Here is a 70,025-nt window from a genome sequence, read left to right as displayed (position 1 = left end):
TGTCCCCGGATGGAGTCCATGGATCTTGGAGGCTGCACCCAGGCTCCTGAGCTCAGTGTCCCCGGGTGTGGCTGAGCCAGGGGCTCTGTGCTCAGACGCTCTGCTCAGAGCCCGGCCCCGACACTGGCCGCCTCAAGGGGGCTTGTTGGGAGCAGGGCCTCACCCTGAGCCTGCAGGTCAGCAGGATCTGAGGGACCCCAGGGCCTGTGCAGGAGGCGGGCCCCGGAGGAGGGGCATAGTCCTGAAGGATTCCCAGGCTGGCTGGGGGCACGGCGAGGCCGAGGACCTCAGACTGGGCCTCTAGAACTTTCTGGAAGGCAGCGTGGAGGGCTAGGTTGGGCTCAATTCACTCCTTGGGTTTCCGTAGGTGGATGTTAGGTCAGTTGGGTGGCTGCGGGAGCCCGGGTTAGGGAACAGGATCAGACCCGTGTCTGTGGGGTGAGCTGGGAAGGGTGGGCCCATGTCCGCAGTGGACAGGGGACTCAGGCGATCCCTCCCGGAGGGGAATGGCAGGAGAAGCGCTGACCTGGGGACGGGCTTGAAGCACAGCTAGGACGCGCACGGGCAGCCTGAGGTGAGGAGGTTATCATTGGTGTAATTGAGTGGAATCAAGTCTAACACTGCTTCAGTGACTTGCATTGGGGTAAAGTCCTAATTCCTGAGCCATCTGTTCTCAGTGAACAGGACCCTGATGCAGGGGAGGCAGGAGGGGGGACAGATCCCCAGCAGTGACGGGGAGCAGGGGAGGCAGGAGGGGGGACAGATCCCCAGCAGTGACGGGGAGCAGGGGAGGGCTGCACCCTTTGCCATCCTCCCTGAGCCGCTGAGAACTGCTGTCAGGGCTCAGACAGGGCAGGGAGACAGGAGGCCAGAGCTGAGGCCAGCAGACCCTATAGTCCAGCTCTGGCCCTGGGCCAGCCAGGTCCTCTGCTCTCTATTGCTGGAAGCTGTTGGCTTAAGCCCACAGGCCACCCAACAGGGGCGTCCCTGCCTGCTGCGGCGCTGTGGGAGCACGCAGGGAGTTCTCTGCTCTGCCATTATGTAATTGCTGGCAGCCAGGAGTGTTTTAGGTGGTTTTGTTTTCAAAAGTAGTCAAAACAAACCGAGATTTCCTTATGCTTGAGCCCAGCCTGGCTTTCCAATTTAGAGAGCGGCAGGTGGGTGGCCCCACAAATGTAAATGAGTTGACTGATAAATAAGTGTGCAACATGTGTTCTCCTGGGAAAACCAGAGAGAAGAGGGGGAAGGAGATGGCCGTGTGGGGCTGCGAGGAGGGGCCAGGGCAGTGGGAAGGAGAGATGGGGCTGGGTCCAGAAGCATGGTGGTGAGGGGGAGAGGATCTTTGCTTTAGGCTCCTTTTCAGCATTTTCTTCTTTGTCCTCCTTCCTCTAATTCGGAGTCTAGTCTTAATCGGAGCAAACACAGGGCCCATTGGCTCCTGCAGTCCCGTGTCCCTGGCCCTGTAGGCCACCACTGTGAGCTGTGAGGGGCGGGGCGCAGGTGTGGCGGACCTGAGCCATCTGCTTCCTTGTCCTTCTGAAGATCCTCTCAGCCACCGCTCCCCAGCAGCTTGCTGTCCCCTTCCTTCCTTCACGGAAAAGTCTGAATGACCTGCATCACAAACAAGGCTTTAAAAGAAAATTCCAAGTACAGCAATAAAAATTTGTTATTAGCAATAAACAACTGGAAGAGTCACCAAGAGTAAGTTAACCTCAATCGCGTGAGAGACCCCGGAAAGACGACGACAGAACCTTCTGGCTACCAGGTCAGAGCAGAGGGACTGGCCAAAGGCCAAACAAGAGCCGGACATCTCTCACGGTGCCACGAGGATCAAAGTCTCCAAATGGCGTTCAGAGACAAGGACAAGTAGATGACAAAATTCCCCGTGAAGGCAAAGTGTGAAAATACTAGCTGGAAGGAGGAGGGGAAGGAAGAATGGGACGAGAGTGGGGGGAGGGGGGGAGGGGGAAGAGCATGATGGTCTCCAGGTTTTAATGCAGAGTAGATAATAGCACTTACATGGGATGGAATTGGCCCGGGCAGAGCACAACCTCCACAGAACAGAATGGAAGATCCAGGAGCAGCCGGTGGCAAACGTGAACTCAACAAACCATGAAGGTACGACTTCAAATCTGTAGGATGCGTGATCACAATTCCTGCAGAAGAAAAATGCAAAACGCAGCCTCAACCTCACACCACACCCCAAAGTACTTTCACTAAATACAAGATCAAACCTGCGGATTAAGATGTCCAAAAGCACAACCTCGTGATACCTAAAGCTTTAACCGAAGGCCAAAAATGCCGCGGGGCGAAATACAGAATATACAAGCTCAGCCAGGCATGGCGGCACACACCTGTAAACCCAGTGAAGCCCACTCAGCCTGGGCTAGGAGAGAGACTTCTGCTAATAAATCAACAAATGGCAGCAGGACTAATTAACTATACGGAAGCACACGGGGCTGGAGAGAACATTTGCACAAGAGCTAGGCGTTCCGTACAGGATGCAGGGTGGGGGACACATTGACACTCCCTCCGCCTGAGCGTCTGCACACCGTGTGGGAACGCTCCCATGTGGGAACGCTCCTGGGCAGAAACAACCAAACTCTTGTTGCACGTGTGTGCCCGCCACTCCTGCTGAGAGCAGCCTGTCTCCGAGGCCTGCTGGCCACGTGTACCCGCTCTCCTCGGGAAGGACAACTGTGGTGACGCTGGCGATGACACTGGTGGGGACTCGTGATGAGGAGGACGGTCGTGACGCTTGTGCTGCCGCTGTCACTCACGACGTGGGGGACAACGCGGTGGCCGTTACCAGGTGATCATGAAAGTGATGCAGTGGGGGTGGTGGAGTGGTAAGAGGGACAGTGATGGCCCTGAGAGCACGGATGACCACTGAGGTCTACAGCGCTGCTGGAGATGATGCTGGTAACGGGGATAACGGTGGTGATGAGGGTGGGGGTGGAGGAGACGACCCTGCATCCCAGGAAGAGGAGACCTGATGGCATTCCGGCAAGGCTCAAACCTAGCCCCGCCCAACCTCAATGCCACATCATATGTACCTGCTGTTGTCACTGCTCTCGTCTCCCCTTCCTGAAAACACCTGTCACCCCTCCTCTAGCAGCTGTGTCCCTTGTCCTGAGCGTCGCCCCTCAGCCCTGCTCCCCTCCTCCTGGAGGGCTCCCTGCCTGATGCAAGGAGCCATAAGAGGCTGAGTTGGGGACTGGTAGAGCTGGGGAGAGCCAAGAGACATCGACAGTGGGCCTACAATCCTGCACCAACCCTACCCTACTCCGCTACATTTCCACTAGTCAAGGACATGCGTTGCCAAGATGGGAGACACACCCTGGAGAGAGGTACCTCCCCACCACAGAACTTCCCCTCGCCACCGTCCCCCCACGGCCACAGGCACCCAGCCTGGAGGGGGGACAGCTGCCCCCCCACCATACAGCCACGGGCACACAGCCTGGAGGGGGGACAGCTCCCCCACCATACAGCCACGGGCACACAGCCTAGAGGGGGGACAGCTCCCCCACCATACAGCCACGGGCATCCAGCCTGGGGGGGGACAGCTCCCCCACCATACAGCCATGGGCACACAGCCTAGAGGGGGGACAGCTCCCCCACCATACGGCCACGGGCACACAGCCTGGGGGGGGACAGCTCCCCCACCATACAGCCATGGGCACACAGCCTAGAGGGGGGACAGCTCCCCCACCATACAGCCACGGGCATCCAGCCTGGAGGGGGGACAGCTCCCCCACCATACAGCCATGGGCACACAGCCTGGAGGGGGGACAGCTCCCCCACCATACAGCCATGGGCACACAGCCTGGAGGGGGGACAGCTGCCCCCCCACCATAGAGCCACAGGCACATAGCCTGGAGGGGGGGACAGCTGCCCCCCACCATACAGCCACAGGCACCCAGCCTGGAGGGGGAGAAAGCTCCCCCACCATACAGCCACGGGCACACAGCCTAGAGGGGGGACAGCTCCCCCACCATACGGCCACGGGCACACAGCCTGGGGGGGGACAGCTCCCCCACCATACAGCCATGGGCACACAGCCTAGAGGGGGGACAGCTCCCCCACCATACAGCCACGGGCATCCAGCCTGGAGGGGGGACAGCTCCCCCACCATACAGCCATGGGCACACAGCCTGGAGGGGGGACAGCTGCCCCCCACCATAGAGCCACAGGCACATAGCCTGGAGGGGGGGGACAGCTGCCCCCCACCATACAGCCACAGGCACCCAGCCTGGAGGGGGAGAAAGCTCCCCCACCATACAGCCACGGGCACACAGCCTAGAGGGGGGACAGCTCCCCCACCATACAGCCATGGGCACACAGCCTAGAGGGGGGACAGCTCCCCCACCATACAGCCACGGGCATCCAGCCTGGAGGGGGGACAGCTCCCCCACCATACAGCCATGGGCACACAGCCTGGAGGGGGAGAAAGCTCCCCCACCATACAGCCACGGGCACACAGCCTGGGGGGGGACAGCTCCCCCACCATACGGCCACAGGCACACAGCCTTGGGGGGGATAGCTCCCCCACCATACAGCCACGGGCACACAGCCTGGAGGGGGGACAGCTCCCCCACCATACAGCCACGGGCATCCAGCCTGGAGGGGGGACAGCTCCCCCACCATACAGCCACGGGCACACAGCCTGGAGGGAGGGACAGCTGCCCCACCATACAGCCACGGGCACACAGCCTGGGGGGGGGACAGCTCCCCCACCATACAGCCACGGGCACACAGCCTGGGGGGGGACAGCTCCCCCACCATACAGCCACGGGCACACAGCCTGGGGGGGGACAGCTCCCCCACCATACAGCCACGGGCACACAGCCTGGAGGGGGGACAGCTTCCCTGTTCCCTGCTGCACAGCTGAAGGAAGGCCTCTGGTGATCAGAACCTCTTGGAGCTGAGAGGAAAACAGCTCCTCTCATCAGCTCAGCCGATAAGAACCTCGGGGTGCCATCAGAAGGTTGACATTCCTGCGGAAACACTGCTCCTCACACTGCCTGAAGTACCAGCTGGGCTCTGCACTCAGAGGAGGGCCAGACAGGGACTGTTTTCAGAGTCAGCAAGTCTTGCCACCTTGCTAAGACCAAGCTCTGGGAAAATGCTTGGCTGGGGCCTGGTGCAAAGGAGACTACAAAGGCCCCGGGTAATGTGAGGTCCTGAACTCACTTCCCAGTTTCCTTGTCCTGCCTCTAGCCAGACACCCGGCTCAACCCACCTTGAGACCCCTTGGCTCCCCATTCTCCATGTGGGAAGGCCCTTCCGGTGTCCACATGACTGTGCCTCACCCCATCCAGGCGTCTTTGAAGATGTCACATCACGTCCCTTCCACAGAAGCTAGAGGTCACTTTGCAGAGGAGCCTGGGGGTGGAGGTGAGCAGCAGATTCCGCACTGGCCGTCAAGCCTGTGGAGCCAGGCTGGGGGCAGATGCCATGGCAACCCCATGCTGACACAGGGGGATTTCTGAGCTCAGGCTAACGCAGCCTCACACCCTGGAGAGCTGAGCTCTAGGCTACTTTTGCTGGGTTCCGCTCTGCCCAGACCTGGCTCTGAGAGAACAGTCCCAGATTGCTGCAAAAGGGACAGGGCCTGCAAGAGAGAGGGATGCCCCGCCCCACACCCCACGGTGTCTGCGATCACAGTCACCTGCATGGCCACACACTCAGGGAGGACAGGGACAGGGGTGGGGGCTGAAGGCCAGAGCACCCTCAGGGGTGATTCTCTGAGCGATTGACCAGTTTAGGCCCAGCTGGTTTAGAGCTCAAGTTGAGGGACAGGTACCCATGATGGTGAGGTGGTTGGCAGGGGCTAGAGGAGGAGAAAGAGACCTGGGGAGCATGGTTGACCCAGAGCAGCGGGAGGCAGAGGAGGGGCTGGGAACCATCAAGAGGAAGGAAAACCAAGGGGGATGCTGGGATTTGCTGGTGGACAAAGGTAAGGCCTGCGGGGACGGAGGAAGCACATGGCATCCCTTGAGCGGTGGGAACGCAGTGCTCTTCTCCCCAGCCTCCCCACTCCCTGCAGCCTGAACCCACGTGTCCAGCTACCTCCAGGCGGGAGGAGACAGAGGACAGGCGAAGGATTCCCAGGTGACTTCAGCTGGAGCAGCAGCAGCTTGGAGGTCAACATTAACAACAGCGGTAACTTCCCACCATGCATCGAGTGCAAGGGTGTCACATCACCCCCGCGAGGCAGCCAGGACGCTGTGACCACCATCTCTACTTCAGGTGGGAAAACTGCAACCCAGCTGCCTGGCTCAGGCCCGTGCGCCTGCAAGCCCTGTCTTCCCTTCACCGCCTTGGGGGCAGATGCTCTCCTACTCTCTCCTAGCCACTCCAGCATGCAGAGGCCTGGCCCCACACACCCCGATCCACACGTCCCCCAGACACAGGCCCTGGCCCAGGACAGCAGCTGTGGTGTGCACGTCTGCCCCTTCCTCCTCCCTCACCTCCCACTAAATCACAGAAGGAAAGCAGCATGGCATCAATCCTGAGCAGCCAACACTCTGCGGGAGAAATACACAACGGTCATGTCTGAGAAGCCGGGGACTCCGGGCCTGAGCGATGGGGACTCATCCTGAGTGATGGGCCAGGCTGGGAGCTTTATCAGGAAGGCTGCCACTGCTCGAGTCGTTGCTCCATGACTGGCGTCCCCACAACCACAGGCTCCAATCCATCACTCAGATGGCAACAGCCCAGGGTGCCCAACCTCTTGCGCTGCGCCTGCCTGACAGATGGTGCACAGGCGGCAGCAGGCGGCATCTCTGGATCCCTGACAATCCAGGGCCTGAAAAGGGAAAAGAACAGACAGGAAGGCTCTGCCCTCTACCCATGCTGTGACCAGATCACATCAGTGAGGCCATGTCACACCCTGCACTCCAACAAGGGCCTGTGATTGTGTACGTATGAACACACGCACGTGTACACACACGTGCGCGCGTACACACACACACACACACACACACACACACACACAATTATGGTCTGTGTTCTTTCCTACACTTTCATTTATATATTACATGATTCTTCCACGTGGGTACATTCACAGTATCCTCATTATTTTTAATGGCTTCAGTGTCCCTTTGAATTGATGCCCTATAATTTACCTAAGTAATTTCCATCAGCAGATATTTATTTCAGCCTTTTATTACAAACAGCACCATGATGAATATCTTTGTTCAGATGTGTCCAGATGTCCTTGGGCGCATTACCACATTGTTCTTAATGCCTGCTTGGTATGCTGCAAGGATGAAGTACGATAATTCATAAAATGCACCCCCTACTTTCCACATTCAGGTTGTCTCCAGAAATTTTCTTTATAAAATAATGCTGTTAAGATATAAATCCTTGGACCTCTGATGCTTTTTGAGGATGGTGTTAAAAACATGCTAACTTTGTTTTCAGTACTACAGATTGAACTCAAATCACTTGAGCCACTTAACCCATGCCGAGTCTTGTAGTTTGTTTTGTCCATTACCCTGGGCCTATGTCACCAAGCAGCGTTTTCCTGAGACTGAATAAGAAACCTGAGCCTGCCCATAAACTAAGAAACTAGAATGCTGCCAGCCTGCACAGATAAAAAGATGCTACCAGCCTGCATGTAAGCTAGTGACAGAATCAGCAATTCTGCATTTATGTTCCAGCAGCACTGGCAGCCAGCAGTGACATTTCCCCCTCCAGTGCCAGTCAGTGGTGACATTTCCCCCTCCAGTGCCAGTCAGTGGTGACATTTCCCCCTGGCACTGCAGTGGTGCTTTGGATCTTACATTTGTATCTCAGGCATTATTCCCTTTCTTCCTTTATGCTGCCTGGCCATCAAGATACATTCCTGATGTGGTTAATAAACTCTTCTGCCTGTCTAATAATCAGGAAACTTTTGTATATCTGCTCTATCACTCTGCGTTGTTCTTGGTGTGACTAGGGCTTGAACCCAGGGCCTTGCATTTACTAGGTGGGCACTCTACACCTGAATCACATGCCCAGCCAGAGGCCCATTCCTGCCGTGTTTATTTAACATGCAGGACACACACACCTTGCAGACCTCCTTTTCCAAACTCAGGCGACCTTCTTACTCCCTTGGTAAAAACTTGTGATTTCCTTGGGCCCTCAGATAACTCAGGACCATCTCCACAGCTCAAAGCCCTCAGGGTGACCAGCTCAAAGCCCCCTTTACCACACAAGGTTAGACTTGAGGTAGTCCCGTGCAGGGGACCCACCAGGGTCTAGCAAGGAGGGGTCCAGAAAGGCGGAGACAGAAGACAGTCCATGGTCCAAACTCCCAAGAGTGCCTTATGTCAGGTCCAGCCACTTGCCCAATATGCCAACAGACACAGGGGAAGGGCAGAGAGTCACCGAAAGACAGCACTTCAGTCGGTGGCTGTCTTGGTTATGTAGAATTGGGGGCCGTGGGTGAGGTGTGCATGATGGAAACAGTTGTGTCCGGGCGGCAGAGTCATTGCAGTAAGTCCCTGGTGCCTGGGGGAGTGGAGGGGAAGGTGTAACTCTTCCTGATGCTCAGGTGGCATCCAGGCGACTGAAGCACCTGAAGAAGAGCCATGCAGCAGGGCTGGGGCTCCCGCCCCGGGTGTCTTCCTGCTACTCGGGAGCTGAGCTGTGGGGATCCTAGCCTGGAGGTCCATGAGGTTCTTCTCTCCAGCTCACCTCCAGGAGCACAGGCAGGCAGCAGACTCCAGGAGCCCGGGGCCTCGAGGGTGGGTGGGGACTCCGGGGCACAGGGCCTGGAAGGCGGGTGGGGACTCCGGGGCACAGGGCCTGGAAGGCGGGCGGGGACTCCGGGGCACAGGGCCTCGAGGGCGGCGGGGACTCCGGGGCACAGGGCCTGGAAGGCGGGCGGGGACTCCAGGGCACAGGGCCTCGAGGGCGGCGGGGACTCCAGGGCACAGGGCCTCGAGGGCGGCGGGGACTCCAGGGCACAGGGCCTCGAGGGCGGCGGGGACTCCAGGGCACAGGGCCTCGAGGACTCCAGGGCACAGGGCCTCGAGGGCGGCGGGGACTCCGGGGCACAGGGCCTCGAGGGCGGGCCGGGACCCGCGCCCAGCCGGGTCTTCCGTCCCCTGCCCTCGGCCCGCGCACAATGGCTGACCTTTAGGAGAACAGCCAGTGTCAGCCCCGGAGCTGGAAGCACTTGGAGGGCGGGCGGGGCCGCGGCGCACGCGTGGGGTCCGGCCCGGGGCCGCGCCCCGCCACTCGCCGCAACGGCCCCGCCCGCCGCCGCGGCCGCCGCGGGCTCGGCGCGCGCCCCGCCCGCACTTTCGCCACGTCCTCGACGGCCACCGAAAAAAGGGAAGAGGCCGGGCCCGCGCCCCGCGCCCCGGCCCCCGCCGCGGCGCGCCCCGCGGACGCGGGCCCGCGGCCCGGGGATTTCCGCAGCGGCTCGAACGGCCCCGCCGCGCGGCGAATCTGCCGCGCGGCGACTCTGCCGGCGCCGCCGCCGGAAGTGGGGCCGGCCTGGCGGAAGTCGCGCCTTCCCCATTTTGTGGCCCGCCATGGCGGCCGCGTCGAGGTGGCGGCCGGGATGCGGCGCCTTTGACTGAGGGGTCAGGCCGGGAGAGGCTTCGGCGGCGTCGCGCGGCGCAGCGGAGGGCCGGCCCGGGCGCCGGGGACGCTGTCATGTACGGCGCGGGCGCCGGTCGCGCCAAGCCCGAGAGGAAGGGCGGCGCGAAGGAGGAGGCCGGGCCCGGCGGCGCCGGCGGGGCGGGCGGCCGGGTGGAGCTGCTGGTGTTCGGCTATGCCTGCAAGCTGTTCCGGGACGACGAGCGGGCGCTGGCCCAGGAGCAGGGACAGCACCTCATCCCCTGGATGGGGGACCCCAAGATCCTCATCGACAGGTCGGTGCCCCCCCCGCCCCGCGCCCGCCCTGCCCTCCCGCGCCCGCTCCCCCCCTGCGCCGCACGTTGACGCGCTGCCGGGCCGGAAGGCGCTCGGGGATCCGGGGCGCCCCGGCGTCCGGGGGGAGGGTCGGGCTGCCCGCGGGGGCGCCGGCTCGAGGCCGCGTGGCGGCCGGGGGCGCCGGGCGGACCCGACCTCGCTCCCGGGAGTGGCGTCGGGAGGGCTGCGTCGCCGTCTCCCGACGCCTGCCGGCTGTGGCCTCTTTCCGAATCCCCCCGGGCGCTTGCGGACGGCGGCCTGGAGCCGGGTCTCTAGAGGTGCTGGTTTGAAAGGGTGACACCACTCCGCGATGTAGGTTGTTTGCTCCCCACCCTCACTTTTTCAGTCCCCCTCTTCTCCTCTCCTCCCTGGGTTTCGGAATTATTTTCGTTGCTGTTGTTGTTTTGTTTCTGGCCTTTGAGCAACACTGCTTCTGGGGCCCGGACTGCCGAGCTAACCGTGACCTACCTACTATTAAGCTGTGGAATAGGCTCTCCAAAGTGAAGGAAGCCCACCGTGTGAGAGGCGTTAAGACTGGATCTACACAGCCTTGGAACATGACTGTAGGGATGACCTCTGAGCTGGGCCCAGATGGACACACTCATGACTAGCAGGCCTTTTGCCACCCCCGACAGTCCCTTTGGAGGTATAGATCTAGGAAACAAGGACTTTGTGAAGGGAATGTTGCAGATGGGGTTCGCTCTGGATCTGAGGATTCCCTTCTCTGCTCAGACGTGCTAGGCCTTTGAACCACTGTTTAGCCCGGATGTTGCCTGAGCTACCAGGCTTGCTTTCCAAGGTGTTATTCCTGGCATGTATTATTCAAGTTTGGGGAGCACTGCGGTCTAGCCCCCCCCCCCCCTGGCTTTCTGTATCATCCTGTACATGACTTGAGTGAGGCCTCCCAAAGCTGGTGGGGAGCAAACGCTACACATGTACAACCTGTAAGACTTTTAAAAATATAATCTACATTTGTAAGTTAAGGAGGTTTACATTAAAGTAAAACAAAGTTTAAAATTTAATAAATGTGATGCCTTGAGTTCCCTGGAACTTTTGGACTTTTTCCCCCATTAATTCGGTGTCTGTTGCAAAATTCAGCATTAGTAAGTGAGGCAGACTTTTGTTTTTCACCACACTGCTTTTGCAGCCTCAGATCTGAGTGTTTTGTCTAAAGTCTACTAACTCGTTTATTAGCAGATGGTTGTACTTTGACAGCATCTCATTGGATCTTTGTGTTAAAAGCATGGCAGCAAGCGCTCTTCTAATTCTTCCAATAGTAACTGTTGATCCATGCAAGATATGTCTCCATTTATGCTATTTTCTGGGACAGGAAGTTTAGAAGGAAATGCTGGTACTGCCTCCTCTACTGGTTTTGCTCCGTTTCCAGTGAACCTCCTTAAACTGCATGTATTTGTCACTGTTCCTATGTATGTGTGTCTCTCTACCGCATAACCCAGCACTTATTTCCTCAGCCAAGTGGCTAGGGGCCAGCCTAGCCAAGATTTTATCTCCAATGGACGCAAGTTTCTTTGATGAAGATCTCTCCTGAGAGTTCGGGACTAGCAGAAAGAAGCGAGGAAATTTCGACCGTTTGGTTCTTACGGATAGGTATTTATGTATTCGGTTTGTGTGAATGTAAGCTATGATAGTTAACTTTTCAGAAAAAAGAAATTTTTTTTTTTTTTTTGCAAGTGGCATTGAATGGTTGACCAAATCATACACGGTAAGAACTGCTAGTGAGGTGGATGTCAGTTATGTTTTAAAGGAGTATCTGCCTTTAGTTAAATTTTATTGTGCTGTAGAAAGGAGGGTAGACTTTAAGTTAATTTGAGTTTAAAAGTAGGTGAGCTGTGATTAGCCATGTTAAATATAAATCTGAAAAGCCTTACATTTGCTTTCATGCTTTTGTTTCTATGACTTTATTGGTAAGTATGTGCATCAAGTGTCACACACAGCCCACCGGGGCAGTGACTTCTGTCCGCTGACCCGCACACTCACATTACAGGTACGATGGGCGCGGTCATCTGCATGACCTCTCCGCGTACGACGCTGAGTATGCCACCTGGAACCGAGACTACCAACTCTCTGAAGAGGAGGCACGGGTAGAGGCGCTGTGTGATGAAGAGAGGTATTTAGCCTTGCATACGGACTTGCTTGAGGAGGAGGCGAGGCAAGGTACTGCTCAAGAAAGACTTACTTCTGCCACAACTTTTAAAATTTTAAGTATTTAAAAATTTGCTCCCATTCATTTTACTCACTCTTTCTGATATTATCTTGACAGTACCCAGTGGATTGGAAAAACGAGTCTTTGCGTTCTGAGAGGACCTCAGGATAGTTTATATGTAGAGCCACAAAGAATTTTTCCAGCTTTTGAGGGCAGACTGGGATTTGAGGAAAAAAAAAAAAAGCCAAAAACAAAAGCAAAACAAAAACACACACACACACACACAAACAAACAAAAAAACAATCTCTTTAAGTGTTCTTCTTTAACAGTATTGTATGAATTTGATTAATGTTCTTGTCTTTGCTTTAGCAATTGATTTTTAATATAGTTCTTAATCCCAAAGTTTTCTCGGCAGGAAGAAATTTTCCTTAAGAGACATATATTCTCCTATCTGTGGTAAATGTGTATTGGCAGAAATACATTTTGATAGCTATAAAATAGGCATTTTCAGAAACATTTTCACCTTGAAAAGAGGTTGAAAAAAGTGTAATATTCTTTTGTTGATAGCTACAACTTTAGAAATGGTAAACTTCTAGTGTTATTAATAAAGGTCTCGTTTTTATTCAAAGAGGAAGAATACAAGCGATTGAGTGAAGCGCTAGCCGAGGATGGGAATTACAGTGCTGTGGGGTTTACTTACGGCAGTGACTACTATGACCCATCTGAGCCGACAGAGGAGGAAGAGCCTTCTAAACACAGAGGTGAGCTGGCCCTTGACATCACCAGGATTTTAGTAGTATACCTTCCTTTGGTGAAATAAAGCTAGAAACTAAGAAGTAAATTGTTCATAGGGGTGAAAAATAGACTCATAGCTTTTTTTTGTTGTTTCTCTTATTCTTGTTATTGATTTGACATTTGTGCTTTCCTGTACTAACTCTCATGTAATACTAAAAGAACCCCAGTGTTTTGATCAGTTGACAGTAACTGATGTGAGCCTGGGAAATTTAAGAGGGGTCACTCATATGCATATGCTCAGTTTGACAAAGAGAACTTTAACTTGGAGATACAATTCAGTTATTTGGAATTGCAAGCTGGTTCACATCCTACAGACACTTCATATCAACACTGACTTGATCTGTTACCTGGAGACTGGACAAGGGTCCATTCAGCCCGAGGCCACATTCTCCCAGCCCCCCAGCAGTTTTTTTCTTTCTTTTTTCTTTTCTTTTTTTTTGGTGGGTCTTGGGGCTTGAACTCTGGGCCTGGACGCTGTCCCTGAGCTCAGCAGCTCAAGGCTGCCACCCTTCCCCTGGAGCCACAACCCCACTTCTCTCCTTTTCTAGTGATTAATTGGAGATAAGAGTGTCAAAGTCTTTAGTGCCTGGGCTGGCTTTGATCCTCAGATCTCAGTCTCCTGAGTAATTAGGATTACAGACGTGAGCCACTGGCCCCGTCCCCTAATAGTTTTTTTTTGTTTTTTTTTTTTGTTTTTTTTTTTTTTTAGCCAGTCCTGGGCTTGGGTTCAGGGCCTGGGCACTGTCCTTGGACTTTCTCAAGGCTAGAGCTCTACCACTTGAGCCTCAGTACCACTTCCGGCTTTTTTCTATGTATGTGGTACCAAGGAATCGAACCCGGGTCTTCGTGCATGCTAGAAAAGCACTTTAACCACTAGGCCAAACTCCTGGCCCCCCAACAGTTTTGATAGCATCAAAACAGCATGGTGGGCAAGCAAAAGAATCACAGGCACTCTGCTTTGTGAGCTTGTAGATTCTCCTGATAGACTTTTGGAGGTTCATTAAGGTACATAACACTTTCTGAATGGATTTTTTTTTTTTTTAATGCTGCTTCTTGTGCTTGAACTCAGGGCTTAAATTCAGATTCTGAGCATTTTCCTGAACTTTTTTTGCTTAAGGCACTTGAACCACACCTCTACTTGTTTGTTGGTTAATTATTGGTAAGAATTTCATGGGGGCTGGGAAGGTGACTTAGTGGTATAATGCTTGCCTCACATGCATGAAGCCCTGGGTTCTATTCCTCAGTATCACATAAAAAGAAAAGGCCAGAAATGGTGCTCTGGCTCAAGTGGTAGAGTCCTAGCCTTGAGCTATTGAAGCTGAGGGACATCGACCAGGTCAAGCCCTAGGATTGGCATGCATGCATGTGCGTGTGCAGTGCGCACACACACACACACACACACGCACACACGCACGCATACACAGAGACTTTCTTGCCTACTCTGCCTGTGGTTCTCAGATCACTTTTCTGAAGAACTTAAGATTAGAGGCATGAACCACCAGTGAATGCCTTGATGTTGCACTTGCTAGGGAAGCACCTTGCCACTGAGCTACATCCCAGCCATCTTGACTTTTGAACCTAACTGTCCCTCACAGGTTATGGTATCCTGGAAAATCTTGCAGATGTAAGACAGAAACACACATTTATTTTTCCAGAATAAATTACCCGTTCTTAATCAGGGTTACATGAGCAGCCCTTAACCACAGGTGCCGTTTTGTAGATAGTTTCACTGGTGAATGAATGTGCTGCTTTATGCTGTCTGCTGTAGGTTTATGCTTTGGCACAGGGTTGAATGGCTGGAACATGCTGTGTCCCAGGCCTGACAGCGTCCTCTGTCTAGTCTTTCAATTTTGTCTGCTGTGTTCCAGATGTTCAATTGCTGTCTAGGTATAATTATCAGCTAAATGATGATGAATAGTTACAATTCTGAACTTCAAGACTTAGTGTAACTTAGTTTCTCTTCAAAGTATACTTTCTCTTTACAGAGTTCTCTTTAGCGTATTTGTTTACTTTCTTTTTAAAATTCACATTCTCAAAACTCTCCTCGTATGTTTTTCTTGTGTGTGTATGATTGTGATCATTGGGACTCCAACTCAGGGCCTGAGTGCTGCCCCTTAGCTTTTTCCTGGCCCTGCTATAACTTTATTTTTTTTGTTTTTTTCTATATATGTGGTACTGAGGAATCGAAACCCGGGTCCTCGTGCATGCTAGGCAAGCACTCTACCACTAGGCCAAACTCACGGCCCTGTAACTTTGTTTTTAACTTGCACTAGTGGCTGCCTGACCCAGTATCATATCTGTATTCCTTTATCCTCACAGTTACAATAATTTTGGCATTTCTTAATTAAATTTGTCATTCTAACCAGCAAGGCCTCAGTGGGCCTGTCAGAGCCCCTCAGTGCCTGACTCCCCTCTCCCTTGTGGTAACATACCGTGTCCTTTACGTTCCATAACTTTCCATTATCATGTATACTTTGTTCAACAAGGAAGGGTTGTTTGAGAGGCCAGGAGTTTTGCCTAAGGTAGAATGCTTGCCTAACATGCACAAAGCCCTAGGTTCAATTCCTTGGTTATCATATATGCAGAAAATGCCAGCAGTGGTGCTGTGGCTCAAGTGGGAGAGTGCTAGCTTGAGAAAGCTCAAGAACAGATACCAGGCCCTGAGTTCAAGCCCCATGACTGACAAAAAAAGATAGAATAGATAGACAGACAGACAGACAGAAAGAGAAAAGAAAGAGCAGGCTATTGGAGTTGAGTTGACTGAAGTGTGTATTGCAGTAGCAGGTTTTTTTTAATAACAATAGATAGAAGTTGGGTGCTGGTAGCTCAAGCCTGTAATCCTAGCTACTCAGGAGGCCGAGCTCTGAGACTCACAGGATCACTGTTGTGAGTAGTGAGGCAGTGAGCGTGCATGTGTAGGCGTTACATCCCTGGTTCATGATGTTCAGGGTAGATGCCGTGAGTGATATGTCTGGGTCCTAGGGAAGATCTGTGTTTGTTTTTATTGAGGAACCTAGAGACTGCTGCCCAGAGTGGTTGAAATAGTTTCCATTCCCACCAGCAGTACAGTAGGGTTCCTTCCCCACATCCTTGCCAGCATTTGTTATTTATTTATTTATTTATTTATTTTATTTTATTTTTGTCGGTAGTGGAACTTGAACTCTGGGCCTGGGTGCTGTCCCTGAGCTCTTCATCTCAAGGCTACCACCCTACCCCAGGAGCCACAGCACCACTTCTGGTTTTCTGGTAGTTAACTGGTGATAAGAAGCTTATGGACTTTAGTGCCTAGGCTGGCTTTGAACCACCATCCTCAGATCTCAGCCTCTTGAGTAGCTAGAGGTGTAAGCCACTGCACCCTGCTGTCATTCCCTTTATGACAGGGTGATCCCTCATGTGTTTGCCTCCTCTAAGAAGTCTTCTCTTGACTTCTGAGTTAATTGGTTTATTACATTTGGGAGGGGTTAGTTTCTTGAACTCCTTGTGTATATTAGCTCTTAGGCTAAGGTACATTTTCATACATGGTACTAGCATTGTGTAGCACCTAATGTAGCAGATAGACAGATATTCAGTGACTAGAATGAATGACTAGAAATGGAAAAAGACATCTGATTATTTGTGAAAGAAAAAAAAAACAATAAGATGTTTGTGAGCTGTGTTGACATTTTTAGTGCCCAAATGTTTTATAATTTGATTATTAAAATTGATTGTCATCAGAATCACATTTGTAATCCTGGCTCCTCAGGAGACTGAGATCTTGGGATTGCTGTTTGAAGCCAATCCAGGCAGCGCAGTCCATGATACGTTCATATCCAGTTATCATCAAAAGGCCAGAACTGGAGCTGTAGCCTTGAGCAAAAAAGTTCAGAGAGAAGCCCCAGGAGACACGCACACACGCACACAGTGATGCCTGCTGCTATCGGGAATCCACAAAACAAATTGGAAGGAGGTCTTGGCAAAGCCAGTTAGTTAGAGAAGTAAAAGTAGCAGAGAGCAGAGCAAAATATCCATCAAGTCCTTGCTGAGTAGCAAGCGTTCTGCTCTGATGGAGATGTCATGTGGACTGGCTCGCTGGCTGGCTTGCTCACTTTCACCTCACTGGCGTGCAATGCAGAGCTCGCCCTGCATTGAAGGAGATAGAAACTGCTCAGACCTGGGAAGTGACAGGGCTGGAGCTCAGACTTCAGCCAGCCCTGGAAACATTCCTCCTGTCATGCCGCCCTTGTCTCTAGGAGGGTGAAATGGGTGTTAGACACAGTGAGGTAGAGCAGAAAGTTGTATTAGTGAACATTGTTCAGAAGTTTTGCTTGCTTTAACAGAAAAATCTGAAGCCGAAAATTTGGAAGAAAATGAAGAACCTTTTATTGCCCCTTTAGGATTGAATGTCCCATCTGACGTGGAACTGGTATGTGTATTTATTTTTCTCACTTCTGTGTCATTGCTTCTATTTCTTGCTGTCCGGTGCGGCATTTGAGAGAGAGCAGTATGCATTCAGCTGCTGGCTAGGCTCTTCATGCTGTAGAGATCATTGGGGGAATCATCATATTCCAATTACTTTCTTTCTGTAAGGAAGATGGAAAAAAATAAGCCAGGCGCCGGGGCTCAGGCCTGTAACCCTAGCTACTCAGGAGGCTGAGATCTGAGGATCGTGGTTCAAAGCCAGCCCGGGCAGAAAAGTCTGTGAGATTCATCTCCAATAAACTACTCAGAAAAGGCCAGAAGTAGCTCTGTGGCTCAAGTGGTTGAGGGCTAGCCCCTGGATACAAAGAGGCTCAGGGAGAGCACCCAGACCCTGAGTTCAGTTCCTAAGAGCAGCAACAACAAAAGGGGTGAGATGGGGGTAAGGGCAGAAACATAGCAAAATAACTAGACTAGCACACAGGCCCTTTTTGGTACGTGACTTTTCCAGCATGGATCACCATGTCAGAGTCAGGTGTGTGTGTTGTCGCCCCCGTGGAGGACATGAGCATGGCCGTGCTTGCTCTGTCTGTGGCAATGTGCCTCGATTCTCTTTCTGCTGTGATTTGAGTGGGGGAGACGCTACATCTTTGCCTTATATTCTTTGGGCAGTTTCATTTGTCATGAGTCCATGTCTGCTCTACTCTTCTGCCAGTGAGGACAGCCAGTGTGGAACTTCTTTGTCAGCCTTGAACTTGAGTTCATCTTGAGTTCATATTACTGATTTACAGTAGGCATTAAAGCCGGTGCTGAGATTTTTTTTTTTCTTTTTCAGAGAATGTGTTGGAATTGTGTACTCCAGGCTGTGGGCTATGCTGCCTTGTATGTGGTTTGTGTGCACAGTGCGGGGTGGGTGGGGGGATCTCAGGTGTTCATGCTCAGCAGCAGGGCTTTGCTTTGACTTGGTTGTACCTGGATTACAAGTGAGTTCATGTTGATGTCCATTACACAAGTCACTGGGTAGGCAGTGGATGCCAAGAAAGAAGCATTTCATACACCCAGCGTCTGATACTTCCTCTCCCTGCCTGCTGCCACCCTAGCTTCCATGTGGAAAGATACCAAAGTAGCCCTTTCAGTCCCTTCTCACTTTACTCCTCAGATACTCTCTTCCCCTTTCTCACTCCTACTGGGACTGAACTCAGGGCCTTGTATGTGCAAGGCAGGCACTGTACCAATTCAGCTGGACCTCCAGCCCCCAGCTGTCTTCAGGTTAGGGTCTCACTTTACATGCGCCGGCCCATGCTGCAGCCCTCCTGCATTGCTGGGGGTAGCAGGTATGTGCCGTTACTCCACACGTAACTCTGTGGGGTTTTGTAATTATTACTTACATTTGATTCTTTGCTTCCAACTTTGATTCGTTTTCTGTATTTAAACTCCTAATATCTGGAAATTTTGTGTGCTAAGCCTTTTATTGATGCTGCTCCACGTATTGGTATATATTGTCTTCTTATATGTTCAGAAATAGACTGTTTTATATGAGTGGTCCATTGAAATAAAGCCCTAACAATCATATCTGCTTCATTATGTGTCATGCTAAAATTTTATAGCATTTTAAAATTTCTATACAAATACAGTGCAAAGGTACAGTGGGATTTTGTTGGTTTTATTCCTATTACAGTATTTAATGACTATTCCTAGCCAAACTAAAAAATGTTTAATAAAGGATAGGTCTGAAGTACAAATACTTGCTGTTCCGTGGAGGACAGAGGCTGTCTTTGGAGGCAACCTTGAGTGAAGAGGCAAATACGGAAGGAAGCCTGCTTACGAACTGGGCAAGTCTGGCTGGCCTCTTCCATTTCCTCTCTAGCAGTGTCAGAAGTGCATCCTCTCCACCATCTCCTGTTGTCCAAGTGTAGTCACCAGTGTTGAGTATTTTCAGGGGACATGAGGATGGCTGAACTGGTCACACAGGCAGGCACTGCCACAGTGGAGAGGGCTTGCCTCCGTGGCTGGTTAAGGCAGGCACTTGAAAGAGCCCTTGGTTTAATCCAACTTGGACCCAATGAAATTATAGCACCTTGGGAGGCTCTGCCCCCGTCCTGTTCAGTGCTCTCCTCCCCTTTGCACCCCCACACAGCTCTTCCAGTGGTCCAGTGACCTTCTAGACTCAAGCTCTGTCAGGTGATCTGACACCTCTGCTACCGATTTATGGTCTCCTTGAGCATGTGATTCTGTTCCATAGGAAGTCGAGACCGTTTTTCCTCTACGCATGTCATGTGGTGTAGAGAGATTGGAAGCCACCCACAGCAGGCCTGAGGTGCCAGCCAATGACTGACTGTGGAGCTCTGAACCCCCAAAGTTCAGTTTTGTGGAACGTTGTTCAAGTTTGTTTTCTCCGTGGCTTTCAGGCTGTGTTGCCCTGTATGGGATGGAAGAGAAGAGAAGCTGATGTGCCCCTGCCTCATGTCTGATGGGAGAGTCTTTGCTCTTGTGGATCCTTTGTCCTGTTACTGTCCTTAGGGCTGCAGGGTTTTAAGGACAACTTGGAAGACCTTTCCTATTCCCAAAAGATGGGAAAGAGAAATTCTAGTATTTCTTGCTACTATTTCTATAATTTTGTTTGTATATTTGAGTTGTGACACAATCTGACACTTATTTGGCCCTTTGAGGAAAAAGCAAATATTTCCTTTCTCCTCTTTTGGAGGACCAGAGGCCTGTGAACCACCATGGAAGTTTTTATTCATATCCTCTCCTGTCACTCCTTGTTCACCCTGCTAGATGTGAGTCCAGAGGTTTCCAGAATGCTTCTTTTTTCAAATGTTCTTCCTTGAGGTTAAAGCCATGGTGATAGAGTTTGCAAGAGCAGGGAGATAGCAGCACTTAGTTCAGGGGCTTCTACACAGGATTGGACTAGAAAGGCATTACCAGACAGCCTTGGTCATAGCACAAGCATGCTCCCCTATGGACTTAGTTTGGTTTGGTTTGGTTTGAATGCTGGCGGTCAAACAGGGTCTTGTGTGTATGTGTGTACATGAATTCTCTCATTGAGCTGCATCCCACGCTTTCTAGCCCAAGGTCCTGTGTGTGCATGCATGCATTTTGTCACTGAGCTGTGCCCCCTACTTCTTAACTGTGTCTTAAAATATCACTGTAGAATAAGAGTCATGTCATCAAATGCAAGAGAAATTATCTAAGGTCTGCTTAACAAAAAAGTCAAAGTATGGTGTTTTTCAAGTCAGATTTTTTTTTTTTTTCCTCTCCTGGTACTAGAAATCAAACTCCAGGTCTTGAAGTTTCATGCTGCTTTGTTGTTGTCATTGCTGCTATTGATCAGAGCTGGTGTTTTACCAGCTAAGTCAGAGCCAGATATTTTAATTTCATGTTTCCTGGTAGCAGATCTTGGAATATATTCATAGATACTTTGCTTTTGTGCAGTCATTGTTTCTTTGTAAAATCACCTACATGTAGCACACTAAGGACTGCAGTCCTATTAGATCATTACTAGGCCTGCTCTCAAGACCTGTGAGACCAACAAGTTGATTGGCTCACAGAGAGCATGCACTGGGTGGGATCATGTTTTCCCTAGAGTGTAACTATTCTGAATTGATTGTTAATCATTGTGTGTGTTTATGGAATGTACTGCTTAGAAATGAACCTTCCTGCTTAGCCAAAGCCAATGAAATTCTACAGCATGGTCCATATTTCTATACTCAGTGAGCCTTTAACACGGAACTTAATTTGTTTGGGAGTCTAAATAACTTTTATTGTAGACATTTACCCATTTCCAGCGTGTAGGACATTATTTATTCAGAAATTAAGTCAGAGAATTAAGTCATTTGTAATTTCAGGATGAGACCCTGAAATTACAATAAGAATCTTCAATGCTTAACTGCCCATTTTTAATGAGAGTAATTTCTAGTTTCATTCTCACATAATTCCCTAGTGTTGTTCTCTTTGTTGGTACTAAAAGTATTTTTAGATGTGTGGCTTCTAGCTTTTGACCTAACAAGTTCTGTTTGTGACCAGGAGGTAGTCAGCACTTGAGGTGGTGGAAGTAGCTCACAAGCCAAAGCAGAAGCAAGAGGTAGGAGTTGAGTGCAGTCAGAGGCCTCCCTGCCCGCAGTTCCCCCTCCTACCTGCTCTGCCCAGGCCACCCCGTGGACTGCCTGCCGTTTAGGAGATGCTTTCAACTAGGGATGGCACTGAAATGGAGCTTTACCTGTATTCTTTTACACGAAGTAGACACGGTGAAGGTGGTGAGTGCTGAAGAGTAAGAGGCTTGTGGTAGGCTTCTGGATTGGTTTGGATGTTCAACGGGCTGTTGAGCTTCTCAGAGAAGTGTTGAAATATACTGTACCAGTAGAAAACTATATGTATACATAAAATCCAGGAACCCACTGAAGTCCATTCTTGTGTCTGAGTGAGGGAAGAAAATGTAGACTCTGTGCCCAGGAAGTCAGCTCCTCTGCACACTGTTTAAGGTGCAGGGGCCTACCATTGATGTAAGGCCTGGGAGTACCAGGAACGGGTGATACATTACAGGGACAGCACTAGACCTGGAACAGGTGATATATTACAGGATAGCACTAGACCTGGAACGGGTGATACATTACAGGGACAGCACTAGACCTGGAACGGGTGATATATTACAGGACAGCACTAGACCTGGAACGGGTGATATATTACAGGACAGCACTAGACCTGGAATAGGAGATATATTACAAGACAGCACTAGACCTGGAACGGGTGATACATTAAGGGGCAGCACTAGACCTGGAACGGGTGATATATTACAGGATAGCACTAGACCTGGAACAGGAGATATATTACAGGACAGCACTAGACCTGGAACGGGTGATATATTACAGGACAGCACTAGACCTGGAACAGGAGATATATTACAGGACAGCACTAGACCTGGAACAGGTGATATATTACAGGACAGCACTAGACCTGGAACGGGTGATGTATTACAGGGCAGCACTAGACCTGGAACGGGTGATGTATTACAGGACAGCACTAGACCTGGAACGGGTGATGTATTACAAGACAGCACTAGACCTGGAACGGGTGATATATTACAGGACAGCACTAGACCTGGAACAGGAGATATATTACAGGATAGCACTAGACCTGGAACGGGTGATATATTACAGGATAGCACTAGACCTGGAACGGGTGATATATTACAGGACAGCACTAGACCTGGAACAGGAGATATATTACAGGATAGCACTAGACCTGGAACGGGTGATATATTACAGGACAGCACTAGACCTGGAACAGGTGATATATTACAGGACAGCACTAGACCTGGAACGGGTGATGTATTACAGGACAGCACTAGACCTGGAATGGGTGATGTATTACAGGACAGCACTAGACCAGGAACGGGTGATATATTACAGAACAGCACTAGACCTGGAACAGGAGATATATTACAGGACAGCACTAGACCTGGAACAGGTGATATATAACAGGGGTAGCACTAGACCTGGAACAGGAGATATATTACAGGATAGCACTAGACCTGGAATAGGTGATATACTACAGGACAGCACTAGACCTGGATCGGGTGATATATTACAGGATAGCAGTAGACCTGGAACGGGTGATATATTACAGGGACAGCACTAGACCTGGAATAGGTGATATATTACAGGATAGCACTAGACCTGGAACACATGATATATTACAGGGACAGCACTAGACCTGGAACAGGTGATATATTACAGGACAGCACTAGACCTGGAACGGGTGATATATTACAGGACAGCACTAGACCTGGAACGGGTGATATATTACAGGACAGCACTAGACCTGGAACGGGTGATATATTACAGGACAGCACTAGACCTGGAACGGGTGATATATTACAGGACAGCACTAGACCTGGAACGGGTGATATATTACAGGGATAGCACTAGACCTGGAACGGGTGATATATAACAGGGATAGCACTAGACCTGGAACAGGTGATATATAACAGGGATAGCACTAGACCTGGAACAGGAGATATATTACAGGAGAGCACTAGACCTGGAACAGGAGATATATTACAGGACAGCACTAGACCTGGAACAGGTGATATATAACAGGACAGCACTAGACCTGGAACGGGTGATATATTACAGGACAGCACTAGACCTGGAACAGGAGATATATTACAGGATAGCACTAGACATGGAACGGGTGATATATAACAGGGGTAGCACTAGACCTGGAACGGGTGATATATTACAGGGATAACACTAGGCCTGGGTTCTTTAGCAGAAATGTCATTCAGTCTTGAAATGAGCCATAAAGACCGGAATATTTCTAAGTTTTAAGTATGTCATGTGATGAGTGGAAAAAGAAGACAAAATGATCACCTGAATGTGTATGTTTTCTCGCAGCCACCAACAGCCAAAATGCATGCCATCATTGAGCGCACAGCCAATTTTGTATGCAAACAGGGAGCACAGTTTGAAATAATGCTGAAGGCCAAGCAGGCACGAAACTCGCAGTTCGACTTCCTCCGCTTTGATCACTACCTCAACCCCTACTACAAATTCATCCAGAAAGCTATGAAAGAAGGACGATACACAGTGCTGGCAGAAAACAAGAACGAAGAGAAAAAAAGTACATGATCTATTCTATCCCATTCAGACTTTGGCCTGGGGTCGGGGAAGGAAGTATGGAAAATGTGGAGATCTTCATTTTTAGAGCTACAGAGTTGAAATCTAGACTAGAAATCTTAGTGTTTGTGAAATCCTATGACAGGGCTTGATAATTAACCCTGCTGGCGTACCATATTGAATTTTCAGTTAATATTTCACAGATGGGTGAAATATAATTAAATATCGATACCATCCTGATATGATTAGCTAGGCTGGGCATTTTCCTTTTCGTTTCAGCTGTTTAACATTTCATAGAGGAAGCAGGGAGTGTTAATCTACAAATGTGTTTGCTTGCACCATTGTTAAGGGGCCATAAAGTTAAATTGTACATGTCCACAGAAATGAACATGGTTCGTTATACTTGCTCAAGCCTCTTCCTGTATGTATGTTACCTTGAATCTTGTTCTCTTCAGCTGAAATCAGGGATTTTGCTTCAGCTGTATATATTCATACACATACCCTGGGGCTAGGGGTAGAATCCATGCTAAGTGAACACTCTGCCTCTGAGCTATAAACCCAGCTCAGTTATATAAATCTTACTGCAGATTTTATTTTCTCCAGCTTTGCTGTAGAGTTTCTGTCCCCCATTTTGGGTTGATTTTACTTTTCATGAATCAGTAAGGTTTTTGCCCTTTTATTTATTTTTTTTTTGGTTTGAAATCGGGACACACTTTATTTGGCTGGCTTGTTCACTCAGCTAGTTTTCTGCCATTTGAATTATTTCTTGGTAGTTTTTTTGGTGGTTGTTTTGGAGATGGAGTCTCACAGTTTTGTTTTTTGTTTTGTTTTTTGTCCAGGCTAGCTTCAGACCCTCATCCTCATGTTGCAGCCTCCTGAGTAGCTAGGATTACATGCCTGCACCACTTGCATCCAGCAACCTATTTCAGTGTCTGTGGACTAGGGTTCCTTTAGGGGAGTCTGAAGTGGTTGAAGGTCACACCTCCTTTCCTCTCGGTCTTTCTTGGGGCTTGAACTCAGGGTCTGAACACTGTATTTGGGCTTTCTCAGGGCTCTGCGTATGTGGTACTGAGAATGGAACCAGGGTTTCATGCATGCTAGGCAAGCACTCTACCACTAGGCCAAACTCCTGACTTCTTGGTCTTGTTTTCTGCATAACTTAAGGAGTAAGGAATATTCTGCACCGTTTTTGTGAGTATGATGTTAAGTGTACGGGTTTCTTCTTTCAGAGTCAGGTCCAAACTCTGACAATGAGGACGAGGATGATGAGGAAGATGGCAGTTACCTGCACCCATCTCTCTTTGCCTCCAAGAAGAGCAGCCGCCTTGAGGAACTGATGAAGGTCTTTGTCTCCTTGTTGATTTGTGTATATCTTTCTAGGATACTTAGAATAAGCGGAGTGTTCGTAAAGTTGTTTTGCCATGTAGATTTCATTGCAGGATTTGTGCTTTTGGGGGGTATTCAGAACATCTGCTTGGTCATTTGTTATCCCCAGAGACCGTCTTAAATAAGTGTGGTTTGGTGTGTATACGTGTATATGTTTTCTATTCTAGTTGTACTGGGGATATAACTCGGGGCCCCATGCTTCCTAAGCAGGTATTCTACCAGTTGAGCCATGTCTCCAGCCTCTTAAAGAGATGTTTTTGCTTCTGACTCTCCCCTCATCCTTAGGAAGAAATCCACCATCTGTGATATAAAAAGCAGAAGTCCACCCTGGCACAGTGATTCACCTCACACTTGTAACCCTAGCTACTCAGGAGACTGAGATGAGAGGATTGCTGTTGAAAGCCAGCCCAGGCACTAAAATTCATAAGATTCTTATCTCCAGTTAACACCAGAAAACCTGAAGTGGCACTGTGGCTCAAGGGGTAGGGTGGTAGCCTTGAGCTGAAGAGCTCAGGGACCAGTGCCCACCAGAGTTCAAGCCCCAGGACCGACCCTCCCCCCCAAAAAAACACAGAAAAACAAAAAACCAGAAGTCTGTGAGATTTAAACGAACTCTTTAGCAGCCATAAGTGTGGCTGATCCCTGCAGGGAATGATTCTTGATTGAGTGGAGGATAAAAACTAGTCTCTAGAAATAGCAGTTCCTTTGAGGAAGGACAGAGTTTCAAGTTGGCTTGAACAGTCATGCTCTTATGAGTAGCAGTCTAGTTCTGATGCCCTCCCCTTCCTGTGATTCTAAGCACTATGAAGGTGAGTGTTTTGCAATGGGGGAGTTTTATGTGGTTCAGAGCACTGTCTTCTCTTTCCCTAGCCATTAAAGGTGGTGGATCCAGATCATCCCCTAGCAGCCCTGGTCCGAAAAGCACAGGCTGACAGCTCTGCCCCTACCCCACACACCCCAGAGGGAGCATCCACACAGCCCTCCCAGGTGGAATACACGGCAGACTGTGAGTACCCCCCCCCCGAGTGTGCTCTGACTTGTGAGGACCCCCTGAATGTGTCCTGACTTGTGAGGACCCTCTGACTGTGTTCTGATCTGTGAGGATCCCCTGAGTGTATAATGACTTGTGAGGACCCCCTGAATGTGTCCTGACTTGTGAGGACCCTCTGACTGTGTTCTGATCTGTGAGGATCCCCTGAGTGTATAATGACTTGTGAGGACCCCCTGAATGTGTCCTGACTTGTGAGGACCCTCTGACTGTGTTCTGATCTGTGAGGATCCCCTGAGTGTATAATGATGTGAGGACCCCCTGAATGTGTCCTGACTTGTGAGGACCCTCTGACTGTGTTCTGATCTGTGAGGATCCCCTGAGTGTATAATGATGTGAGGACCCCCTGAATGTGTCCTGACTTGTGAGGACCCTCTGACTGTGTTCTGATTTGTGAGGATCCCCTGAGTGTATAATGACTTGTGAGGACCCCCTGAATGTGTCCTGACTTGTGAGGACCCCCTGACTGTGTTCTGATCTGTGAGGATCCCCTGAGTATATACTGACTTGTGAGGATCCCCTGAGTGTATACTGACTTGTGAGGACCCTCTGACTGTGTTCTGATTTGTGAGGATCCCCTGAGTGTAGACTGACTTGTGAGGACCCTCTGACTGTGTGCTGACTTATGAAGACATACTGGCCAACTGGCCAGATTCACCTTGAAAGAAGTGCCCAGAAGTCAGCCCTTTGACTGGACTTGTGACCAGAGAGCTGCCATGACCCAATGTCAGCTTCTAGGAAGGAAGAATAGGGTCAAAGGTAGACAGGTTGTGTCAGCCAAAGATGCCCCTCTTGGTGACATTCCAGAAGCCACACCATAGCTTTCTCTAGCCCATCATTGGCTAATATCCCAAGGTCTTCCCTGTCTGCAGCCGGACACACGGCTGCCCTAAACAAAGACACAGCCCTGTTGAGAAGAGTGGGGAGGACAGAGGGAAGGTCTGGTCTGTGTAAGCACAGTGTTGTGATAATGTGAGGCTGTAATAGAATTGGATGGACACAGTGCTATTAACAATAGAGACAAAGCCGGGTACCCATACCTCATACCTGTAATCCTAGCAACTTGAGAGGCTGAGACCTTTTTGGGGGGGCAGGCAGTCGATTGTGGGGCTTGAACTCTGAGCCTGGGTTCTGTCCCTGAGCTCTTCAGTTCAAGACTCCTGCCCTGCCCTTGAGCCACAGCACCACTTCCAGTTATCTAGAGGTTAATTGGAGATAAGAGTCTCATGGACTCTTAGTGCCTGGGCTAGCTGGCTTTGAACTGCGATCCTCAGATCTCAGCCTCCTGAGTAGCTAGGATGGCAGATGTGAGCCACCACCCTGCACCTGGCTAGGGAGACTGAGACTCTTATTTCCAGTTAGCCATCAGTCAGAACTGGAAGCATGGTTCATGTAGTAGACTCCAGCTGGGAACAAAAAGTCTGAACAAGAGTTTAGACCTGGAGATGGGGGCAGGGAAGGGCTGGAGAGCAAGTTCTGGGCATACGCACCATTGCAGCCATCAAGACACAAGTGCAGGGCTGCATGTGTCATCCTTACTCGGTGCATTTATTTCTATGCTTGTATCTTTTCAATTAATCTTGACGTGTTCGAGCAGTCACTTGAAGTAGTTGGGTCTTCTTGGCTCCCTACAGGGAGCTAATGGATGTGAGTGGACAGTGCACCTGACTAGCACATGTCCAAGATAGGCATTCACGAGAGGAAGCCGGCGAGGGCAGGGGCGGGAGGTGGAAGTGTCTTCTCTGACAGGCAGCCTCCCTTTTCCTGTTTGTTCAGTGCTGCAGGCAGAGCCAGGTTGGATGACACAGGCAGAGGGTGGCCGCTCTGTGACGCGGCATCTTCAGACAGCAACCAGAGCCAAACCATGAGAGTGTACACACCCAGGGCTGTCAGGCCTGAGGGTGCATGCCAGGGCTCCAGGCCTGCCTGCCCTTTTGACTTGTGGCAGCCCCAGGCCCAAGATGAGCTTCAGAGCCTCTGGTTCTGTTCAGCCTGAAGGCTGGCCCAACCCATGCCTGCCCTGACCTAGGGAACATGCGGGCCAGTCTCCCTCCTCCTCCCTCCTTCATACACTGAGGGAAGGACATGGGGAAAACTGATACCCTGTCTTCAGCAGGCAGACTTGACTGAGATTGGTAAGGTTGAGACACTCCTACATCCGCTCCTGGGCCACTCCAAGGGGAACAGCATTACATTCATCTTTTCCGGTGTGCTGGTGCTGGGTTTTGTCTTTGTTGTTGTTGTTTGTTTGTTTGTTTGCCAATCCTGGGGCTTGAACTCAGGGCCTAAGCACTGTCCTTGGGCTTTTTTTTTTCCTCAAGGCTAGAACTTACTACTTGAACCACAGCACCACTTCCAGCTTTTTCTATGTATGTGAAGGATGCATAGGCTTGAACCTACATATTCATGCATGCTAGGCAAGCACTCTACCACCAGACCAAACTCCCAGTCCCCAGTGTACTGATTTTTATTTTCTTTTTTTCATTTTTCCTTTCTTTCTTTTTTCTTTTTTTTTGCCAGTCTTGCAGCTTGAACTTGGGACCTGGGCACTGTCCTTGGGCTTTTTCAAGGTTACTGCTTTACCATTTGAGCTATAGCACCATTTCCCATCTTTTCTGTATATGTGATACCAAGGAATCAACCCAGGGTTTCCTACATGCTAGGCAAGCACTCTGCCATTAGGCCACACTCCCAGCCCAGTTCTTCATTTTCTAAATCTTGTCAAATATACATTGCGTATACTTTTTTTTCCCCCTAGTCCTGGGCCTTGAACTCAGGGCCTGAGCTCTTTCCTTGGCCTTTGCTCAAGGCTAGAGCTCTACCACTTGAGCCACATCAGCATTTATGGCTTTTTTCTATGTATGTGGTACCGAGGAATCGGACCCATGTCTTCATGCATGCTAGGCAAGCCCTCTACCACGAGGCCAAACACCCAGCCCACTTGCTTATACTTTTGTGTGCAAGTGCCAGTCCTTGGATTTGAGCTCAGGGCCTGAGACTGCCCCTGACTTTTGTGCTCAAGTCTAGCGCTGCACTACTTGAGTCACACTTCCACATCTGCCTTGTTGGTGGAGAGTGGGAGAGTTTCATAGAGCTGGGCACCAGTGGCTCACACTTGTAATCCTCGATGCTCAGAAGGCTGAGGTCTGAGGATCGCAGCTCTTCTCTCCACTCGAAGCCAGCCTGGCCAGTAAAGTCCATGGACTGTTCAGCCTTGAGCAAAAAAGTCTCATGGACTTTGTTGCTGGGTGCTAGCTTCAAACCATGATCCTCAGATCTCAGCCTCCAGAATACCTAGGATTACAGGTGTGAACTAAGCTACTGTGCCGACTGGCTTGTGGTTTTAATGTGTGATTTCAGCAGAGCTTTCTCAGCCTGTTTCTGTGTACAGCCTGGCCTGACCACATCTGCCCTACCTCTGCTGCAGTGCCTCTGGTGTTGACTGGTCCCAGGGCACACTCTGACATTCTCTGTTATTTACTTTCTACTATGATGGAAGCCCAGGAAGAAAAGCATCTTTTTATTCTAGAAGATTTTTTTTTCTAACCAGGTGCCTATGGCTTGCACCTGTAGTCTAGTTAACTCGGAAGGCTGAGATTTGAGGGTCTTGAAGCCAGCCCCTAGCAGGAACGTCCATAAGACTGTATGTAACCACCAAAAAGCCAGAAATGGAGCTGAGGCTCAAATGGTAAAACATTAGCCTTGTGCAAAAACTCTTAGGGAGCCAGGAGTTTGGCCTAGTGGTAGAGTGCTTGCCTAGCATGCATGAAGACCCAGGTTCGATTCCTTGGTACCACACACATTTAAAAAAAAAAAAACAACAGAAGTGTGCGGTGGCTCTAGTGATAGAGCTCTAGCCTTGAGAAAGCCCAAGAACCATGTGTAGGCCCTGAGTTAAAGCCCCAGGACTGGCAAAAAAAAAAGCTGCCAAAAACTCTCAGGGACAGTGCCTGGTCTTGATTTCAAGCCTAAGGATTGACTGCGTGCGCATGCACATATACACACGCACACACAATTTTTTTTTTCCTTGAACCTCTTTAAATATAAATACGTAAGATCAGTTCCTTTCCATTTTTTTAGTCTTACAGTAAACTATTTCTAAACTCTTTAATTTTTATTATTTGTCTTCTGCTGTTTAGCTATAAATTCTTATAAAAAAATCTAATAAAGATTATTCAGGAGGCAATAATGCTAAAATATTGGTTTTTGTAACTTTAAAATGCTTTATTCTAACAATGACATGAGTAAAAATTAAGTCATTTCTTGTGTGACTACATTAAATTTTTTTCTTCTTTTGTAGTCTTTTAAATGTGCCTTTTCTGTTATGGCATTTCATTTTTAAAAACAGCTTCATTGTAAATCAGGAAGGAAAAAGAAGAGAGGGTAGGTGAGGAAGAAAATGCACTGGCAACCTTAGTTTTAAGAAGGTGGAAAGCAAAGGGGCCTTTTGTCACCAGAGAGAAGGGAGAGCTCAGGCTGAGGACCAGACCTTTAAGAGACTGCCCCAGAGAGATACATGCATTAGATAGAAGTAAACTTCATTTTACTTGAGCACAACAGAAGAACCTGTAGTCTAAAATCACAGTGAAGTAATTTCTGAACTGCAAATAAAAATTTGTTTCATAGCTCAAGAATTCAGCCCTGAAAGACCTCTTTGTGGAAGAATAAAAAGATTTTGATCTCATTAAGAAGTTATAATCATGGATGCTTTTTAAGTTGTATTTTTATACTTGGCACTGAAACTAAATGAAATTGGTCCTTATAAAGTATCTTCCCTGCCAGGCGAGATGGCTCACGCCTGTAATAGCTATTCAGTAGGCTGAGACCTGAAGATCGAGGTTCAAAGCCAGCTTCAAAGCTAGCCCGGGCACAGAAGAACCTGAGACTTTTATCTGCAGTTAAACTCTAGAAAAGGGAAGTGAGGCTTGGCTCGAGGGTAGGGTGGTAGTCTTGAACTGAAGAGCTCAGGGACAGCATCCAGGCTGAGTTCAAGCCCCATGACTCACGCCAAAAAAAAAAAAAGTATCTTCCCTGAATGTTAAGTTTCTTAGCCACAAAGGAAATGCAAATATAAGTCCCAGTTCAGATGGTTCACATCAAGAAAACATAGAGCCAAAGGTGTGACTCAGGCCCTGCACTGTTCCCTGGAAAGGGATCCTTACATGCTGCATGGAGTGACAATAAATGATGTGTCCAGTATGGGAGTTTATTGGAGGTTCCTCAAATTAAGAATGGAATTACTTCAGGACCCTTCTGTATCTACCACTCTGGGTGTCCGTCTGGAGGAATGACCAGTGGTATGCAGTAGCCAGGCTGTGTGCAGCCGGGACACTCCTCAGTAGAGTGAACAGAAAAAATATGATCTACATAAGCTTATCACCTACACCATGTAGTTCTCTTTGGCCATAAAGAAAAATAGGAAAATAGATGGAGAGCCAGAATTGGATAAAACCATGATTTCTCCTATGTGAAAACAAACCTAAAAAGGGCAGGGGAAGCATGGACCTGAACATATAGGGGCTACTGGGGGGGGGGGGGGGAATAAGTACAGGAAGGTAGCTGGGTGAATGGTGGAGATACATGCATGTGTAGAAATACTGCAGGACACACTCCCACATTGCCAATAAAAATGCAGAAAAAATAACTTCCAGTGCTTGGTGGTGTGGGTCTATGCACGGGGTCCCGTATTCCATTCCCAGCCCATATGGAAAGAAAACAAAACCCCACCTTCCTTTCTCCCTGGAAACCAGAGTTTTAGGCCTTAGGTCCTATCTCCAGACAGGTTAGATTCCGATCACCTTGTACACCAAATAAACAGACTTGAAGACAGACATCTGACAGGAGCTGTACACGTACAGAGCTGGGCAGGAAGAGGCACGTAAGTGACAGAACAAACATTTCCAGTCTCTGGTGTGACCTAGTTGGCCATCATCTCCGTCTTCGTCTCGGCAGGGTTTCAGAGGCTGAGGCCAGCAGGACAGCGTCAGTCACTGTTTCCTGGCAGGTGTCTGTCCTGAGCTTTTGGCCATTCTCTTCCTTTGGGGTGGTTTCGCCTCTTTGTCTCAAGATGGTAAGCAACTGCAGAGCATGGGAGGAAGCTTTGAGTGAACCTCTTGCCCTTAGCAGCTTCACTGTTCTCTATACCACTGTACTTTGTAGGAAGTATCAGCACTTGGAATTTCTTTTTGGTTCATCTGTAGGGGGATCTTAGCTGTGCTCGTTCGGTGTATTTATCATGATGATATGTCAGTTTAGTCTTGAAACTACTCTCCAAGGGTGGTATATGCACCGATATTCCCAGCCTCTCAGAAGACTGGAGGTCAGGAGGGTCCTATGAGCCCAGGGGTCAGGGGCCAGCCTGAATCCCTCTTGAAAAGATTACTGTTAAACATACCTAGTAAGGCGTCTTCTGTCATTGGGGCCTTGTGTTAAGAGGCACAGGCAGTACCCTGGAACTGGCCTGTGCCCCTTGTGGCTGGTGTGACCTGGGCATGGTTGGGTTTTTTTGTTGTTGTTGTTGTTTTGCCAGTCTTGGGCTTGAACTCACAGTCTGAGCACTGTCCCTGGCTGTTACTCTTGAGTGGTTGTTTTGCCTGGGGCTTTAGAAGGAAGGTTTTTCAGTGTGATTGTTTAAGGTAGGAATCGGAATTCTATTCCTTCCAAGGTAATGGTCTTACAAAGCCTGTGCTGATAGTTGAGTAGCCAGTTTTGATGATAAAAGCCTGAATTGAGCCACCCTATCATTTCATTTTTTTATTTTGGGGGGTGTTTGTCAGTTGTGGGACTTGAACTCTGGGCCGGGGCGTTGTCCCTGAGCTCTTCAGCTCAAGGCCACCACCCTACCCCTTGAGCCACAGCACTACTTCCCCATCCTATCATTTTGTCCAATAAACACTGTATGCTCAATGCAGGGATCACAGAGGAGAAGAGGACGTGACCTCTGCCCTCAGGAGCAGCAGAGCAGCTCCCATTCCACCGTCAACCCCTCCCCGCTGGCCAATGTCATCCAGGCTGACCACAGGGGTGGTGTTGGGGCTCCTATGAGATGAGGTGGAGTCTGCCAAGGCTGTGCTGATTCTGAAGGTTCAAATGTGCTTCCCTGAGTGCAGGGTCTAGTGGGTCACTGAGCTGAGGGACAGCCAAGGGGTCCCTGTGTGTGTGTCTCCCTAGACAGTCATCAACAGCAGGGACTGCTGGCAGCTTGTGCTGGAAAGGATGCCACTGTCCCGCCGAGATATCAGCATACCTCTCTGGCGGCCAGAGTCCACGCCCTGTGCAAGGCTGCCTAGCTTTGCCATTGTGCTGGGTTAGATCAGAATCCTTCCAGGGGGAAATCTATGCCAGTCCTTGAGGAGGAGGAGGAGCTGCTGCTAGTGGTGGTGGTTACACCCCTGGGTAGACAAAACCTATCCTCTCTTCACCAGGATTAGACCCGAAGGCCCTGGGTTTCAGTGTTGAACCTTCTGTGGTTTATGCTGGCCTTTCCAGAGCAAGGATGGGTGGCTTTCAGGACTGTGGCTGCTCTCCACCCAGCATTGCTGTGAGACCCTCAGACTTCCAAAAGGAAGACAGCACCTCTGTGCATGGGGCTGCAGTGGGGACAGGGAACACAAGCTTTACAGGCAGTGGACAGTCAGATGAAGAAGGAGGATTTTAGAGAGCATGGAGTTGCATGCCCAGCCGAGGAAGCTGGGTGGCTGACCCCATGTGCCGTGTGCTTCTGTGTGCAGAAGAGAGCCACTGCTGTCTCCTGGAGAGAGGACATTTGCACATGTCCCGCCAGGAGCACAGGAACTTCTCGAGCAAGAGCTCGGGCTTGCTTGCTTTGGCTCTCTCTGCACCCTCCATTCTCCCTTGTCCCTGGGAATGGCGGAGGAAGCACCACTGCATTTGATCACTGTGTGTCTTACAGCAAGCGTGGCTGCCGTGTACTACAGCTACTACATGTTACCTGATGGCACCTATTGCCTGGCACCGCCTCCTCCAGGAATTGATGTGGCCACTTACTACAGCACCCTTCCTGCCGGGGTGACCGTGTCCAGCTCCCCCGGGGTGACGACCACTGCCCCGCCACCGCCTGGAACCACACCACCTCCCCCACCCACCACAGCCGAAACAAGCAGTGAGGTGACCACCACAACCACTACCACCACAAGGTGTGTGCATGCGTGCGCGCTGTGTGTGTGCTATGTGCTCAGCAAGCACTCCGCCACTGAGATACACACACGCCTCATGGATTGTGCAGTGCCCCGGCTCCTCAGCTGGTTGATTGTGCAGTGCCGGGCTCCCCAGCTGAGCAGCTCTCGGCTGACTGTCAGGTGAACACATAGCTCTCACAGTCGTGAAGGTTGTACAAGGTGCTCCCAGGCCTCTTGCTAGCCATGCTGTGAGACCAGCTGAGGCTCGCAGTGTGAGGGGAGGGACCGGAGTGCCCTCCCCAGAGGACCCCCGTGTAGGCATCTTGACAGTCGGCAGACCTTTCTGCAGAAACGTCCTCCTCCTGACCATGTTCAGAAAGTAGCTGTGTACGAGGGGTAGAGCTCGCTCAGGGGTGGAGCCTGAGGGGAGGGAAACAGGTGGGGGGACTCTTGTTCCTGGTTGTTCTCACTCACGTTAGTTAGAAAGAGAAGCAAATTTGTTCTCTGACTTAGAGTCTCTTGCTGATTGAGCCCCCATTGTCATTGTGGACCCTCCTTGCTGAAATGATTGTATTAGTGTTTAGGGACTATCATAAGAGGGATACCTCCCTCTTCCCTGTATTATCGATGACTCCTGTGTGTGAGAAGACCCTTCAGCAGCCAGCCTGAGGCCTGAGCACAAGGTGGCTGCTCTCCAGGCTTCTCCCTGCTGCCCTCCCTCCCTCCCACCTCCTCCCCTCCCCCCCCGCCACTCACCAGGCCTCTCCCCCACAGTGCGCTTGCCCCCGTGGCCGCCATCATCCCCCCACCCCCTGATGTTCAGCCTGTGATTGACAAGCTGGCAGAATACGTCGCTAGGAATGGCCTTAAATTTGAGACCAGCGTCCGTGCCAAGAACGATCAAAGGTGAGATGACGAGCATGAAACATTGCACTGGGTATGGCTTCCTTGCAGAGGGCTTGCCCTAAAGTGTGTGTGTGTGTGTGTGCTGGTTCTGGGGTGTGAACTCAGGGCCTGGGTGCTCGCTGTCCCAGAGCTTTTGTGCTCAAGGCTAATTCTCAAAGACTTTCCTGTTTGTCTAGCTTTGAACTGCCGTTGAGGCCCGGGGTACTGACGCCCAGCTAAAAATGGTTTTGTTCCACTTGTTAAATTAAAAACGTCTTAGATGAAAGTGCATGTATAACTCAGGCTGTCCAGGGTCCATTGGAAAAGAAATAGAGACAAAACCTTTTTACAGTCCGGTTATGCTCTGTGCCTCTGGTGGTCAGCATAACGTCACTGAGGAAATGACTGCACAGTCGTGCCCTGGTCTGGCTGTGTGGGGTGCAGCTCACAGGAAACACTCACTAGCACACTTGTGTTGAGTGACCTCGTTTCTTTCTGTGTCCACAGGTTTGAGTTCCTTCAGCCGTGGCACCAGTATAATGCTTACTATGAGTTTAAGAAGCAGTTCTTCTTGCAGAAGGAGGGAGGTGACGTGACGCAGGTATGGTCTGGAGGGTGCAGGCTCTGATCTCAGATGCTCCCCATGTTTGCATGAGTGGACCCACACTAAGACCTGCTGTGTGTCTGACATATGCTGTCTCTAACTTTACTTACCTCTCAGGTAAGCAGTAATAGCACTGGGGGTGTGGCCTAGTGGTAGAGTGATTGCCCTAGCACACATGAAGTCCTGGGTTCAATTCCTCGGTATCACATACATGGAGAAAGCTGGAAGTGGTGGTGTGCTCGGGTGGGAGAGTGCTAGCCTTGGATGCCCAGGCCCTGAGTTCAAACCCCAGGACTGCCCCCACCACCACCACCACTCTTTCATTTACTTTTTTTGTGCCAGTCCTGGGGCTTTGAACTCAGTCTCGGCACTGGACCTGGGATTCTTTTTCAGAGTAGTTTTTATTGGAGATAGAAGAGTCTCAAGGACTTTCTTGCCTAGGCTGGCTCTGAACCTCAGTTGTCAGATCTCAGCCTGCTGTGTAGCCAGGAGGGCGCCCAGGGATGAATGCTCTCTTGACCAGTCCCCATGACTCCCCGTGTGACGGTGTGTGGGGCATCTGTCTCTCCAGGGGGTGTTGGTATCCGAGGAGACTCCTGCAGAACCTGCTGCTGAGAAGCCCGGGGACTCTGGGGAAGACGGTACTCCTGCGGACACGGCTGAGGCAGGAGGAAGAGGTGGCTCTGGCGGGAAGAAGGAGGCCACGTCCAGTAAGAGTGCGGCGGATGGGAAGCTGGTGAAAGGTGCGCCGTCCGGTGAAGCCAGATAGCCTGAAGTAGCAAGGAAGGTTCAGTCGCAGGGCCTGGGTCCTGAGCCGTGGGCAGGCAGAGATAAGCTCCTTTTTGAAGTGGCTGCACTAAAACCTGTTGGCCTGGCCTGGCCTGGCCTGCCCTGGCCTTTGGAGTCTTGTGGGTGTAAGTTAGCTCTGGAGATCTATTTGTTTACTGGCCTGTGCAGCGCCATTTAGTGGACATGTCTATGAGTCTGTAAGGAAGGCTCTGTCTGTCTTTAAGAGTTCAGGGTCTTTGTTTCTGTTATGTTGCTGGCCATACATAGGCCTCTAGGTAGGTGCTCTGCCACTGAGCCACACCCCCAGCCTGTGAACTAGGCACGTGGATGCTCATTTTCTTTGTTTACTGAGTGAGCTCCCTTTTAGTCACCTTTCTCTGTTCCCAAAAGGAAGGCTGAGTCTGCTAGGACAGGTTAAGTCCAAACAGCTAGCACAGTAAAGGGCAGGACAGCTGGCTTCAGCTCTGAGAGTCCATGAGACATTGTGCAGAAAAGGATGTTGAGCTGGTTAGTGACACGAAAAGGAGGTCCCCAAAGGCAGAGGAATGCTGCTGGGGTGTGTGCTAGCATGTCACTGCCCCGAGATGGTAGTCTGACTTACTCTAGATGGTAGATGGGGCACAATCTGCAGAGGCTCTCACCAGCTTGTTCTGCCTCCTCTGTGGTCCTGGGTCGCAGGATGGAGTTCTAGAGTCCCTGAGGCAGAGTCATTGGTGGCAGTGATCTGGAGGGAAGCTTTAACGAAAGTGGAGGTGGGCAGAGAGCAGGCAATGCTTTGCTGCAAGAATGCCTATTATTCTCCAAGGAGCCTTTCCAGAGTGAGCCGTCATCAGCTAGGAAGCTGCTGCTCAGAAAGGCACCTGAGCACTAGATTCCACTCTCACTTTTTCCAGCCACTTTCAGCTATCACTGAAATAAATAAGGACATAGACTACCACAGCTTCTGCTTCAGAAACAGTGAGTCTGTCCTCATTCTTGGAGGACAGAAAGGACACCTGCAGACGTGGCTCAGGAGGTCCGCTGTAGACACGGGAATGACTCGGGAGCACCCTGGAAGTTCCCCATGGGAAGGGAACCCTGGGCCCAGCCTCCCAGCCCTACATTGGACTGGACAATGAAGCCACGCGTGCAGATTTCCCTTCTGCATCACTGTCGGCCTGACTGCGGCAGCAGACCTGCAGACTTGTGAGCACTCTGAAACTGTATGTACCTGCTCCGCAGGAGGTGCTTGCATGGCATGAGAAAGCTCTGGGTTCCATCCTCGGCACTGCCAAAAGGGAAAAGACGAGCACAAAACATAGAATCTCGTACGTTTTTGATGACAAACAAAGTGAAAACAAAACAAGCATTGAAGTCAACCTAGGAATTGGGTGGGCTACAGCTCAGTGTGCGCTTAGCATGTTCAAAGCCCTAGTTTAGTCTCTAGCACTTTCTCTTTTAAGAAAAGGCAAGAAGGGAAGAGGACCGAGGATGGGAAGCTACGGTTCACCCCAGTAGCTAGGCAGAGTTGTCCATGAGACTCCATCTGCAAAATAACCTGCAAAATGCTGAATTGGAGACAAAACCCAAGTAGTAGAGCTCCAGCCAAGCAGCCAAGACTAGTGAGAACAACACCCCGAGTTTAAGCCTTGGTGGCAACACTCAAAGAAAAGAACATAGGAAGAAAGCCAGGCATTTTGGCAGTGACTACCTCCAGCACTCGGGAAGCTAAGTCTCCTAAGAGAGTTCCATACCCACCTGGACTGTGCCTCAACAATTAAGGCAGGCTGGGCGCAGGTGGCTCACACCTATAATTGTAAAAGGCTGAGGTCTGAGAACCCAGACTTGGAGCCAGTCTGAATAGATAAATCATCAACACTTGTATCTCCAAAAACCAGCAACAGCCTGAAGTGCAAGTGTGGCTCAAGTAGCCGAGGGAGTGCAGCTGTGAGTGAAAACACGAGTGAGAGCTCAAGACCCTGAGTTGAGGCTCCAGTATGGGTCAATAAAAATAAATGAGTAAGTATCTCAATCAAAAGAAAAACCAAAAAAGCAAGAGGGGAATAGCCAGAAATTTGCATGTTCTGTACTGAAAAGTACACAATATGACCAAATGAAAAGGTAAAGATGTCTTTAAATTCGGAGGAGTCTGCAAGTCACTGAAAAAAATAGTCCTTTTGAAATAAATGTTAAAGTTGTCTTAAGAAGAGATAAGAAACTGACACGGATCTGCAGGCCTGAAAGAATTATTGAAATATTGTAGTTGACCTGCCTCTGGAACTGGGCAAGAGGCCAAGACAAATTAAAAATTGGCTTTATTGGCCCCAGGAAATAGCTCTCTCCATCCGTAAACCAGCTCCTGAGCACTTGAGAACACCAGCTGGGAGCACTCACACTCTGCAGCCCCTGGATCACAGCCACTTGGGGTGGCAGGGGCCATCCAGTGTCCAGTGCTGCGGGGGCAGCAGTGAACAGCCAGGCTCTGCTCTGTGTCCACTGTCAGTGTTGTACTGCAGAGCACCGGAAGAGCCAGCACTTCCCTTCCCTTTCTCTGATGAAGCTTGTTCAGCATGAAGATAGCTAAAGTTGAACAACCAGGCTCTTCTCTTGGAAAAGTGAAAAAAGGGACGAGTATGTAAGCTCGTCAGTAGAATATGTTTCTACTTAGCTGAGTTCACACCCAGTACTAGAGGAGAGAAAAGGCAAAGCTAAGGAAGACTTAGATCACATCTGACAGCATTAATTCCAGAATTGAATATTTAAATGCGGAAAGTAAAACCAGGAAAATGAAAGCAACTTTTTTTAATATGTAATCTTGGAATTGGAAAGGCTTTGTAAGTGTTGAAGTAGGGGGCAGGGAGAAAATTAATCATTCTTATAGAATCAGGGCCTGAATAAGGTTAAAACACAAATGTCAAAATGATGGTAACATTCTGTGCTAACATAGAAGATTACAGGTTGATGTCTGTACTGAAGAGAGAGTTCTTAGAAATCAGAAAGGTGATGTCTGTAGCTGAAAATGGACTGAGGACATGGGAGGAAGATAGCCAGCCATAAAGAGTTCATAGGATAGAGTTTTTAGTCTGTAAATGGAGCACTGGGAAAGCTGAGGCAGGGTTGCAAGTCTTAGGCCATCCGGGCTATATAATTAGTCAAACCCTACATATCAAACATAGCCCAAAAGCCAGGTGCTGGTGGCTCACACCTGTATTAGACTGAGCTCTGAGAATCGCAGTTCAAAGCCAGCCGTGGCAGGAAAGTCCATGGGACTTTTTTTGTGGGTCATGGGGCTTGAACTGGCCTGGGCGCTGTCCCTGAGCTCTCAGCTCAAGGCTAACACCCTGCCCTTTAGCCAAGCCCCACTTCCTGTTTTCTAGAGGTTCATTGGAGATAAGAGTCTCGGGTCCTTTTGTGCCCAGGCTGACTTTGAGCCTCAATCCTCAGATCTCAGCCTCCTGAGTAGCTAGGATGACAGGTGTGAGCCACCACACCCAGCTATATAAGATTCTTTTCTTTTTTTGCCAGTCCTGGGCCTTGAACTCAGGGCCTGAGCACGGTCCTTGGGCTTTCTCAAGGCTGGAGCTCTACCACTTGAGCCACAGCACCACTTCCAGGTTTTGTTTTGTTTTTTTTTTGGTTTTTGGTTTTTGGTTTTTTTAATATGGGACCTAAGAATCGAACCCTGGTCTTCGTGCATACTAGGCAAGCACTTTACTATTAGGCCAAACTCCCAGCCCCCATGAGACTCTTATCTCCAGTAAATCACAGAAAAAGCCAGAGGTGGTACAGTGGCTTATGCAGTAGAGTGCTAGCCTTGAACAAAAAGGAACACAGGGACAGCACCAGGCCCAGAGTTCCAGCCCCATGACTGACCCCCCCACCCAAAAAAAAAAAAGTGTTTTAGTTTTGTTTTTCATGTTAATAAAGAAGTACTACTCATCCAGTTATGGTGATGTGAACTTGCCTTCTGGAGACTGAGGCAAGGAGCATCCCATGAGCTCAGGAGTGTGAGCCTGGCACAGGCAGAGTGTATGCAGTATACACATGTGCATGACTCCTGTCTCTCCCTGAGGTGGTGACATGTTACTTTTGGAGGTACAGGTCCGTATAGCTTGTATAGAAGGCACAGCACACACTTTAAAAGCAAGTGCTGGAGCCAGGAGCATGGCCTAGTGGTAGAGAGCTTGCCTAGCATGCAGAAAGACCGAGGTTCAATTCCTTGATACCTCATTGGAGAAAAAAAGCTGGAAGTGGTGCTGTGGCTCAAGTGGTAGAGCTCTAGCCTTTGAGAAAGGCCAAGGACAGTGGTCAGGCCCTAAGTTCAAGCCCCAGGACTGGAAAGGGGGGGCGGGGGAATACCCTTCTACTCCTAGAAGCGTGGTCCAGCAAGCTGTCTGCACAGGATGTCCACCATGGGGCTTGGCTTCTTTATTCTGGAGTTGGCTGGGGTTTTTTGTTGTTATTTGGAGGTCCTGGGTTTGAACTTAGGATTTGGGGCAGGCTCCGTAGGTGACAGGTGACTTGAGCCGTGCCCCCAGCCCTTTTGCTTTGGTTAGTTTTCCACTAGGGTCTCTTTTTGCCTAGGCCCTGACCCAGATCATGATCCTCCCATCTAATTCTCAGCCAGGAGACAAGAGATGCGATTACAAGTACTACCACCATGCCAGGCTTATTGACTGAGAGAGAGCTTCCTAGCTTTTTGTCCCTTGTTGACCTCAAACCATGAGCCTCTGATCTCTACTTCTCAAGTGGCCAGGGTTTCCAGCATGAGCCACCATTTCTAGATTTACTTTGCGGGAGTATCAAATTTCAAGTAGCCAAGCGCTGGTGGCTCACACCTGTAATCCTAGCTACTCAGGAGAGTGATCTAAGGAACATAGTTTAAAGCCAGCCAGGGCAGGAGAGTCTGTGAGACTTACCTGCAGTTAATCACCAAAAGGCAAGAAGAGAAGCTGTGGCTCAAGTGGTAGAACGCTAGCCTTGGGGGATGGAGGGGGAGTTAGCCCAAGGACAGCACCCAGGCCCTGAGTTCAAGCCCTGGGACTGGCATAGAACGTGGGGAGGGGGTGGGGGAAAAAGAAGAAGGGAGGTATACATGGAGACCACAGTGAGCTGGAGTGTATGTATAAGAAGCCCTGCTGGCAGGGCCAGGAGTTTGGCCAAGTGGTTAAAGTGCTTGCCTAGCATGCATGAAGACCCGGGTTCGATTCCTCGGTACCACATACATAGAAAAAAGCCTGAAGTGATGCTGAGGCTCAAGTGGTAGAGCTCTAACCTTGAGAAAGCCCAAGGACAGTGCTCAGGTCCTGAGCTCAAGCCCAGGACTGGCAAAAAAAAAAAAAAAAAAAAGAAGCCCTGCTGGCACTTTTGTGGTACTGTGTGTGGACATAGAAAACGGACCAGACTCTTTACCTGGAGAGACACTGCTAATGAAGTGAACTGGCAGACGGTGAGGCGAAGGTCTGCCCGTCTTCCCTCCGTGTGCATGCGCTTGTGCTGCTAGACCACCTCCCTATTTCTGAGTTGCAGTCGACCCCTCAGACTTCCCCACAGAAAGTGTGGGGAGCTGGAAGGACCTGTTTGAGGGGGACAGAGGGGTCGCTCCGAGCTTGCGGTTCATCTGTGCCTGCAGCGCCCTCCCTAGGCTGGAAGCTAGCTCCCTCCATGACACCATGAACATTTTATGTGAAGTTCTCCCTCCTTTAAAAATGTCCTTTGATCCTATTTGTTAAGGGGACGATGAGAGTTTGTTCTAGTAAACTCTTGTTTCTTTACAGAAGTGTCAAGCATACAAGTAAGTAGCCTCTCCCCTCACGGGTACTCATCACAGTGGCATCCTGTGGCTGAGGCTGGCCTTGCTTCATGCAGCTCAGCCTCTGAGAGGCTTCAGTTCTACTCCCAGATTTTCTGTGGATTTGTTTTTGGTAGTACTAGGAGGGTGCTCTACCACTTGAGCCACGCCTCCAATCCTATTTTGCTTTTCTTATTTTCAAGTAACGTGTCATGGCCTTAAGCCATGATCTTCCTAACCACAAAATCACCTAGCGGGGGCTACACGTTCACTCCATCATGCCCAGACTTTTGTTGGAGGTGAGGTCTTAGTGACTGCCCAGGCCAGCCTATGAACGCGCTTAGGTGAAGGCTTGGGTGGCATCTACTGGCTACGTTTAGGATAGGAGCCACTTGCCACAGTGAGTGACCAGAAGGGGACTTGGTGCTTGCCCAGTAGGAAGGGTGGGGAATGCTTTCCTCTTTAGGGCCTTTATATTTCTCTGAAGTTGTCTAGATATTCGGAGGAAGAGATTGTTCTACCTGAACTTGTGTTTTCTTGTAAGGTGTTAGGCTGTTCTGACATATCCCTGCCCATGATGTAAGCATCAAAAAAAATACTAGCTAAAGAAGAAAGGCAGTCTGTGATTTTCTTTATACTGTAAGGGAAAACTTAGTTGGGATTTATGATATAATTTTAGGGCTGAGGGCATGGTTCAAGTGGTATTGCCTACCTGGCAAACTCAGAGCCTTTTAAAGATTCTATTTTGTAGTGGAGTCATATCCTATGCTTTTTATAGCAAATTCAGCTATATACCAAGCCCTGGAAAAAGAAAAGTAGAAGAAAAAGGACAAGAGCTGGTCCTTTTCCGCTGTACATGCTCCTCTGGCACTCTGCAGTGTCTGTGGCGGGTCCATGGTGGCCCCCTCTCGGGCCCCATTGGCTTTGCTTGCCTGCAATGAACTGCCCACATCGACATGGTTCAGGGGCACCCCTCAGCCTTGTGCCCTACGGGGGACAGATACCTAAACAGGACCCCTTGTCTACTGCAAGCAGTAGACTGTAAGGTATGGCTCCACTGCCAGTGCCACCTCTCACTCACTGGTGCTCATGTAGATGGTAAGGCCTGTGGTAGCCACTCTACACCCTGTTCCCTAAAAGCATGTCGCACTTTTCACCTCTTCCCAATAGCTTCATTTGCTCCAATAAGCTTTGCAATCAAGGCCAAAGAAAATGATCTCCTCCCCCTGGAAAAAAATCGCGTTAAACTAGATGACGACAGTGAAGACGATGACGAAAGCAAAGAAATCCAGGAAAGCTGTAGCAGTGCAGCCCCCAGCAGCCCCGCCACAGCTCCACCCTGTGTGGTTGCAGAGGAGAAGAAACCCCAGCTTACCCAGGAGGAGCTGGAAGCAAAGCAAGGTTTGTCAATAGTGCTTAAAAGTTCTCAAAAGAAAGAAAAGACACTAATCTAAGATTGTCCGCTAAGCCAGACATTCTAAGACTGCAGACTAGAACCTGGAGCCAAGTGGGAGTTTCACAGAGTGCTGAGCCCGCTACCCATAGCTCAGACACCATGCTCTTGGCATTTGTTCCCAGACCAGCACAATGCACTGTGGACAGCTCTAATGGAGGCACGCTTTGGGCTTTGATGACAGCCCGGGGTGAGCCGCCCGCCTGGACTCCGAGCCTGGGTTAATGCACCACACTAGGAGATGGTTTTTGTGAGGCTGTCTCTCAGCAGAACCATCGGCCCTTGAAGATGATGCGGGCTTGGGCTGATTTCACAGCCTGGCTCATCTTCATGCTATCCCCGATGCATTGCCTGCAGCCGTGGTAGGATGTCAGCCCCGCTTCATTAAGTTATATTCCGCATTAAAGTAGTGAATTAATGAATACATTTGTGCTCTTTTCTGTTCTCACTGGATTCCTTAAATTGTTTTTTTCTGTGTATACACGAGCAGATCAAGCTACACTTAGCAGTGTGATGAAAGGTAAATTTTTTTTACCAGCGTGCCTTCCTGTCAATAATTTGGCTGGGACTACAGTTCTCCCTGAGTGTACATGTGTACATGCACTTGTTCTAACCTGCACTTCCTGTGTGTATGCACAGCAGGTTGTCAGAGCCCTTCAAATAAGACACTTTGCACAGAGCGTCTGGTCTAGACCATGGCTAGACCCTGGATGTCAGCCACGACTGCTGGAAGTGGTATGGATGTACTGTCGTGACGCCAGCTTCCTACAGCGTGGGCCGCTAGCCTGCCTGACAGGCCTTGCAAACGAATTCTCTCCTTATATGGTTTGGCCATGTGTCTGCCTAGTCTGAAATCCGTATCTTAAGTCCTCACATTGTGGCCCTGTTGGTGCCTGTGAAGCTAGAGATGAAATGACCCTTGCTCTAGACTCCCTGTTCTCTCTTCCTTTAGCAAAGCAAAAGCTGGAGGACCGCCTTGCTGCTGCGGCTCGAGAGAAGCTGGCCCAGGCGTCCAAGGAGTCAAAGGAGAAGCAGCTTCAGGCTGAACGTAAAAGGAAAGCGGCTCTGTTCTTACAGACCTTAAAAAATCCTCTGCCCGAAACAGAAGTGGGGAAACTCGAGGAGAGTCCTTTCGGCATTGAGGTATGTAGAGGAACGTCTTTTGCAGGCAGGGTGATAGTTGTCGCTAAGCGTTGGCATGAGTCTCCCACAATGAAGGACCCTTTCCTGAGAACTGACCCCCTACTCTGTATTAGTTCTGTCCACCCCCAGCCACACGTCACCCCGTGTCCCCAGACGTCTTCAGAGCCTGGCCTTTCCCCAGCATAGCAGAGGCCTTTTGCTCTTCTTACTTTAATCACGGTAGTGTTTCTTAGGAGCTCCAGGCCAGTATTCCACTCTCCCTTTCTGCCAGCAGCCACTTGGCTGATGGATTTGGCTGTGGAAAGCAGCACTCTGCGCTCAGAGTGGAAGGCCAAGGCAGCTTTCTGGGTCAGGAGTCTATCTGCCGTACTCTGAGAAAGTGGAGCTGAGTCCCACTGCAGGAGCTGTGAGGGTCGGCTTGCAGTGTCCTGGGGTGCCCTGTGGTAAATTCATTGCTGCTCCCTGCCCGGTCCCTATGCTTGGAGCTGTCCTCAGTGGTATCCTTTGCAAAGGGAAGGAAGGGGGCAGCAACTACCACCATCTGTCCCCCACTCCCAAGGCTCCCCACAGAGACAGCTTCTGTGGGCCCCTGGCTCCAGCCATCCTGCAGACTCAGAAAGAACCCCATCTGTAATGCTTCTAGCTCTGAGAACGCTTCTGCAAGGAAGGATGGAGCAGAAGAGAAACAGAATTGTCTCTCCCTTATGGTAGCAGCTATAAAACTTCTGTATATAGTAAAGGGCCTTACCACAGCAGAGAGCTGCCAGGTGCCTCTGGCTCGCTCCTGTTATCCCAGCTACTTGGGAGACTGAGATCTGAGGATTATGATTCAAAGCCAGCCCAGGCAGGTAAATCCAAAAGACTATTGTTTCCAGTTAACCAGCAAAGAGCTAGAGACATAGCTCTAATGGTAGGCTGCTAGCCATTAGTGAAAAAACTGAGCAGGAGCCCAAACCTCTGAATTCAAGCTGGTTGGTACTGGAGTGAAAACAAAAGCAAGGAATGGAGGTAAAGGGATAATGAAATGCCCTTTATTGTTTTGCTATCGTTTGTGCGCTGAACAAACAATTAACCAGCAACATTGTGTAGTTGCATCTGTGTGTTGTAATGTTTATTGTAAACTCATCCACACACAGTGTTCACAGCTTGCTAGAGGCCTCATCACAACAGCCACAACCACTCCCCTCCGTGTGCATCCAGGGCCAGCCCAGCCTGAGCCTCTGTTTCCAAGAGGGAGAGAGGCCTAGTCTGTCATCCGTGGATAGGAGCGTTTGTCTCTGGGGCTCCCTCCCTGGATATCTGTGTGTACACATGGACTATGGCTGCTGAGCCATTTCATCAGAAATGTAATGGCCGGAGCAGATGGTGATAAATGTCGTTAATTGCTTTGAAACAGAAACTCTTGTAATTCAATTGGCTATTGTCATCAATGACAGTAAAGCTCAAAAAATATTTTTAGTCTTAAGAAATGTTAGGGGATAGGCTGTCCTTGACTTTGTCAAGTATGATACTGGCACATTTGACCCAACTAGCCACCTGCTAGTAGAGTTCTTAGAGGGTGTAGGGCTTAGCAGGACCAAGTTGGCAGCTCCGATCCACCAGAGCTGAGGGAGTCTAGCCGGCTTTGGATGAGCAGGTGCACACTCAGGCCTCTTGCAGAGCTTGGCAGGCGCCAAGATGGCTTGACTGCCATCTGCCTGTGGGCCCACTGGGCATAGCCACTGGGTTGCATATTTGCCCTGAAGGCTGGCATTTTCCTATTTTTGCCTCCCCTTTTATAAAAACACCATGCATGTAATTTGGAAGGTTCCAATGTTACTGGATACCTACAGGAAAAAAAATTTTGTTTTTCTTGAAGTAAAACATTGGTAGTGCAGTTTAGTGCATCGAGCATGTCTGTCCCAGCGGCACCCTAGAATTGTTTTCTCTTCATAGGCTCACCCTCCTTCCCTGTGAGGTTCTTCACAGGTTGGAATGCTCTGAATGGGACCCTACCTGGCACTATGCAGGTGTGGTGTTCTTCCTGTACCGGGCTTGAACTGGTGCTTAATGTATTACTGAAGTGGTCTGTGGGCCCAGTGGCTGCCTGTGATTTCTCTGCCTCTGGTTGCCCGTTAGCTCTGCCCACTGGTGGAAGCGTTTGGGTTTCCAGGTCTCCCTGCTGGAAGTATGCTGCAAGAGCTGCCTGCCTTCTTTGTGTGTGGCCTCCGGAGTGGGTCCTGAGCTTTAGAGTTGTTTTCTTCACTTGGAACACAGCCAGATTCACTTCTGAAGGGGTTCTGGCAGTTTGTCTCTACTGTGCAATATTAGCTGTTAGTTCTCAGTGCTGTTTTTTTTTTCTTTCTTATTTTAATACTGGGGATTGAGCCTAGGACTTCGGGCAATGTAGGCAAATATTTTACCACTGAGCTGCATCCCCGACAACACTTTTTTTTTTTTTATTTAAGGAGTATAGAACACATGTTCAATAAATCATACATCTTACCCCCGCAGGTATCAAAGAGTCTCCTTTGTTGCATGCTAGGTTCTTGTTTCTACTTGACCTCCTATATCTACACACTAATCTACTTGGTTTCGTTGGTCATAAAGAGATGACTTGACTTCTGTAGGTGTATATGTATATATATATATATTTTTTTTTTTTTTTTGGTTGGTTGTTTATGGGACTTGAACTCTGGGCCTGGCCACTGTCCCTGTGCTCTTTAGCTCAAGGCTACCACCCTACCCTAGAGCCATAGCCACTTCCAATTTTCTGGTAGTTAATTGGAGATAAGAGTCTTGCAGGAACTTTAGTGCCTGGGCTGGCTTTGAACTGAGATCCTCAGATCTCAGCTCCGGAGTAGCTAGGGTAACAGACATGAGCCACCATGCCCAGCAGGTATAATTTTAAATGATACTCACAGTATGCTTTTTGATGTGGAATAACATTGATGGTATGCTACATTACCGGGCATTCCTTTTTTTTTTTTTTTTTTCTCGCTAGTCCTGGGCTTGAACTCAGAGTCTAAGCACTGCCCTTGGGCTTTCTCAAGGCCTAGTGCTCTTCCACTTAAGCTACAGCACCACTTCCAGATTTTTTTTAATATATGTAGTGTACCAAGGAATCAAACCCTGGTCTTCGTGCATGCTAAGCAAGCACTCTACTAGGTGACACTCCCGGGCCCCCAGGCATTCTTTAAAGTAAGTGAAGGCATGCACAGATAGTACCGATAAAGGCGTGCAGGGCTGGGTATGGCCTAAGGCGAGCTTGAGCTGCGTAGTGAGGAGCATGGGAGTGGGCTGGATGCATTCTCCATCCCGTTAGCCTACAACCGGGATGCGCTGACACCACGGTGCTGTGTGCTATGTGCTATGTGCTTGTGCTGATCCTGTCATGGGTGCGCCCATATGCTGATTTGTTGCTATCCTGTAAAAGAACATGCCAGGGTCTCCCATAGAGGACTTTTCCCAGAGTTCCTCTGTTCTCCCCTGAGCACCGTTCACTCACCGGCCCTGTGAGCCTCCTCTCCCCTAATACCAGTCACTGTTTTGGCTCAGTCATTTTTGCTGGAATATTAAAATCCTGACAAGGTGGCTCTGGTTCTCTGGAAGCCTGGGTTATAATCTGAATGCAGCAGTACCAGGCGGCCCAGGCAGCTCCAACAGAGCCAGGCTCACACACAGCTGGATTGGGTCTTAACATGATGGCTGTGGGGAGCATTTTGGGCCAAACCCCATATAGAGCGCTTCTGTTAACACTGTGTTTGAGGTGTGTATGGATTGTTGCACCAGCCAGGCAGAGATGGCCCTTGGGTCTTAAGCAGCCTCTGGGTGGCCACTTGACCTGAGGTTGTTACCTGACCAGCCAGGGTACCCAGCCAGGGTACGGCTCGCTCCCCTCCCGAGCAGCGGATGGCGCTGACGACAGAGCTTGGCCCAGTGACCCTGGTAGTTAGGACGCAAGAAGGAAAGCCCACCCGCAGCTCCAGGTGTACAGGCACACGCACACATCACCTCGGTCCCTGTCCTGTTTTCTGGGGCTTGTGAGCAGAGGGAGCAGATCAGAAGGTCAGCCCACCTGAGTGTAACCTTGAGTTTTTCCATAAACCTTACACCTGAATCTCCAAGGCAGAAAAGAAGAAATCATGTTTAATGATTGTGGTTAAAAATGCCTCAAGTGGCTGGTCACAGTGGCTCATACTTGTAATCCTTACTACTCCAGAGGCCCAGATCTGAGGATCTCAGTTCAAAGCCAGCCCGTGGCACTAAAGACTATCTCCAATTAACCACCAGAAAACTGGAAGTGGCGCTGTGGCTCAAGGTGTAAGGCAGTGGCCTTGAGCTGAAGAGCTCAGAGACAGTGCCCAGGCTCAGAGTTCAAGTCCGGTGATGGCGGGGGGGAAAGGGGGGACTAAAGTGGGGGCTGGGAGTGTGGCCTAATGCTAAAGTGCTTGCCTCACATGCACGAAGCCCTGGGTTCGGTTCTTCAGTGCCACATACATAAAAAAGCCAAGCGTGGTGCTGTCTTAAGGTCTTGAGGAAAGCCCAAGGACAGTGCTCAGGCCTGAGTTCAGTCTCTAGGACTGGCAAAACCAAATGCCTAAAGTGAATTGAGGACTGACCTCCAGTAGAGGTTTCACAGAAAGCCGCTTGCGCCCTGAAGCAAAGCTGCTGGGTAAGAAAGGCAGCTATCAGGGCTCCTGCTGTGAAACTCTCAGTAACATGTGGTTGAGGCTAGTGTGGCCTTCAGTTTGCATGTGACTCCTAAGAGTTCTAAATTCAAAGAGGAACCTCTTAGGCCTTCTCTAAAAATAATTTTCAGATTCATGAAAACCCAGTGTTGGAGGCTATGGGATCCCCGGATGGAAAACTGCTGAAGGGTGGATGCAGGTTTTTCCTCGTAGAGTGTCTTTGACAAGGTGTTCCTTCATTGCTAGGCACAGCCAGCCTGACTGGCACGAGAAGCCATGACAGTTCATTATCTGCAGAGTTGCCCATTGTCATGCCATCTAGCGGGTTGACTTGGGGTAGTAAAGTGGAAGTTCTGCAGTCCGTGCTACAGAATGCCTGTCAGCGCCCACACCTTTGCTTTTCATTCTCAGGAAGCCAGTCCCGTGCCCTGTCCTCTGCTGGCTGGAGGCAGACCGCTGCCCACTGTAGATACAAAACCAATGGAAAGGCCTTCAAGCAAAAGCAGAGACCCACCTCGAGAAGAAGAAAGGGAAAGGAAAAAGAAAAAGCACAAAAAACGGTCACGGACTCGCTCCCGCTCTCCCAAATACCACTCGTCCTCCAAGTCCAGATCCAGGTCCCACTCAAAAGCAAAGCACTCCCTGCCCAGTGCCTACCGGACAGTGCGGCGCTCAAGGTGGGTTTGTGGGCACCCCAGGCCCCCTCGGTCATGCAGCTGCAGTGGGCCTTGGGCCCCTCAGCCAGTGGCATGTGCAGCCAAGCCAAGGGCTCGAAAAGGCAGATGGGTGAGGGTTCTCCATGTCCACTTGAGAGCTTGTTAAAAAAAAAACCCTTTTATACATTGCAAGTCATGTCAGCTGCTGCCGGGTTTTAAGCCATCACTTAACTTACGCCTGTGGTCCCCGCACTCGGGAGATAGAGGCAGGAAGGCTCCCTGGGCTACATGGTGCTGACAGTCGTGTGTGCAAAGTCCTCACTGTGGAAATTGCAAAGCAAGTATTTCTTCACCACCCACGCTGACCGTGCTCAGATACCCTGCACAGCACCCACAAGTGTGTGGTCAGATCGAGACCCCAGAGGCCAGGTAGAATCCCTGCTACTTGGGAGGTTGGGATAGGAGGCTTGCAGCTTGAGGCCAGCCAGGGGAGAAATGGTTTAAGACCCTATCTCAACCAGTGAAACCAAGCGTAATGGTTCACATCTGTGGTCCCAGCAGTGCAGGAAGTGTTGAGTGGGTTTGTGGTCCAAGCTAGTGCAGACCAGAACAAGAGATCACAGAACAGAGCTGTTGATGCTGTGCGCCTCTTCAGGCTTCCCAAGAGTCTTCCTCCTGAAGAACCAGTGAACTCAGTCCAGGATCACAGCATCTGCTCCTTAGGTAAACAGTTGAAAACAAAACGCAACAGTAGCTGCCTTGCCGGAGGTTGGGAAAGGCTGCTCTGTCTTCAAGCCTGCATCCTGTCTCAGGTGTATCCCCAAGTCCCCTGAGCTCTTCCTAGCCCCCAGCACAGCATCTCCCCGGCCTCCGTGTTTCTTCTGGAATCCATGCTGGCTCTGTGGGAAAATGACAGTGTCCTGTGTTCTTTGTGTTGGGGGGCGGGGGGAGGGGGAGGCATGCTATGCACTTGCCTTTCTGGACATGGCTGCAAAAGCAGTGTTCTTTCTGTGTTTTCTGATTTCTAACCTTATAGGGTTTAATATGTAGTTAGTGAGACTAGATTTGCCTTTGTGGTAAATCTTTGGCCCTCTGTACTTAGCTAGTTCTTGAAAAATTCCATCACCTCCTACTATTACACACTGTCCAAAAAAAAAAAAAGTCTTATGTCAACAACTGTGCTGATAATACTTTTTTTTTTCTGTCAGTTGTGGGGTTTGAACTCCAGGCCTGGACACAGTCCCTAAGCTTTTTTGCTCAGGGCTAGTGCTTTACCAATTTGAGCTATAGTGCCACTTCTCTGGTAATAAGAGGTAAGAGTCTCGGAGACTTTCCCGTGCAGGCTGGTTTTGAACCACAGTCCTCAGATCTCAGCCTCCTGAGTAGCTAGAACTACAGGTGTGAGCCAGTAGCACCCAGCTGATTTTTTTAAAATAGCTCCTATGATTGTATATATGGGTCAAATTCTCTTTTTCAGAATTTTCTCATTTGGAAAACTTTGGTGTTACATGGCTGAAAACAAATGACAGGGGCCTGGGCCAGGTTCTCTGTTGTACCATGCTCAGGAACTTGCCCCGATCCCTTTGCTCCAGAGCTCATACCAGACGAGGGCGAGTGCTCAGGGTCATTCCTTCCCCACTGTGTGTCTGTCTGGATAGGCCTCCGTGGTGTGTCCTTCTTATGAACTAAACTGAGCGAGAGTACCTCATTTTATGTGTTTTTAGGTTGGGTGTCGATTTACATAGTGCTTTACACGCAGTTCCAGGGCCTTGACAAGAACCTCCCTTGGCCCAAGGAGCAGTGGAAGCATTTGCAGGACTGGCATCCTCCCCTCCTCCCAGGCTTGCCTTCCTGGTGAGATTGCAGGAGGTGCCAAGGCAGCATCGTCTGCACTCCATTTACTTAGTCTGATAAGGGGCTGGACAGTTGGTTTGCAGTTTGGGTGATGCTTCACAAAGTTAGCCTGGTCCATTGCACTCTGCCCTGAGAGCTGGCACCTGGCACTGCAGGGCCTGCCTTCTGCCGGCCATGTTTTCTCCTGTGCTGTGGCCTAGGGGAGGAAGAGCAGTCACACCAGAGTCCATGGTCTCAAACCTGAGGACAGAGTTGAACAGCCGGTGTTTCACCGTAACCCTTCCTTAGACCTCTGCTTCAGCTCCTCTTGTGCACATGGCTGTCTGTGCTTGGGGTGGGCAGGGCTGCACCCCCTAAGCTGGAGGCAGATCACCCACTTTCCTGGAGCTCCAGCAGCCCTCAGCATTCCCAGGGCCCAAGGAGGTCGTAAGCAAGGCAAGAGGTGTCCTGACGTGTCACCTGCTGTGTGTAACACTACATTTTTCACCACAATGCCTCTTCTCTGGTAGAATAGCCCGTAATACACAATCATTGTCTACCTACGACCCAACAGCCTTGTCTCCCAAGCCTCACGACATCCAGCTGATCATTTAAATGACTCTTCCAGCACCAGGTAAAAGGCTAGTTAACATTCTAGCTGTGCTGAGATGCTTGCAATCTCATGTAAAATGCAAGACAATAGAAAAGCCCATTCAGCTGGGCACAGTGGCTTATGCCTGTAATCCTGGCTACTTGGGAGGCCGAGCTATGAAACCAGCCCAGGCACTAAAGTCTGGGGAACTCTTAACTCCAATTAACTGCCAAAAAACCAGAAGTGGTGCTGTGGCTATGGTAGAGCCATAGCGTCAAGCTGAAGAGCTCAGAAACAGCAACGAGGCACAGAGTCCAAGTCCCACAATGATAACCAAAGAAAAAAGTGCTTGGTGAATACTTGATGCAAAAGTTTTTTTAAGCTGGGCACATGGCTCCTGCCTGTAATCCTAGCCAGCCTGGGGAGGAAAGTCCAATGAACTATTCAAAAAAAGAACCGGAAGTAGAACGGTGGTTCCAGTGGTACAGTGCTAACTGAGCACAGGGCCAGGCCCCAAGTGGGTGCCCCATATATCGGTATGTCCAAATTGTGAGTGACTCTTGGCCTCTAAGGCAAGTTAGTCAAAACAAGTGATTAGTTTCACAGCAGTCAGTTTGCTTTTCCAAAAGCATACTGTTGTGACCATGTTAGTGTCGTTTAGTTAACACCAGGAAAGTGTCTTTGACCTTTTTGCCTACTGTTTTAATCTCACATCAGGCTTTCTAAATGGAATGAACAAGTACTCTACAGTTTACTTATACCTACAGTTAATAGCGTAGGCATTGTTAAACTACATTTATAAGACTAAAGCACAGTTACTTTTTAAAACCTTAGAATAAGATTGCTTGGTTCTCATTTAAGTGTTTGCCTCTTCAGATTGGTCCAGTCTTTTGGTGACTATAGGTAGATATCTATGTGATAATGCTATATTTCATCCTTTCTATAAGTTAACTCTATAAGTACTTTGAGAGGACAGATTGAGAATACTTTTTTATTTGGTTGGTTTTATTATGAAGTCTGAAGGAACTTGGGCAAAATTAAGTCATCATTTGGTTTGAAATTTCTAAATTTTTTACTGTCTGTTTTCTCTGCGCTATAATGAATAAAAGGTATTTTGAGCCGGGTGAGGTGGCTCATGCCTGTAATCCTAGCTAATCAGGAGGCTGAGATCTGGGGATTGTGGTTCAAAGCCAGCGCAGGCACTAAAGTCCCTGAGTTTTTATTTATTTTTTATTGTTGGGGTAATGTAGAGAGGGGTTGCAGTTACATTCCCCAGGTTGTAGGTGCATTACTTCTCACACAGACACCCCTTCTCATGTTTTTGGCCCTCCCCCCCCCCCCCCCCCTCTATCTCCAATTAACCACCAGAAAACTGGAAATGGTGCTGTGGCTCCAGAGCTCATGGACAGCGCCCGGGCCCAGGGTTCAAGCCCACACTAGGCCGGGGGCGGGGGGTCCTTTGCTTTCCATTCCTGTGTCGTTGAGACGTGGGCTGTGCCTGGTGATGCTTGGTGGCTGGAGTGGATGAGTGAGTGTGTGCTGTGGAGTGAAGCCTGACCAGGGCTCCTGTCCCACGCCCGCGTGCGGCGTGGAGAAGAGCCCCTCCTGCAGGGGCCTGAGTGGTAGGCGACACCTGGCCTGGATGCCAGGTCTCCAGGCCTTCTGGAGACCTGTGGGAGGGCGAGTGCACAGAGCGGGTAGTGTAGGCAAGTAGCTCCATTGGGGAAGAAGCCGCTTACCAACGTGGTCAGTTACGCGTTCGTGCAGTGTGATCAAGGGGGCTCACCGTGCCTGTATTGAGAGCAGACTGTCGTAATTGTACAAGAAGAGCTGTCTGAGCTGCCTCTTCCTCGAAAGCTTGTAAGTGAGGCCTCTAATGATGCTGCACAGATTCACTTGTGAGATGAAATGCCAGGTTCTCATACCGAGCCTGGTGAACATGTAGAATACGGAAGTTCCTTTCATGAAGAGTGAGGCTCTGAGACCCAAAGCCTTGCCCACTCTGATTTCCCAGCCCTGCTCCGAGTGGGCTTCCTTCCCGGAGCACAGCCCCGCCTCCCTGGTAATAGCTGCTGCAAGCAGTTTGTGCTTCCCATGGTGAGCTACAGGCATTGAGAGCTCGCTTGTCTGCCTGCCTGTTGAGCTTACTGCCGAGTGCTTTGTGAAGAGCACTTTCTCACAGTTCTGGTAGCACCCAACCTGGCACGTTTCACTCCTCCCAGGGCGCCCGGCACACAGGGCCTCGGTCCCAGCAGCCAGGCTGTGGTGGTGGCAGCACAGCCACCAGCTGTCAGGTGGCCTCCTGGAGCTCTCGTGAGGGCCAGTGGGGAGTAATGTCAAATGCCTGCTCTGTCCTGGGGGTCTTAAGGAAAGTCTGGGGCGGCAGGTGGGACCATCGGATGAGCCCAGAGATAGCTGTGGAGGAGAAGAGCCAGTGGATTGCCGAGCTCTGAAGTGGGCTCCGGGGCCCGGTGTCTCTCAGGAGCAGCTGTGTCTCTGGGACACACGAGGCTAGGCAGTGGAGGGTATCTACAGACTGATTCTTGAAACGACAGTGTGTGCTGGTTTGGAGGTCTTATTGTAATTAAAATGATTCAGTGGAAAACTTTTTCAAATGGTACAATCAAGCTGCTCTTTGTATTGTCTTTCAGTGGGTTGTCATGGAAACAGAACAGCAAGATGTAGGGCCCCACCCCCACCCCCCCAGATTTCTTATTGCAAGCTTTCCTGAAATAGCAATTTCATTGAATTAACAAAGAACTAAAATAGAAGTCCTAAAACCACTGTCCGGGGACCCTACATAAAGGACCTTGATCACCCCAGAAGGGCAAGGGTCTCCAGGGCCTTTCTTGTCATATACGACATGTCCCATCAGTAACAGGATGAGGCTTCTCAGACCCAGCGTACAGAGGAATAAGTTTTAGTGGATGGTTTTTCATCCATGCAACCCCAGATAACCTAAATTGCTTAGCCCAGGCTGTCGTGAGATGGCACATTCAGTGTCGAGTTTGGGGCCTTGTGCCAGTCCGTGACGAGTCAGCAGTGCTGTGCTGATCCGCTCCGGCTCGAGGCCGTATCAGGAGCATGCAGAGGCGGCCAGCTGCCGTCTGCAGTCCTATAGACCCTTGGGGCCTTCCCTGGCCTGCGTCTCATAGCTGCATTGGTGAGCTGAAAGTGTCAGGCAGGTGGACTGGCAAGTGTGCCCGTGTGGGTGGAGGCCTCTGGGGGAGGCGAGCGCAGTGCAAGCAGAGCCAGCATCTGGAGGGCCCTCAGGCCCTGTGTAGGCTCTGCCTGGCAGCAGTGGGGGTGCACTCTGCACAGAGCAGACTCCAGAGAACACCAGGTCACTTCTGTCCAGGTCACGCTCCCGGTCCCCTCGGAGGAGAGCACACTCCCCTGAGAGACGGCGGGAAGAGAGGAGTGTCCCCACAGCGTACCGAGTGAGCAGCAGCCCCGGGGCCAGCAGGAAGCGAACTCGCTCCAGGTAGGTGGCTGCGTACCCACAGGTACAGGCGTGGGGGTTCCCTGGGCAGATCAGGTCTGCAGATTGTGTGTTGGGCGGGGGGGCCCACTACAGGTAATGAAGAATGTGCACCCTGAGGCTGGGGCTGGCCGGGTCCTGTGGGCTGCTGTCTGTCAAGAAGGGGTTCCCGACATCCCAGGGTGTTGCGCCCCAGCCTCACTGCCTTCCTGCCCATAGGCGAGGAAGTCTCCAGGGGGCTGGTACGTGACGGGGCCGGGCTGCAACCTGACCACTTGTGAGTGGACACCCCGGCATGGCTCTGCTCACACTCCCTGCCCAGGGATCCCGTCCAGCCCGCCACAGCCCTCTGTGAGCCCCTGGAAGGAGGGGGCTGCTTTGCACCTGGCCTCTGCGCCTCTGGGACACATCAAGGCCCAAGCTTGAGCAGGCCGGCCGCGGTGGGCAGCACTGCCAGGCTGCCATGCTCAAGGCCACTGGTGCCACCCGAGAGCCCGAGAGCAGCCTCTTAGCATGTTTCACTGCCAGTGTCACTGGTGGAGTCCCCCTGATAGGAAGACTGGAAGTGGCTGAGGAGGGCCAGGCCATGCTCAGGGTCAGTCACTGCCCACAGGGCCCCTTGAAGGGCCCTGAGGAGCCCTGGACAGTCCTAGACAGCTCTTCCTTGAAATGGGAAGCTGGCTCTTGCTGGCGGATGGATTTTTTTTTTTTTTCCTGGCAGTCCTGGGCTTGAGCTCGGGGCCTGAGCACTGTCCGTGGACTTTCTCAAGGCCAGACCTCTAGCTCTTGAGCCTCAGCACCACTCTGGGTTTTTTCTATGTATGTGGTTCTGAGGAATCGAACTGGGTCTTTTGTGCATGCTAGGCGAGCACTCTGCCACTAGGCCAAACTTGCGGCCCCTGGCAGACGGTTCTTGTTCAGACTCTGGGTCTGTGCCTTCGCAGTCCCACACTCAGTAGCCTGGCTACCCCATGTGTGCAGGTTATTCCTTAAGCAAGTAGCTTCACATTTGAAAGGCATCACCACCTTTGAAATGCATAAAGGGCATGGTCTAAAAGTAATTCCTTGTAGCAAAAGGTCTCTCTTCACAGAAGAGTTCTTTCTCTACTCCCAAGTTACCCTTTCATGGAAGGGGGCCATGAGAGGTGGTGTTAGTGACTCTAGCTAGGCCTGGCATACCTCCAGGGGTGGCTTGCCCGCTGGAGCAATGGAAGGGAGGGAAGCCCCTGAGCAGTTCTACTCCTGCAGTGTAAGCTTGAGCTCAACGACAGGTCCGTTTTCTAGTGAGCTCCAGGTACGGCTGTGTGGTCTTTCTGTCCTCTGCTCTCAGTGTAGGGTTGGGTCTCTGCTTTCTCTCCATAGCATGAAACAGGTTCACTGCCAAACGAACCTTGCGGCATCATCCACTCAAGGTTTATTCTACAGACACCACTGCCTACTTCTTTTGCTGATTTGTTTTTAAAATGTTTTAACTTAACGTGAAGTGGTTTTTTGGTTTTAGACAGGCTCTTGTTATGTAGTCAGACTGGCTCTGAGCCTGCTGTCTTCGCCTCCTGAGTGTCGGGACTACGGGCCTGCACCAGTGAGGCCTGCCAAAAAGGTGGGGGTTTTTGTTTATTTGTTGTTGTTGTTTTGGTTTTTGTTGTTGTTGTCTGTTTGTGGTTGTTGTTTGGCCCATCCTGGGGCTAGAACTGAGGGTTGAGGCTTGGGCATGGTCCCTGAGCTTCTTTTGCTTAATAGCACTCTACCACTTGAGCCACAGCACCACTCTGGCTTTTTCTGTGTATGTGGTACTGAGAAATTGAACCCAGGGCTTCATACATGCTAGGCAAGCACCCTGCCAGGAAGCTACATTCCCAGCCCCAGGAAGGTTTTGTTTTTTGTTTGTTGTTTGTTTTTTTGTCTTTTGTTTGTTTTTTGTCGGTTATGGGTCTTGAACTCAGGGTCTGGGTACTAAGGCAAGCACACTTACCACTAGGCCAGGTCCTGGCCCATGCTCTACCACTTCCAGTTTTCTGGTGGTTAGCTCCTGCCTGGGCTGGCTTTTGAACGGTGATCCTCAGACCTCAGCTTCGTGAGTAGATGGAGTCACCAGCGCCCAGGTCCAGGAAGGTTTTTATTTAGGGTCGTGAACACCCACGCATTCCACCGGTGACTCCCTAGTGGAATGGTCACATGTATGCGCACACACACACACATTCTGTCTGTGACTCCGTGTGTTTTGCCATGTTTGCTCCCTCCCCCCCCCCCCCCTCCGGTGTGGAGCCCAGGCTGGCTGAGCTGCAGGAGCACAGTAGGGCTCATCGCTCCACTCTGTCTGCAGGGATGTGTGCGTTGTTTTGTAAGTCAGTTGTGTCACTTCAGAACACACAGAAGTGTCTGTCTGTGCCACTGTCTGGTGCTAAGGCTGAGGTGCTGAGCCTTTTCCTCTGAGTGAGCCCTTGAGCCCTCGTGAGCTCTCACCAACTCCCTTTGGGAGACACTGGTTTCTGGTCCTCTTGCTCTGTGCTCGGTAGCTCGTCCTCTGGGAGGAGGAGGAGGAGGAGGAGGAGGAGCCAGCTTCTCTGGGTTTTCACATCACCTTAGGCTTCAAGCATGGGGCTAGTATGTTGAGCCACCGTCTGTCACCCTATTACTCCCTTTCATGGTAACACTGTCTCGTATCTGACAAACAGAATTCTTGTAAGCTGTTGTGGGGGTGTTTTGTTTTTGGTTTTGTTTTTAACACATCCCAGTGCTCTTTGATCATCTGAGAGTAAAGTTTGATGCTGTGTTCACAAAGGTACTTTGAGTACATTATAAAAGTGTTTTTCACAAGGGCGTTCATTAAATCATACATAGTATAGTGCTAAGGAGAGCATCCTGGTGAGTAAGTAGAATGAGCCAAGCCAGGTACTGGCTCACTCCCGGCATCCTGGCTGCTTAAGAGCTGAAGACCTGAGGATCTCAGTTCACAGCCAGCCTGAGCAGAAACGTCCATATGATTCCATCTCCAGTTAGCCAACAAAATGCCAACAGGAAACCTGGCTCAAGTGAATGAGTGTGAGCAAGAAAGCTAAAAGCCCAGCGGAAGCACTAAGTCCAGAGTCCACACCCAAGTATTAGCACCAGAAGAGGGGGGGGGGGAGGGAGGGAGGGAAGCTTTTTGTCATGGGGGTTTTTGCCTTTGTGTGCTGCTGCTCTGGCATGCAGCACTGGAGGCAGGACTAAAGGGCCCAGGTGGTGCGAGGTGTCTTGTCACTCGTGAAATGTTCACTCGGATAGACTCTGATGATGAAAAGATACAGATTGTAATCCTCACAATAAATGTTGTTCAAAAGCTGTTGGAAGCCAGACACGTGGCTCGCACCTGTAATCCTAGTTATTCAGGAGGCTGAGATCTGAGGATCATGGGTCAAAGCCAGCCTGGGCACTAAAGTCCCTGAGACTCTTTATCTCCAATTAACCACTAGAAAACCAGAGGTAGCACTATGGCTCAAGGGATAGGGTAGTAGCCTTGAGCTAAAGAGCTCAGGGACAGGCCCAGAGTTCAAGTCCCACGACCAACCCAAAAGGAAAAAAAAGCTGCTGGAAGATATAAAAACTTAAAGTACTTTTATTAAATTCTAAAGAGAGCAGAAAAGGGCAGAAGTTAAAGCCAAAAGGCAAGGCGAGTGAGATTACACAGGTAAAACGTTGGTCTAAAGAATGGCGTTAGGCTTGGCATGCTGGCTCACACCTATAATCCTAGCTTCTCAGGAGGCTGAGATCTGAGGATCCGAGTTCAAAGCCAGCCCGGGCACTAGTCTGTGAGACGCTTGTCTCCAGTTAGCCACCCGAAAACTGTGGCTTAAGCTGAAGAGCTCAGGGACAGCATCCAAGCCCAGAGTTCAAATCCCACAACTGACAAAAAGAATAAAGAAGTACAGGGCCGGGAGTTTGGCCTAGTGGTTAAAGTGCTTGCCTAGCATGCACGAAGACCCGGGTTCGATTCCTCAATACCACATACATACAAAAAAAAAGCCGGAAGTGGTGCTGAGGCTCAAGTGGTAGAGCTCTAGCCCTGAGAAAGTCCAAGGACAGTGCTCAGGCCCTGAGCTCAAGGCCAGGACTGGCAAAAAAGAATAAAGAAGTACTAGGTGGTTTTCAGGGCCTTATACATACTGAAGTAAGCACTCCGTTGCTGAGGATGTGGCTCCGTGGTAGGGTGCTTGCCTAGCATGCATGCAGGAAGCCCTGGGCTCCACTCTTCAGTACCACAGACACACAAGAGGCCAGAAACAGCACTATGGCTCAAGTGGTACAGTGCTAGCCTCGAGTACCCAGACCCAGAGTTCAAGCCTCAGGACTGATAAGATAGGTAGATAGGTGACCCACCCAACCCCCCTGGCTCATGGCAAGCTGTAGCTGTTGTTATGAAACCACACAGTCCAGGGCCAGCAGTGGGCTCAGAGGTGTCTCGGGACACAGAAGGGTGACCCAGGGAAGAGTCTTCATCTCTCTCTGAACCCTGAGGGAAAACTAGCCTGACAAATCAGAACTGTGCCCCATGACCCTGGGAGACAGTGCCATGTCTTGTGTCCTCTCAGACGATGGAGCAGCAACTAGACAGACTTAGCACGGTGTGAAGGCAGGAAGGTGCCTGGTGTCCAGAATGCCTCCGGTCTCCCCCGACACCTGTCAGTAACCCAGGAAGGAGAGGGGAGGGAGGGAAGCAGCCTGAGATTCTGCCCCAAAGCCAGCACTCTGCCCCGGGAGCCTCACTCTTGGGGGGTTAATGAGAGATGATAGTAGGCTTTTCTTTTGAGGTTGTCTTTGAAGTGTGATCCTCAGGTCTCAGCCTCCTGAATAGGATAACAGCATGAGCCACTAGTGCCAGCTTCTCTGTGCTTCTTAAAGATTAGGAAGTCTGAGGGAGGAGGCGTGGCCAGTCTGTACGTGACAGTGCCCCAGAGCAGGACTTGTAATCCAAGGCGGGTGTGCAGCCATCACCCCCACAGCTACTGGGCAGAAGAAATGCTGAGCCTTTGTGTGGGCCCTGTGTGACCGTCCATGCCTTCTTGTGAACCAACACCAATGAAAAGCCGTGCCAGGACCAGGCTTCCTGCAGAGAGGCTGGTGATTCTGTGAACCGTGGCCAACTGGGTTGACTGGAGGGTCAGGCTTTGCAAGCCACGGCGTTCACAGAGGGCTGTGGTTGGAAGGCCAGTCTTCCCAGGCATCCATGGGTAGAGGGGAGGTGGAGGGCGATGCTTTTCAGACATGTGAACCAGTGTAGGGCCACGGCTTTCACAGGCTTGCCTGGGGGGAGGGGCTTTCACAGACGCATGCAGTGTCTCTTGAAGACAGGCCCGGGAGCAGACTCGGGCCGCACCCTGTGCCTGTGCCCCCCTCACCAGGATGTTTTGCTTGCAGAAGTCCCCATGAGAAGAAGAAGAAGCGGCGGTCAAGGTCTCGGACCAAGGCCAAGGCCAGGTCACAGTCCTCCTCCCCCAGTAAGCAGGCGGCCCACCGTCCAGCCGCCCACGCCGCCCACTCCGCCAGCATCTCTCCTGTGGAGAGCCGGAGCTCCAGCCAGGAGCGGTCCAGGTGACAGTCTCTGGGGAGCTCCTTGGGCAGGGGACATCAGGTGGCCTGGCCTACAATGTGTGTCCTATTTGGACTTAGGGGTGAGCAGCCTTGCAGACCCAGGTGGTCGGCAGCTCTGCCTAGGCCTCTCATGCTCCACAGGGTCTTTCTGATGTCTGCCCCTCGGTGGGCTGTGGGGGTGTGGCAGGCAAGGAGCAGCGGGGGCACAGAGCGTGCCAGGTACAAGGCCTGTACAGAACCCAGGAGACCCAGACAGGAGTGCAGTCAGGTGGCAGGTCCAGGGGCCCAGGAGCACCGAAGCCCAGCTTCCAGCCCAGGCTTCCCACCAGGAGCGGGGTGAGCCCGCCTGACCTTGGCCCTAAAGGCGTAGGTGTGGATAGGACATGACTAGCGTTAAAGGCAGAGGCCTGACTGGCCCACTGAGGCAGCAGAGTACAGCTTACAGGAGCCACGGGCGTCTGGATAGAGTGGGAAGGTGAGGGGGCGGTGGAGTCCACATAGGAGGGGCTCCTCGGCATCTGAAGCCCTCCGCTCGGCTAGGGCTTCCATCCAAGCAAAGCCCTGAGTGGCCCACGCCTGTAACCCTAGCTATTTGGAGACTCACATCTGAGAATCGCAATTCAAAGCCAGCCCAGGCAGGAAAGATCATGAGAAGTTGTTATCCACCAGAAAACTGGAAATGGCACTGTGGCCAAAAGTGGTAGAGCACTATCCTTGAGCAGAAATGCTCGGGGACAGCACCTAGGCCCTGAGTTCAAGCCCCACAACCCCCCACAAACATAAATCAATAAATAAAAGAAGGATATTTGTGCTAGGGTCATCTTACAAAATAACTTGAAGTAGGTGTGACATAAACTACATGCTTATGATGCTTATGCTGTTTTTCAGTTGCTGGGAACAAAAGCAACGTTTCTGGCTAGGGGAGGCTGGGGGGCAGACACTCAATCACTGTCTGACCAGACTTGGGGTATGCTTAAGCCTCTGTCCTTTTTTTTGCGTCAGGGGAGTTTCTCAGGAAAAAGATGGCCAGATCTCGTCAGCAATCGTTTCTTCTGTGCAGAGCAAAATAACTCAGGTATGGCCCACGTAGTGTCTGTCCCCTCTCCCTCTCTCCTTGTGTTGGTGAGGATCTGGTGTGGCTGGCGCAGGCCGTGTGCCTGTGGGTCACGTGAGGTGATGCAGGGGGAGGTTGGAACACGTGCAGGGTGGGGACTTTGACCCACGGCCGAGCCAGGTCTGGCCTGGCCAGGGGGAAGGTCCTCCACCACAGCTCACAGACGTCCCCGCCACGTCTCACTGCATAGGACCTCATGGCCAAAGTAAGAGCAATGCTCGCAGCTTCCAAAAACCTGCAGACCAGTGCGTCCTGAGGGCAGCCCCTGGGAACCAGTCCCGCCGCGGGGAGCGCCCTCCCCGCCTGCTCGTGGGGCACAGCTCCGGACTCTGGGCACGGAAGCGGGACAGGGCAGCTCGCTTCGCAGACCCACCTCACAGCCGTCTGGCTTCTCCGGACTCCCTGGGACCGTCGGTGGCTTTTGTAAATTTTTGATGAAATTTTCAGTTTAAGATTTTTGACCAGCAATCTCTTACCTGTATATTTGTAAATAATATCATGTTTCTGTGGAGATGTATTATCGAATAAAATGGGAAGAAAGCTCTTTTCTAGCTAACAGCCTTGGGGTGGCTTGCTTCTTTGTTCACATGTGGCCTGCAGGTGAACTTGTAGGTGAGGACGCTGCAGGCGTGGCCTCTGGCCCACAATCCTGCCCCTGCTCCTGTGCCCTCTGACCTCGCCCCGACTGTGTGGCCACTTGTCTTGCAGGCTGGCACTCCTGCTTGTGCTGTGTGAAAAGCACTTGGCAGTGGTGGCACTGGGCCCAGTCCTGTCTGGAGATTGCCCTGGCACCACTCCCTGCCTTGGATGCATCTACAGGCCAGTGGGGTTCTGGCTGTCAAAGCCTCTGACCTCACGGCGTCTCCATGATCCCCATTTCAGGGGCTGGGCTGCCGGGCTGAGGTAGAGCAGAGCTTCCTCACCAGCAGTCACTCGGGCCTTCTCTGCCACGATGAGGTCTTACTTGTGGCCCACCAGAGACTGTTGTAGGCTGCACAAGTAGAGGAGTTGGGAATCTGGAGAGGGGGCTGACGAGAGCTCAGCACAGAGGTGCAAGGAGGCCTGCAGCAGCTCAGGGCCCTCCATTCACCAGGATGCCTCCTAAGAGGCCCTGCACTCTGGTTCTTTGCCGCAAGATGGGGGCTTGCCCAGACTAGGTCTGTGCTTTGTCCAGGCCCCTGTCCCCTCCCCAGTTGCCAAGCCACAGCAGCCCATCCACTGCATGCCTGAATGCCAGTGGCTGCACACACAGCCCTCTGGCTGCAGTCCACCCCTCGCTGAGACCACAGTCGGTATCAGAAAGCCCAGGAGCGCGAGATCACAGGCCACAGTCCTATGAGTCCAGAAGAATGCTGGACCCTGGTTCCCTGAGGAAAGCCACAGAACAGATCAGCTGACTTCAGTGATGTGAAAAGTGGGTTCAATTAGAAGCTCATGAACTATTCAGCAGGGGCCGCTTGGGGAAGCAAGAACATCAGGCTGCTAAGTCGAGGGCTAAGAAAGCACATTAGGGGAAGTGGCACTGAAGTTCCAGGGGTAGGGCAGTAGCCTTGAGCTGAAGAGCTCAGGGACAGCCCCAAGGCCCAGAGTTCAAGTCCCAAGACCAACAGAAAAGAAAAGCAATTCTGGGGCTTAGCCCCAGGAGTTTAGCCTAGTGGTAGAATGCCTGCCTAGCATGCATGAAGACCCAGGTTTGATTCCTCGGTACCACATACATAGAAAATTTCCAGCAGTTGTACTGTGGCTCAGTTGGTAGAGCACTGGCCTTGAAAGCCCAAGGACAGTGCTCAGGCCATGGGTTCAAGCCCAGGACTGGCAAAAAAAAAAAAAGGAAGGAGGGCCGGGAGTTTGGCCTAGTGGTTAAAGTGCTTGCCTAGCATGCACAAAGACCCAGGTTCGATTCCTCGGTACCACATACATAGAAAAAAGCCGGAAGTGGTGCTGAGGCTCAAGTGGTAGAGCTCTAGCCTTGAGAAAGTCCAAGGACAGTGCTCAGGCCCTGAGCTCAAGCCCAGGACTGGCAAAGAAAGCCCCTCAGTGCTGAAGCGAGGCCTCTTATCTTCACCCTGGACACACCACATGGTAGGGCTTGAGACTGCCAGGTGACAACCTCACCAACCTGAACTAACCCACGTTCCATCTGAGGTATAGCAGCCAAAGCAGAAACAAATTGCAGTAGCCAACTCCACCCTGGGCCCCCACTGGTTTTCTGCCTGTGTAGCCTCACCTCCCAGGAGAAACGACTTTCTGCAGCCCTGGGCCTGAGGCCTCCAGAGAGAGCCACTCTGCTGCCAAGGCCTCCTCACGGTGTCAGGGGCCCAGCCTCAGACCTGTGTGTACTCAGCAGGCCCACACCATTTGGGGACAAAAAGTACAGTCAAGTCTAGGAGCAGTGAGAGCCTGAGCACTGTAACAGCAGGCAGGTCTCGAACCAGAGGTGAGAGAGGAGACAGCGAGGAGATCAGAGCTGGTGTCCAGCGGGAGAGAGTCCAGCTGGCGAGTATACCATGAGAACAGGTGTGTCCGAGATGAAAGAGCGCATGACCCCCTCGGGCGGTCCTCAGTGCCAGGTTGTAGAGGCTTTCAGGGGCTGTGCACTTGGTATCTGACGAGCACAGTGTCCATCTGGGGAGAGGAAAAGTGCTCACTGGGCTGAAGTAATGGCTGCTCAAGAGTATGAATAAACCTGAGGCCTGTGCCTCAGACACGTAACCATGCTAAGTGCGTGCATTTTACCACCATTAATTTTGTTTTCTTTTTTCTGTTTTTTGCCAGTCCTGGGGCTTGCATTTGGCCTGGGCACTGTCCCTGAGCTGCTTTTTCTCAAGGCTAGCACTCTACCACTTGAGCCACAGTGCCACTTCTGGCTTCTTCTGTTCATATAGTATTGAGGAATCGAACCCAGGGCTTCATGCATGCAAGGCAAGCACTCTACCTAGGCCACTTTCCCAGCCCACCAGTTTCTTAAATCAAAACTTTTAAGTGGTTTTGTGGCAGGGGCCATCAGGCATTATGGGTTGAAGACGGCAATGAGGCAGGAGCTAGTGCAGTGAGAAAGATGAAACCAAGACCCAGGCCAGCATATGGTCCAGGGGTCAGTATCTGAAACGAGGTGAGCCTCGTGGCGCCTGTGGTCCTCGGGCCTATCTGACTTGGATTTTCTGTCACACCCAAGAACAGATAAGGAGGTATGTGGTGCACTGTTGGCACTCTGATTCACAAGTGGACCCTGGAGTGCTAGGTTCCAGGGCTGGGCTATGGTCTCCCCAGACCCATCATGTTTGAGCCTTCTGACCCCTGAGCTCCAAACCCACAAATACTGTCCACTGTCATGTCAGCAAAGAGTGAGACAAATAAGAGAATTACCTCGCCTTAGGTGGTTGAGGTGGGAGTTAAACACTTAAATCACAGCATAAAAGACCTTCATTGTAAGCACTCCCTTGTCCTGTTTATGTGTCCTTTACATAAGCTAACGTGGGATGTTAGGCCTTGCTTGGCGTCATGGCTGCTTTGAGCAGGACTATAACCAAACAGACCACTGCCGGCATCCCAGCTGCTCTGAACTCTCCACGGCCTCACAGCTGCTTGCTGCTTGCTGCTTGCTGCTGGAGCACAGCTCTGGTCCAGCCTCGACCATAACAGACAGACAGACAGCCCAGATGCCCCCATCACAAGCCTCAGTGAGCTCTAAGTGGTTCTGCAGCCACTTCCACCCAGCCAGAGGGGGAGACCTTCCCCTGGTACCCCAGCAGAAGGCTTGTGATTGGTGCAGACACAGCCCTTCATTTGCATGGTCTCCTGTGAGTGGTGCAGACACAGTCCTTCGTTTGCATGGTCTCCTGTGATTGGTGCAGACACAGTCCTTCGTTTGCATGGTCTCCTTGGATTGGTAGAAAGAACTCGCCCTGCTCCCTTTCTGGCTATATAAGCAAGCCACCTGCCACCCTACTCAGGAGGGTGGGCTGGGAGTTGCCCTGAAATTGTAGCGTTAGATCCAGCTATGTGTTCATCAGCAGTAGAGTGGGGGAAGTGACTGCCATGGTGACAGTGGCAGTAATGAAGCCTGTCCAGGGCAGTAAATGACAGGAACGTGGGTGAGGCCCAACCATGAGATGGCAAAACTGGAAGGTGGGTGACAGCCAAGAGTCAAGATGAGAAGACGACAGAGGCTGAGAAGAGGTGGAGAGAAGAAGCTGCAGCCCCTGGCTACTCGAGGACAAGGGCGCTGCCAAGCCTTCAGCACCCCAAGACAGCCTGGGTGCAGGGCTACAGCACTGCCAGTGGCCCATCTCAGGCTCCTGACACCAGAGGTGTTGAGGACATGCAACAGTAACTAATGCTGCTGCTGCAAACCCAGGATTATAATGGGCCACCATATATCGACGGCCGTAATTGTGCCTGCGAAAGCTAGGGCAACAGCCCCCAACTCTCAGGGCTTAAAGCTCGGAGCCTTGGCTCTGCCACTCCAGCCCCTAGGCTTTGAACACTCAAAAGCTCAGGATTGCCACCCCTGGAAGAAGAGCATCTTTGGGCCACTGTTCCCTTTGTGGAAGGGCAGAAGGACCTCAGCCAACAGACTGGTGCCAGTCTGTTGCACATCCCACCGGCCTTGGTCACAACCCAATGGTCCTTGTCGCTCTTCCTGTGCCAAAGCTTCCGCCCCCTGGAGACCACCCGGCACAAACAGACTGCTGCTGCAGTGACCAGGGCATGAACCTGACCCAGCTGGCAGCTGGGAGCATCCCAGTGACCCTGGGGGCAGCAGTGCAGGAGTCTGAAATAGACGGCTTGTGGCCACCAAATTCTGGTCAGCTTGGGCCCAAGAGGGGAGAATAAAGGAGATGGCTCACCACAAGCTAATTCTACTTGATAGATCACTGTGACTCTGCTTGTTGCTCCGGGCTGGTCCTGGTGCTGGCCTGCTGTGAGAGAGACAGGCAGTGAAGGATGAAGATGGAGCAGATGGTGGATGAGTAAGGTCTTTAGAAAGGGTGTGGCAAGGAGGGTCTACACAAGGAGCAAGGAAACAGGAGTGCAGCCGCCCCAAGCACAGGCCGAGAGGGTGGGGGGTCCTAAGTGAGCCTGACAGCAGGGTGGGTCTGGGGACACAGCGCAGGCAGAGAAGCGAGTCAGAGATCTGCCTGTGGCCCCCACTGGGCACCTGCTGGGGTTCTGAGCCAAGCCCAGATGACTTCATTCCTCCAGGCCTGTGTCTGCACCCCGGGATTCGTGACAGTTGTGAAGAGGGAAGTTTTGTGGGTGTAAGCACAGAGCAGGAGCCAGCTGCACTACTGCTCCTAACAACTGCAGGATGGCCAAGCCTCCCTCCCTGGCCCAACCCTGCCTGCCGGACCTCGGGCCTAGGCCCGAAACCCCCACCCCCTCCCTACCAGGTCCAGACCCCCACACCCTACCCCCTCCCCACACTCCCACCCCTCCCCACCAGCTCCAGACCCCCACACCCCACCCCCTCCCCACCAGGTCCAGACCCCCACACCCCACCCCTCCCCACCAGGTCCAGACCCCCACACCCAACCCCTCCCCACCAGGTCCAGACCCCCACACCCAACCCCTCCCCATGCCTGTGCCTCGCAGACCCCAGCAACTGACCAGGTGATTCCAAGCCACTCCATTAACTCGGCTGTTTCCCCCTCCCCCGCCCCTCCCTCCCACGCCCCCCTCCCTCCCACGACCCCCCTCCCTGCTCCCGCCCCTCCGGCTCCGCGGCCCGCGGGCTCCCCCACGCGCCCGCCCGTCGCGCAGGCCGCGGCGGCCTCCACAACCAGTGAGAACCGGGGCGCTGGGCCGTCCAGACCCCCGGGCGCGCGCCGGGCGCCGCGGGCCCTTTAAGGCGACCGCGCGTGGCCCCGCCCCGGGGCGTGGCTCATTAGCGGCCGCGCGTGGCCCCGCCCCGGGGCGTGGCTTATTAGCGTCCCGCGTGGCCCCGCCCCGGGGCGGGCGCGCGGCTCGGCCGGCGGAGCGGGGCGCCGAGCGGAGCGGGCGCGGAGCGGGCGCGGACCCGAGCGGGCGTGGGGACCCGCGCCGCCGCGGCCCGGAGCGCGGGATGGGACGCCGCGCCGCCCGGGGGCCCGGCCCGCCGCGCCCGGGGCTCCGACTGCCGCCGCTGGCGCTGTGGCTGCTGGCGCTGGCGGCCGGCGGGGGCCGCGCCGCGCCCGCGCCCCGCGCCGAAGACCTCAGCCCGGGGGCGGTGAGTGCGCGGGCGGCGCGGGCGGCGCGGGGCGGAGGGAGACACCTGTGCGCCCGGCGCGCTGCGCACTCGGGCGCGGGGACCTCGCTCCGCGGCCGGGAATCCGAGGCTGGGGTGGGGGCCGCGTGCGGCCGGGTCCCGACCGCGCGCGGGGCGGGGAGGACGCGGACCGCGGCGGGCCTCCTCCGCCTCCTCCACGAAGGCGGCCTGGCTTCCCCGGGCCCCCCACCAGCAGCCCAAGCCCAGCGGCGTGGGGCTCCCCCGCCCCGGTCCGCCGAGGTCCCGGGATCCGGCCCGGGGCGCCTCTGCTGGGCACGAGCCCGGCCCCGCGGGGGCGCGGCGGGCGGGGGCTCGGTCCGGGGAGAAGCCGCCCGGCCACGCGCGGGTCCCGGCGTGCGGGCGAGGGCGCCGCGCCCAGGCTCCCGGCGGGGTGGGGGTCGGCCCCGCCCGGCCAAGTTGCGGGTCCGGGCGCGGCGGAGTTGGGAAGTTGGCGCGGCGCGGCCGCCCCGCCGTCCCAGCCGGCGGGGACGAGCCTCCGAGCCCCGGCGCCCCGGGAGCCGGGCCCCCCGCCCGCGCCCTCCCGCCCGCCGCTCCTCGCGGTGGGCGGCGCCCCCTGCCGGCGCCCTGCGTCGTGACGCCCGGGACTCCTCGAGCGCCCGGCCCGGGGCCCGCGGGGCGCTGCCGCCGTGCTCCCGCCGCCGCGTCCGCGCCAGGGCCCCGGGCGCCCGGGATCCGCGAGGACTGCCGTCAGGGACGCGGTCGGCGCCCGCACCCGCGTGCCGTGGCTGCGGCGCCGCTGTGGAG

The 70,025-nt window shown here is 51.6% G+C and overlaps 2 protein-coding genes across 4 annotated transcripts in view; both read left to right on the top strand.

The window, feature by feature from the left end:
- The first annotated feature begins 9,534 nt into the window (after nucleotides 1-9,534).
- Nucleotides 9,535-63,390, top strand: Sfswap (splicing factor SWAP). 3 transcript variants are annotated; one of them, XM_090320437.1, is made up of 18 exons: nucleotides 9,535-9,872; nucleotides 11,918-12,087; nucleotides 12,706-12,837; nucleotides 17,188-17,273; nucleotides 23,662-23,887; nucleotides 25,113-25,225; nucleotides 26,140-26,275; nucleotides 34,230-34,473; nucleotides 35,230-35,361; nucleotides 35,848-35,941; nucleotides 36,516-36,654; nucleotides 43,674-43,904; nucleotides 44,909-45,099; nucleotides 50,181-50,446; nucleotides 56,209-56,334; nucleotides 61,726-61,899; nucleotides 62,902-62,974; nucleotides 63,204-63,390. In XM_090320437.1, exons 1-18 carry the CDS (start codon nucleotides 9,655-9,657, stop codon nucleotides 63,267-63,269), a joined length of 2,817 nt encoding a protein of 938 aa, XP_090176563.1. In that variant the 5' UTR covers nucleotides 9,535-9,654; the 3' UTR covers nucleotides 63,270-63,390. The 3 variants fall into 3 exon arrangements, with proteins under 3 accessions (XP_090176563.1, XP_090176562.1, XP_090176564.1); XM_090320436.1 differs by having other exon boundaries at nucleotides 36,516-36,687; XM_090320438.1 differs by lacking the exon at nucleotides 9,535-9,872 and having other exon boundaries at nucleotides 10,133-12,040; nucleotides 36,516-36,687.
- Nucleotides 63,391-69,077: 5,687 nt separating this feature from the next.
- Nucleotides 69,078-70,025, top strand: part of Mmp17 (matrix metallopeptidase 17) — a 10,923-nt gene continuing 9,975 nt past the window's right edge. The window contains exon 1 of the mRNA XM_090319864.1: nucleotides 69,078-69,221. Within this exon, the coding sequence (XP_090175990.1) occupies nucleotides 69,078-69,221 (144 nt within the window). The remainder of the gene's footprint in view (nucleotides 69,222-70,025) is intronic.

Source organism: Megascapheus bottae, chromosome 28, assembly GCF_031878675.1.
Source record: "Megascapheus bottae isolate mThoBot1 chromosome 28, mThoBot2.hap1, whole genome shotgun sequence".
Lineage (NCBI taxonomy): Eukaryota > Metazoa > Chordata > Mammalia > Rodentia > Geomyidae > Megascapheus > Megascapheus bottae.
The sequence above is the reverse complement of the archived record's forward strand: the minus strand, read 5'-3'. Positions and strand labels throughout refer to the sequence as shown.

Bases quoted from the DNA above. Each gene is read 5' to 3' on its own strand.
- Sfswap (XM_090320436.1), top strand. From the start codon at position 9,655: ATGTACGGCGCGGGCGCCGGTCGCGCCAAGCCCGAGAGGAAGGGCGGC. The intron at 12,088-12,705 runs GTACTGCTCAAG...TTTTATTCAAAG, and splicing joins TGAGGAGGAGGCGAGGCAAG to AGGAAGAATACAAGCGATTG. The intron at 26,276-34,229 runs GTGAGTACCCCC...TGTGTCTTACAG, and splicing joins GGTGGAATACACGGCAGACT to CAAGCGTGGCTGCCGTGTAC.